Source organism: Mytilus edulis, chromosome 6, assembly GCF_963676685.1.
Source record: "Mytilus edulis chromosome 6, xbMytEdul2.2, whole genome shotgun sequence".
Classification (NCBI taxonomy): Eukaryota; Metazoa; Mollusca; class Bivalvia; order Mytilida; family Mytilidae; genus Mytilus; species Mytilus edulis.
The window spans coordinates 29,812,324-29,884,412 of NC_092349.1; the positions used below are offsets into that span (position 1 = coordinate 29,812,324).

At 32.3% G+C, this 72,089-nt stretch overlaps 1 protein-coding gene across 1 annotated transcript; it reads right to left on the bottom strand.

Moving 5' to 3' along the window:
* Window positions 1-15,256: 15,256 nt before the first annotated feature.
* LOC139526338 (putative ankyrin repeat protein RBE_0317) lies at window positions 15,257-48,566 on the bottom strand. The gene is made up of 6 exons (XM_071321472.1): window positions 48,519-48,566; window positions 48,016-48,117; window positions 34,487-34,588; window positions 16,873-16,974; window positions 16,062-16,166; window positions 15,257-15,280 (listed from the first exon to the last, which is right to left on the bottom strand). Exons 1-6 carry the CDS (start codon window positions 48,564-48,566, stop codon window positions 15,257-15,259), a joined length of 483 nt encoding a protein of 160 aa, XP_071177573.1.
* Window positions 48,567-72,089: the final 23,523 nt, after the last annotated feature.

Below are 72,089 nucleotides of genomic sequence, written 5' to 3' on the forward strand. Positions count from 1 at the left end.
ATCTATTCCTTTTGAGTTTTAAACTTTGTAAATATGAATAAGAAAAGTTGAAAGATCCATGATTTGCTTCAAGGTTTCATAATTATATTCATTGAATGTCCTTTTGTTTTTAATTTTTCTTATAATTATACATTTTCAAACCAGATTTTTTAGTTAAAGTAAGGTATTTTCCCCCAAAGAAGAAAACACTAAGAAAGCAAAACTTCCGTCTTTTTCTTTATTTTTTATTTCCATGATTAATTGTTTAGGTACTTTGGAGAAAAAAGACTTATATTTACCTTAAATCGTATTAAATCTAATGGAAATTCAAATTAACATAAGTTATAAACCAAAAAATATGGATTTTTTTTAAATGGTTAAATTAATTTTTTCTTACTTTAAAGTTTATTATATATTTCAAAAAAAAAGATCAATGTTTATTAAGGCGAACATTTATTTGAAAATGAATCAGATTTAAAAACATCTTAAACTAGGTTAAAAATTGGAAATTGATTTTAATTGAATATAGTTTAAATTCTAGTTCAATTCGATTTTTTTCAGTGCAATGCATAGATTTTATTTCAATTTGAGATTTGATATGCATAAACTATGCATTTAATTTTATATTAAATGCACCATTTCAAGCAGTGAGCTTTTTATTTAGAAAATAAATAATTTTCTTTTAATCAGACTCATCAATCATAAAAACACAGATGATTGATCTATGCTGCTTGATATTCAACAATGTTTTACAAGTATTAAAGAAAAACGTCAACTCGTACCTTATTTTCACCGTTTGGATCTATATCTGCTCTTTCTAATAACAATTCAACTATGTCAAGATTTCCACCTCTAACAGCTGAGTGTAAGAGAGTTTTATTAGACTAAAATAAAAAAAAGCTTGTTTTGTTTATAGCATGATATGGAGGCTAACAAAAACAATTATATTACATGATAAAATTACAAAAATGTATTTGTCATCATTTCGGGAAGTCAATGAAATTCAATCTTTTTTGCTTATCGCAATTTCGTTAAAACTGTTTATATAAATTACTTGTGTGTATAGTACATTTCCATGGTGATGTGTAATCGTATCCAGTTTTCATTACCAACAAAAAACCTAATCGCCTTGGTATGGTCATTATTGTACGTGGCGTCTTACTCAAAAAACAAATACACAACAATATCATTGTTAGTTGTTTCGCACTTGTAGTATAACAGTTGGTATCATAATGGGCAGATTTGAAGAAAGATGTTACAATAAAGGCAGTCGAAATAGGACAAGAAATAGTTCAAGTTGTCAAAATTATATAACTGAAACACACAAGCTGCTACATTTAGGTCATTTGTGACGGAGTTGAAAGTTGTTTCGTAAGCAATAATATCAAATTTACTTGTTTTAATATGTATCAGGATATGTGTAATTAAATATAATTTTCTTTCTTTTTATTGGATGTCTCAAACGATTTAGCAATTGTACTATTAAACTTATTTATTCATTTTTTTTGGGAGTTTGTATATTTCAATAAAATATTTTCAGTTTTTTTCTGATTTGGTTTGATGAAAGATTTTCCAAAGTAGGACTGTCCTGTAAAGGACGTCATTTCATACCTTATTTTCTTTCTTCGGATCTATATCTGCTCTTTCTAATAACAATTTAACAATGTTGATGAATCCACCTTCAGCAGCTGCGTGTAAGGGAGTGTCACCATACTGAAATAAAAGGTTTACAATGTTCATATTATCATACAGACGTGTAATACAAACTATGTCATACAAATGATTAAAGTACAAAAAACATTAGCTAACAATTCAAAAATGATGAATTTCAAAATAGTTTTTCTTAATCGCATTTTTGTTGAGACAGTAAATAAACTGTGTATTCGAATCGCATTTAATATAACATAAAGTAGTGTGTTCTGTTTGTGTACTCCATTGTCATCCCCAACAAAAACCGACAAAAGCTTTATACTCCAATAAAACAAATCCACCAACAACATCATGGTAAGTTGTCCTACACTCTTAGTATAACTGTTTGTATCATTACGGCCAGATTTCAGAAAATAGGTCTCAGTGCACGAAATAAAAGAGTGTCGAAAGATACAAGAGAGATAGTCAAACTCATGGATCGGACATAAACTGACAACGCCATGTCGTAAAAAGTAAAAGACAAACAGACAAATGATAGAACACAATACACGCATCTGTTGCTCATTTTATTACAAACCCAGTCGATAGTCTAATTCGGTAGGTCATGTTCGTCGAATGGGTAATGGGATTGTATTTACGACGTAAGGAACATATACGATATGATCTGTGAAACGATTATTCCATAATGGTCAACCAACTCGTGATGGCGTCAGTAAAATTTACGAAAGGATGATTTCAACTTTAACTTTTGGAACTTTCGGTGTAATAGCTTCCTTGTGTGCCAGAACCATCTATCAAGGAAATCATGTTAGGGTATACTAGCCTGGGAATATCGTATCAATTAGGAGATACTGTATCTGTGTATCCTTTTTGTCTAAGTCGATGAGATAAATGTGTTCAACATAGTAACCAAATTCTGAATTATTTAGTGAGAGTATCTTTCTTCGTAAGAAGTTCCTGAATGAAGCCAGCCTCATTATAATAAAAAACGAAGTAGGCAAGAAGAGGGGCTTAATTGGTTCCCATTTGAATGCCAACAGTCTGTGGAAAACACGTCCTCCAAACGTAAAAATATGTAGTCATGTAAGAAATCAAGCATCTTGATAATCTCAGTTTCAGAATTTTGTTTTGTTAATTTGATTCAGAGTCATTCTTTACAAAAAGAGGGTCGACAGTTACCAAAGGGACGGTCAAACTCATATATTGAAAGTAAACTGACAACGCCATGGCTAAAAATGAAAAGGACAAACAGACAAACAATAGTACACATGACATAAAATATAAAACTAATGAATCACCTACACGAACCCCATCAAAAACTAAGAGTGGCACCGGTCGTGTTGCTTAGGAAATAACAAATCCGGTAAATAGTCTAATAATTCGGTAGGTCACATTCATGAAAGGGAAGGGGATTGTAGTTACGACGTAAAACACATATCCGATATCATTTGTGAAACGGTTATTCAATCAATGTCAAACAACTCGTGATGGCGTTTGTAAAATTTACGAAGAGATGATTTCAACTTCACCATTTAGAACTCTTGATTCCATAGCTTCCTTGTGAGCAACAACCCTCTATTAAGAAAATCATGATAGGAAATACAAATGAAGACTTATCCATCCCTAAGACAAGATACTTGTATACTTTGTAAGAAAACAAAGAAAAGCCCACCCTTTCAATTTGTCTTTTAGTTTGGAATGGGGAATACTTGTGTAAAGTGTAAAAAAGTCAAATGTATTGAAAGATAAACAAAAGTAGTCTTAGATTGTACGTACTCCAAAAGATCTTTTGAATTTTTCAGTATCCCCATCGGATTCACGCCACCCCTAGAATAGGAAGTTTCATAATAATATCGAAACCCGGATTCGATGGCTGATAAAATAGATGTTAATAATTTTGAAAGAGGTTTCGTGTTTTGCAAAATTTCGGTCTTTAAGATTGACGTAGCATGGATATTGATAGACACTTTCAGTTTGTTTCTTAATACTGATTTGTATCAACGACCTCACAGCCTTAATCTATTCGGAAAGAATATCTACGTCTTCGTTTTTGTGTTTAGCCATTTTTCATGGCAAAATCCACGACTGAATCCATCAGAATGTTGAAGGTTTCTGTCCAATTGATGTATTTAGGCTCACTAAATTAAGGACCTTTGGATAACACATGTCGCCGGGAAGTGTTATTGACAATGTTGAGGTCAACGGTAATAACGTTGCCAGCCGGATTGAATGTGAATTGTGAACTAGCACAGGTGCAGTCAGGAGGTTTAGATTTGTTGTCAATATTGAAATTTTGCAAAACGTGTTTGTAATTCGACATTTTGGTTGCTATTGGTTTGGTATAGGTATAAGAAATGATTGACTGGTTTTTGGTGGGGTTCGTGTTGTTTATTCTTTAGTTTTCTATGTTGTGTCATGTGTACTATTGTTTGTCTGTTTGTCTTTTTTATTTATTGATCATGGCGTTGTCAGATTTAAGAGTTTGACTGTCCCTTTGCTATCCTTCGTCCCTCTTTTTTTAATTACATATGCACATAAAGATTTAGTTAATAACTCCTGTACATAAGGACTAAGTTAATATCTTTTGTACACTCAGCATGCTCATGGTGACATGTATTTGAATCCCTTTTCAATTGATAAAGATTGCTAGTTTTCCAGAAAGTCGGTTGTTCTGTCTATTTCCTACAGGTTTATCCACCAACATTATAAAACAATCTGACAAAAGAAACTAATAATAACCGAAGATGCGTAAAGTATTGATTAAACCAAATACGTAAAAATAGAAATAATATATCCACAAACCTACACCATTACCAAACATAACAAACAAATACAGACATATGTCTGAATGAATTGTTCCTTGGAGTATAGTAAATAGAAACTCTTTTGCAAAAAACAATACAAAGCCTGCACTGTTCATAGCATCATATGAAAATTAATAAAAACAATATATACAATTGATTACAATACAAAAAATCACATTGGCCAACATTTGTAGAAGTTGATGAATTTCAAACCGTTTTTTGTTTATCGCAATTTTGTTTTAATTGTAAATGTGATTTATGTTAATAGCTTGTGTTCATAAAACATTTTCATTTTCACTAAATCCCGTTTACATTGACAATGGTTGCCTGTTTTGCAGAAGTTCGGTTGTTCTGTCGTATAAACAAACATTGTCATACAAATGATTAGAGTACAAAAACAAAACATTAGCAAAAGTTCAACAAAATATAAAGAATTCCAAAACCGTTTTTTCAATCGCATTTTTGTACATATAGATTAAGTAAAAAAATTGTGTTCATATATCATGTTCATGGTGATGTTAATTCAAATTCCTTTTAAGTTGACAAATATTGCCAGTGTTCCATAAAGTCGGTTGTTCTGACTGTTTACTCCAGCCTCTCCACCAACAAAAACTGGTCGCCATGGTATAATCAATATTACTGAACGAAGCTCCATACTCCAACAAACAAATACACGAACATATCATGGTAAGTTGAATCACACTCATATTACAACAGTTGGTATAGTTACGGTAATATATCCAGATTATACACACACAAAAGTTAAAATTAGCCTTAAAATGCTTTAATTCCAAAATGAAAATAAAGCCATTTGTAAAACACAACGATGCAAATGTAGAAGGAAATGCCTACATGGAATCTATATATCCTTACACATACACACACGTTACAAAAATTCTTTAAAAACACCCTTGTAGATTTCAAAAAAGAGCAGGTTACTGCCGCTATAAGGCAGCACTCGTACTCGAAAAGTGGAAAGGGATTAATATAAGTTGCAAAACTTGTTTCCCTAATCCACTATAAATAAATATGTTTTTTTTCCACTCTTATTGATTCTTTATTGAATATTTTGCTGTTTAACAATTAAACTTGGTGTACAGCATTTCATCAAGTTTCCCTGTTAAATTACCACTGAATACCCAGGGATAATATTCAGTAAAATTAACTAATAAAATACATTGGTTTAATTATCTGAACACATTGGACTATTATTATAGTTGTTATAAATAGTCTTTGCTACTTCACAAAAAGTATTTTCAGATATATTTATAAACAAGAATGTGTCCAAAGTACACGGATGCCCCACTCGCACTATCATTTTCCAAGTTCAATGGACCGTGAAAATTTGTAAAAAATATAATAAGACTTTAAAATTAGAAAGATCATAGCATAGGGAACATGTGTACTAAGTTTCAAGTTGATTGGACTTCAGCTTCATCAAAAACTTCCTTGACCAAAAACTTTAACCTGAAACTCGCACTTTCATTTTCTATGTTCAGTGGACCGTGAAATTGGGGTCAAAAGTTTAATTTGGCTTTAAAATTAGAAAGATCATAACTTTTGGGGTTCTGTTATTATCTAATCAGAAACAAATTGCGGTCAATGACCTCGCACGACTTTTCGTATGTATAAACAAAATACAAAAAATCGTTTTATTGCATTGAAAACATTAATTTGTGTTTGGTTTGTTTCGAGAGCAGTCCGGCCTTTCTCGAGTGCGTTCGTGTTTTTTCGAGTGGTTATACAAATTTCTTATAGCTTAACATGATATTTGTTAGTGTATTTATTTCAAAACAATAAACAATAACCAAATGTTCAAAACAAGGTGGTACCCATCACTTTGACTGAAATTAATTTGTCTCGTTTAAATTTCATTAAATTTTGACAAAATATTTTCTTTGAGGCTTTCAAAAGAATATCAAAATTACAAACAACATTGAACCTGACTCTTTATCGAAAAAAAAAAGGTTGAATACATAGCAGATTGAAAAAAAACTAATTTTGATCATTGAGAAGCTTCATATTTTCCAAACAATAGAACGTGACTAAAAAGTTCAGCTGGTTTCACAGAGTTATCTCCCTGTAGTGTTATGTACCACTATCGTGGAGTGATTGTATCGGACACAAATAAAGGCTTAGAAATAGAAACGTCTACTTGCAATGATACTTGTATTGGAACCCTGCATAGCTAACGTCACAACAACGGTGACGTCGTTTACAATAGAGACCGGTAGCGGGAACACCAACAGTGCAATTCTTAACATCCTCGGGGCCCGCAAATGAATTTAGTTACAATAAAATGACAATAAATTCTAGAAAAATCACTTTGAATTACTGTCTCTGATAAATATTAAACTTTGAATATCTTTAACTGCCTTTGATAATGAGCGCGATTAAAATAAAATTATTTCTGTAATAAAGCACGAACAGTAAACAGTCCATAAAAATATACGATAGCCTCATTTGGTCCACATTTTTATCTTTTCCTTTGCATCGGTCTTCGCTCGTCTGGCGGGTAGTATTTCATCACACGTTAGGACATCTTAACTTGGTTGATTGTAAGTCAAATAAAACATGCAGAAAATATCATTAGCGTTATCACACGGGTTTTTGTAAGGATAAAGCACAAATAGATAATTAAATAAAGAAGATAGTGTGAACGTAAGTACCATTCAACACAACGCGAAGGAAAATGACACAATTTTACATTCACAGGCAACCACGAATGTCATGCTCAAAACCGCAATAAATCCTGTAAGTTCAGGACTTCAATCTTTATCTTCATCCTTTTTGATGAGGGCGCACAGAGATCGTTCATCACAGAAGACTTATCCGCTAAATTGCAGTTATCAATAACTGGCACAGAAAGTTTAAATTTATCCGGGTTCGGGGACAGCGCAGAAAGTACGAAAATTAGACACTTAAAAACTGGAACTATTTATTTGCTCACAGACGAAGGAAAATTGTCGATCAGAGTATTGATCGTACCAGATATCGCCGCACCACTAAAAACATGCATCCACAAAGCTGCTAAATTATCGTACTTATCCGGGATTAAACTCGCACGTCAAGTAATCGCGAACGACAATTTCTAAGTCTCAGTACTCGTAGGTGCCGACTACTATTGATCGATTATAGAAAGCCATATCATTAGAGGTGAGGGACCTACTGTCGTAAAATCAAAAATAGGTTATTTTCTGTCAGGACCACTTCACGGTACACCAAGTAACAATGACCAGCCAACATCTAAGATGAATGTAATGACATCAAGAAAGACAGAACAATGCGACCTGGAGAAGTTTTCGAAGTTAAAAACACTTGGAATTGAGCGAATAGATGAGAAGGAAACAGGGAATAAGGAATTAATAGAAATATATGAGAAGACATGTATCAGTTACCATGACAACATATATTTTGCTACGTTATCCTGGTCACGGCACCAATATCGTAGAGTGATTGTATCGGCCACAAATTCAGGCTTAGAAATAAGAACGTCTACTTGCAATGATACTTGCATTTGAACACTGAATAGCTAACGTCACAACAACGGTGACGTTGTGTACAATAGAGAGCGGTAGCGGGAACACCTAAAGTGCAATTCTTAACAACCACCTAAAGTACTTTTCAAGGATTGAAACAAATGCATTCGTCAGTTTGATAATTGTGTATTAACACTTATATGTTGTTATAAACAAGTATGGTTCATTTGTATATGTTGCTGTTTGTCATATCTTATAAATTACATGCAGAGTATATTTGTAAGACTCAGATCCACGTCCGGTCTCTAATCGACGATTCTCCCTCAAATCGCCGTCCGAATCTTGCGTCACAAAAAGATATCTCAAATCGACGGCCAATGTTATGCCTATCTAATCAACGTCCAATGTTTGGCTTCACTGAACGACGTCCATTTGTTTACTTCTCTAATCTACGTCCGTTTTGGACACAGAATACAAAATCCAACTGAACCGATATCAGCTGCAATCTTTTTTTTCAAACAAAGATGTGGTATCATTGCTTATGAGACAACTCTTTACAAGAGATCATTTGATATAGGCCACCGTTCGGCATTCAAAAATGAGAAACGCCCCTACCGTATAGTCAGTTATAAAAGGCCTCGTAGTCACAAGTGCAAAACAATTCATACGAGAAAATAAAGACATAGTTGATGTACAAAATAATGCACGAAAAACACAAATACAACGACAACCACTAAGTTACATTTTTCTGACTTGGAACAGGCACATACATACATAATGTGGCGAGCACCTACATTTATAATGTTGCTGGGTTAAACATGTTAGCATGATTCTAGAATGTCAACAAGTTGTGTAATTTTTAAAATTTGGAGATTTAAACTACATGAAAATTAGGAAATGTGATATGATTTCCAAAGAGTTCAAATCAAGTTAATGTGAGAAATTATAGGCAACTGTACGGCTTTCAACAATAATTTAAACCCATATCTATATATTGTCTATTGTTGCAGACTGAAGAAAGCTCTCTAGATGTTGTTTTTTTTTGTGTAGTTGGGTTGTTATCTCATCGATTAACACTTATATGCATGATGCATGTATTTTTTTTAATATATAAATATGAATGACACACAACAATGTAGATCGATTGGATTAACTTTTTACGAAGATAAACATTGATATACATGTTATACTATTTTGGGTTGAAAAAATCTTTGAGGGAGGTATGTATAAATACTTGAAAATTTAGTTGTCATAAGAACCGTACAAAACATGAACATTTATAAGTGTAAGTCCAGTAATTAATCATTTATTGATATTAGTCATCGATTTGAGATGACTACACAATCAAATTGGACGTCGATTAGAGTATCAAAATATTGGACGTCGATTTGAGAATGTGACAGCAGATTTAAACGTCGACTTGAGGAACGGACGTCGATTAGAAACTTGACGCCGATCTGAGTCTAACATATATTCGTGATGTAATTATCATAGACTATTCGGATTAAGACATCCATACATATAGTGTACTAAGCTGATGAACTAATAGTGTCATTGTTAATTATTTATGAGATTTAATTCAAATTTTAATGTAAATGGGAATAGGAATGGATCGGGTTAAGTGTGTGTGGTTTTTTTTTTAAATATTTCATTCAAGGATTTTATGTGTGTGGGGGGGATTGGGTAGGAGGAAAGGTCTCCTTTAGTATAATATGTTTTATCACATAGCATTTTTCTGATTCCTCACTGCCGTCTAGTAGGTTTCTTACTACTTTTTAAAAAAAAATCCAGGGTTCACCAAACAAATATTGTTATCAGTAAAAGCAAAAGTTTTATAAAGGATTAAATACAAATCATTTTAACAATGCAGAGTATATGTACGTTTTCAGAACAGCAATTTTGCATTAAATTAAAAAAAAGTTATTTTGATCTACGAAGTATTACACCCCAGTTCTATTTTTATATTTCATAGTTTTTATTTCTGAAACAAGACTTACAATGAATTTTGACCACAAGGTCTTGAAACCCCTGCTTCTACATAAATAAACACAGTTATTTTTTTTTCATAAAAATGGAAATTTGTGTTTAACATGAATATTCGAGTTAACTCATAGGGAGACGGATTTATAAAAGTTTTTTCAAACTTGTTTCCGAATCCCATATTTGAACTGTATGTAACATTGTAATATTTATCTTGACATTTTTCATTAATAAATACTGTTTAAACTCACTCATAATATTCACTACAAACTGTTTTATAGAATACTAAACATGCTAAAGAAAAACGTATTTCAGGCAATTCCAATTAGCAAAAAAAAATATTCAAATACTCCTTAGCTTGAAGCTTTAATTATAATCCAATATTGCAATGTTTTAAAAAACATACAAGTAGAAAACTTTTATCTAAATTATACATTCAAAACATTTAGACTTTATTCGGACTAAGTCTTAATGATAAAATAAATATCAATAAAATTGAGAATGGAAATGGGGAATGTGTCAAATAGACAACAACCCGACCATAGAGGAGACACCAGAAGAAGGTCACCAACAGGTCTTCATTGCAGCGAAAAATTCCTGCATCCGGAGGTGTCCTTTAGCTGGACCCTTAACAAATATATATACTAGTTCAGTGATAATGAACGCCATACTAAACTCCAAATTGTACACAAGAAACTAAAAGTTAAAATAATACAAGACTAACAAAGGCCAGAGGCTCCTGACTTGGGACAGGTGCAAAAAAATGCGGCGGAGTTAAACATGTTTGTGAGATCTCAACCCTGCCCCTATACCTTTAGCCAGTGCAAAAAAGTAAACGCATAACAATACGCACATTGAAATTCAGTTCAAGAGAAGTCCGAGTCTAATGTCAGAAGATGTAACCAAAGAAAACAAACAAAATGACAATAATACACAAATAACATCAGACTACTTGCAGTTAACTGACATGCCAGCTCCAAACTTTAATTAAACTGATTGAAAAAATTATGTCTTCATCATATGAATATCAGGCACAATCCTCCTCGTGAGGGGTTTAGTATCATACCATCATAACATATATGAGAAGAACATAACCCGTTTCATGCCAACAACTGGTTTTAAATAAATGTTTTTAGTTCCGATGCAAATACACTATCAGTGAATCAATATTAACGCCAAAATATGCAATCCAAAATGACCTGACAACAGTATCGTAACTATATCCCTTCTTAATAAGTCTATTTTAAGGTTTTGTTAGCTTTTGAGGTGAATACTGACATTTTCGTGCTTCATAAAGAATATTTTCATAAAGTTTAGTTCGTTGAAGACTAATGAGGGCACCACGTGGCGGATCCAGTCAGTTTAAAAAGGGATAGCCAACCCAAGATAAAAATGGGGTTCCAGTCATATGTCCCATTCAAAATCATTGATCGTTATGCTAAGCGTGTCGACCGGTCGTCGTATTTTTAATCCAAACTCATATATGCATCAGTATGATCGACTATGAATGTTTGTTAACTGTTGAGAAGAAATTGGGAACCTTTTTTTAAGCCGTTAAATGTTAAATACGTGTATGAGTACCTTAATTTAACTGATACATGTAAGTACCTTGGATGATACATATTGCATTATCGTCAGGTCTTTCTGTCAAATCCAACGAATGACTCAAAATGTCGTCCGTCTTATACCCGTCCATATTGACAACTGCATACCATGAACATGATGTATTGTTATGTAATAAGAATGAACGATACAGCCAACCTTGACATGCTGCTCCATATTAGCACATGGATTAAACGGGAATATGCAAAATGTCAACTTTGACTCTTGTAACATCGACTCAATTGTCAAAGTTTGTATGAAGATGTTATAGTAAGGTAAATAGTAGGGTTCCATTTAAGAACAATAAAAATTATTATTAATCAGGATCTGATACTTTTAATAAAAATGCTTTCCATTCTTTCTCATTTAATATTCAAAATTAACAAATAAAGGGTTTAACATCGGGTGTTAGACAGTTATACACTTTAGGGATACGTCCGTTAGGGTTTCTTAACCAGACACACCTATCCCTTAGTGAGTAACTATATAATATGTCTTGATGATGCATTGTGAATATATGCCAATATTCTTCACTTACATGACAGTTTTATACTAGAAAGAGTTTAAAATACCTTTTTTCTTATTTAAATTTTCATTAAAATACCAGAACCCTCTGTTTGAAAACCCGGATGGTTTCACTGTTGCTCTCGAAAAAAAATCCGGACAATATCAAAAACTGCGCTGTTCATAGCATCGTATGAAAGTTAATAAAAACAATTCATACAAATGATAAGAGTAAAATTCAATTCATTTGCAAACATTTCGAGACGGCAATGAATTTCATAATTTTCCGTACTTTCGTTGAAACTGTAAATGTGGTTTAAGATAATTACTTGTGTACATAATATTGTGCATAGTGATGTGTATTCAAATCTTATTTACATGACAAACTTTGCATATTTTCTAGAAGTGCAATTGTTCTGTAATTTTTCTGTCTTCCACCAACAAAAGTATGGTCCCCTTCGTATGGCTATTATTGTACGTGGCGTCAAACTCAACAAACAAATACACAACACTATAATGGTAATTCGTACTCACAGCATACAAGTTAGTTTCATTACGGGCAGATATGATGAAAGTGGTTACAATAAAGGCAATCGAAATAAGACCAGATATAGTTAAAGCAGTCAAATGTATTTAACAGAAACATACAAGCTGCTTACATCTACGTCATTTGTGACGTAGTTGAAAGTTTTTTCATGTACAATAATATCAAATTTACTTTTAGTCAATATGTATCAGGATATGTGTAATTTAAACATTATTTGTCTTTCATTTTATTGGATGTCTCAAACGATTTAGCAATTGTACAACTCGACCAATATATTCATACCGTAATATTTTTTTGGGGATCTGTATATTTTATTTGACAAAGTTTGACAATCCTGTAAAGAGCGTCATGACGTACCTTGTCAGTTTTATTTGGATCAATATCTGCTCTTTCTAATAAAAATTGAACTATGTTGATGAATCCACCTTTGACAGCTCAGTGCAAGGGAGTAAAACCATATTTAAATGAAAAGCTTTCAATGATCGTATTATCATACAGACGTATAAAAACACTTTGACATACGAATGATTATAGTACACAAAAAATAACACTGGCCACAAATTCGAGATTAAAGAACTGCAAATTATTTTTATCAATCGCATTTTTTATGAAATTGTACTTATGGATTAAATGCATAACGTTTGTAAAAAAAACATTTTTTTTTTTAATTGACAAAGATTACGAGTTATTTAGAAAGTCGATTTTCCGTCTGTTTACTCTAGCTTCCAACACCAACAAAACTAGTCGCCATGGTATAACCATTATCATAGAACGAAGCTGCATACTCCAGCAAACAAATACACGAACAATATCATGGTAAGTTGTATCACACTCATATTAAACTTACCATGATATTGTTCGTGTATTTGTTTGTTGGAGTATGCAGTAATTTTGCAGTTCTTTAATTTCGAATTGGTGGCCATTGTTTTTTTTGTACTATAATCATTCGTATGACAAAGTGTTTTTATACGTCTGTATGCTAATACGATCATTGAAAGTTTTTCATTTTAGTATGGTTATACTCCCTTGCACAGAGCTGTCAAAGGTGGATTAATCAACATAGTTTAATTTTTATTAGAAAGAGCAGATATTGATCCAAATAAAATGACAAGGTATATATGTATACAAGTCTAAATTGAAAACTACATGTACGTTCAAACCTATGATTGCATTGGATAAAAACCGAAAATTTTATACGTCTGCATGCAAAACAAATTTAGTTGTAGAAGGGTCTAAATACAGCACAAACAACATTTTCCAAAAGACCAAAAAAGTGAAAAAGTATATTTAAACAAAACGCATTTGACTAACAGGTCGAACAACTGATGTTCTTTAACCCTGCTGACTGCCATTGGCGATTGCCAAATAAAATTGATCGCAAAATGTAACAAAATGGATCTTAATATAAATTTAATACTTAACAGTAAACAATAAACTTGTGGCCAAGAAGTTATGCCACAAGCATGAGGTGTCAATACTTTTATGTACACCAGATCCGGATTTCGACAATAAATGTCTCTTCAGTGATGTTAGGGATCGAAACGGTATATATATATATATATATATATATTTACAATATAACTGGTTTTTTTTAGATCATGACAAATGAACAGTTACAACTAGCAAAGACGTCAATACACAACAAGTTCCCGATACAGTATGATTTAAGTAAATTATAAATACGAGAGACACATGACGCTACACAAAGGTCATGCTTACGAGTGAACCCTCTAGATCAAGCAGAATTAAGAAAACCAAAAAGCCATGATGCTCGTTAGACATATACATAGTCACGTCAGAACCATAAGGGACTTAATAGTAAGAATACAAATAAAAGTAAAACGGCAAAAGTAATACAATGATACACAACTTCAGCACCTGAAACCAAAACCTCAAGACCATCCTGTATGATTTGTCAGGTTGACACTAAATAAATGCCTGTAAGATCGGGGTACGTTTACATGAACCTTTGGACAATATGGCTCATTAACGTTTTGCTGAGACACCAAAAACATTTTTAAAAGTCTGAAAATCGTATTTGTTAAGAAATTCATACGCCATACGCTGGTAAATATGATATTTATGTTTAAATTGCCCAAATCAAAATCACGCAGAGAGATATCCTTCTTTATTTTTTATTTCCATGACTATTTTTTTAGGTACTTCGGAGAAAAAAGACTCATATTTACCTTAAATTGTATTAAATCTAATGGAAGTCATAATTAACATTTAAGTTATAAACCAAAAAATATGGATTTTTTTTAAATAGTTTACAATTAAGTTTTTTTTTATCTTACTTCAAAGTTTATTATATACTTAAGAAAAATCAATGTTTGTTAAGGCGAACATTTATTTGAAAATGAATCAGATTTAAAAATATCTTAAACTAGGTTAAAAATTGGAAATTCATTTCAATTGAATTCAGTTTAAATTCTAGTTAAATTCGATTTTTTTCAGTGCAAAGCATATATTTTATTTCAATTTGCAATTTGATATGCATAAACTATGCATTTAGTTTTATATTAAATGCACCATTTCAAGCAGTGAGCTTTTTATTTAGAAAATAATTAATTTTCTTTTAATCAGACTCATCAATCATAAAAACACAGATGATTGATCTATGTTGTTTGATATAAAACAAAGAAAAACATTTTTTTTTCTTCGGGTTAAAACACATTTGATTATATATCATGCAATATATCTTTTTTTTATTATTGATCTTTTTGGTATTCAAACTACAGTGCATACAAACATGTTTACAAGACATAAGTTTATGACATGACATGTATGGCATTGTTATACTATTGACATTATGCAAATAAGACATAGTAAAAATTTACAAGATAGTGGCGTGAATATTCAGTATATGATAATCATGCAATATATCATAATCGGAATCATATATTCAGTTGGTAGTGAACTTAATTACCTTTTTTTACAATAATACTACATCTACAGTCATCGAGTTTTCCCATTTCCACACTTTATCAGATAAGTATTTGTTGTATATACATACGTTAATGAATGATAAATCCTTGTCTTAATTATCTGTGCAATTGGAATGCAAAATAAACCGAAACTAAGAAAACGAATCTAAATAGATTGACTGTCTTTGATTCCTATAAAATCAAATTTATTTGGGTTGAAGTGTATTTTGGTATTTCGAATGTCATCAAAGTGAGAAGGTTAGCGCTATAAAACCAGGTTTAATCCACCATTTTCTACATTTGAAAATGTCTGTACCAAGTCAGGAATATGAAGTTCTTGTCCATTCTATTTTGATGTGTTTTGTTTTTGATTTTGCCATGTGATTATGGACTTTCCAAATTGATTTTCCTCAAAGTTCAGTATTTTTTGTGATTTTACTTTTGATGACGTAAAGCTTTTTGCATTCTGAAAATTTAGGTATTTTGAAGAGATGTATATAGAATTTATAAGCAACATTATTTTGAGATTGATTTTGATGAAAGATTCAACAATGTTTTACAAGTATGAAAGAAAAACGTCAACTCGTACCTTATTTTCACCATTTGGATCTATATCTGCTCTTTCTAATAACAATTCAACTATGTCAAGATTTCCACAACTAGCAGCTGAGTGTAAGGGAGTATTACCATTTAACTAAAAAAAAAAAAAGCTTGTACTGTTCATAGCATGATATGGAAGCTAACAAAAACAATTCATACACATGATAAAAGTACAAAAATGCAGTTGTCATCATTTAGGGAAGTCAATGAATTTCAATCTTTTTTGCTTATCGCAATTTGGTTAAAACTGTTTTTATAAATTACTTGTGTGTATAGTACATTTCCATGGTGATGTGTAATCGTATCCAGTTTTCATTGACAACGGTTGCCTTTTTTCCCAGAAGCTCAGTTGTTTTGTGTGTTTATTTTCCCATCCTCCACCAACAAAAAACCTGATCCCCTTGGTATGGTCATTATTGTACGTGGCGTCTAACTCAAAGATTTCAAGAAAGGCAATCGAAATAGGACAAGAAATAGTTCAAGTTGTCAAAATTATATAACAGAAACAGACAAGCTGCTTACATTTACGTCATTTGTGACGGAGTTGAACGTTGTTTCGTAAGCAATAATATCAAATTTACTTTTTTTAATATGTATTATGATATGTCTAATTAAATATCATTTTTCTTTCTTTTTATTGGATGTCTCAAACGATTTAGCAATTGTTCTACTAAACTAATTTATTCATATTTTTTTGGGAGTTTGTATATTTCAATAAAACATTTTCAGTTTTTTTCTTATTTGGTTTGATGAAAGATTTTCCAAAGTTTGACTGTCCTGTAAAGGACGTCATCACATACCTTATTTCCTTTCTTCGGATCTATATCTGCTCTTTCTAAAAACAATTTAACAATGTTGATGAATCCACCTTCAGCAGCTGCGTGTAAGGGAGTGTCACCAAACTTAAATAAAAGGTTTACAATGTTCATATTATCATACAGACGTGTAATACAAACTATGTCATACAAATGATTATAGTACAAAAAAAAACATTAGCTAACAATTCAAGAATGATGAATTTCAAAATAGTTTTTCTTAATCGCATTTTTTTCTGAGACTGTTAATAAACTGTGTATTCGAATCGCATTTAATATAACATAAAGTAGTTTGTTCTGTTTGTGTACTCCATTGTCATACCCAACAAAAACTGAAAAAAACTTTATACTTTAACAAAACAAATACACCAACAACATCATGGTAAGTTATCCTACACTGTTAGTATAAATGTTTGTATCATTACGGGCAGATTTCAGAAAATAGGTCTAAGTGCAGGCAATCGAAATAAAAGAGTGTCGAAAGATACCAGAGGGATAGTCAAACTCATAGATCGGACATAAACTGACAACGCCATGGCCTAAAAAGTAAAAGATATACAGACAAATGATAGAACACAATACACACATCTGGTGCTCATGTTATTACAAACCCAGTCACTGGACTAATTCGGTAGGTCATGTTCGTCAAATGGGGAAATGGATTGTATTAACGACGTAAGAAACATACGATATGATCTGTGTAACGATTATTGCATAATGGTCAACCAACTCGTGATGGCGTCAGTAAAATTTCCGAACGGATGATTTTGAACTCGTGGTTTAATAGCTTCCTTGTGTGCAAGAACCACCTATCAAGGAAATCATGAAAAGGTATACAAGCCGGGGTATATCGTATCAATTGGGAGATACTGTATCTGCTTTATCCTTTTTGTCTAATTCGATGTGATAAATGTGTTCAACATAGTAACCAAATTTTGAATTATTTAGTGAGAGTATCTTTCTTCCTAAGAAGTTCCTGAATGAAGTCAGCCCCATTATAATAAAGAAAGAAGTAGGCAAGAAGACCGACACAATTGGTTCCCATTAGAATGCCAACAGTCTGTTGAAAAACACGTCCTCCAAACGTAACAAGTAGCAATGTCAAGTAAGAAATCAAGCATCTGGATAATATAAAAAAAAGAAGATGTGGTATGATTGCCAATGAGACAACTATCTACAAGAGACCAAAATGATACCGAAATTAATAACTAAGGTCACCGTACGGCCTTCAACAATGAGCACAGCCTATACTGCATAGTCAGCTATAATAGGCCCCGATAAGACAATGTAAAATAATTCAAACGAGAAAACTAACGGCCTTATTTATATAAAATAATGAACGAAAAACAAATATGTAACACATTAACAAACGACAACTACTGAACTACAGGCTCCTGACTTGGGACAGGCACAAACTTAAATAATGTGTCGGGGTTAAACATGTTAGCGGGATCCCAACCCTCCCCTAACCTGGGACAGTGGTATAACAGTACCACATAAGAACAAACTATAAAAATCAGTTGAAAAGGCTGAACTCATCAGATGGACAAACATCCAATTGGACGTGGCCGGGTACTTGTCCATCCCGACAAAAAAGACACTAGGAACATATCTGAGAGTACTCGCCGTTACCTGACTGCTAGTTCAAAGCCACTAACAACTAATATAACATATCATGCATCTAAGAGTAAACTATCAATCCGCACACATTCAACATCCAATGGATTTAGTGTAAAGACGTCATAAACAGCCAGAGAAAAACATGACCTTGTGCAATGCCAAGTTACAGGTATTGACAGATTGTAGATCCATGAATCTGTGTATGTATAGAATGTACTAGTAATATTTAGTTTGCTTTTAATTGACTGAGAACAAAATCAATATTTATACCAATAAAAACAATATTCAATGATCGTAATACAGTGTTGAATTGGTAACCTTTAAGAATAAGTTTATTTAAAGGAGCAATACGTTTGCATGGATCATTTCTAAATTTCCCGGCACGGTTAACAACATTTTCATAAAAATGAGGTGCTATTCTGTTTGAAATAAGTTTTCTACACGTCCGACCAAACATCAAAACCAAAGCTTTATATATATGGAAAAATTTAGTAAAGGTTTTAAGTAATTTATGGTAACGATATCCCTGGTTTAATAATTTACCAGTAATACACAGATTACGTTCGTTAAAATAAAAACGTCACAACAGACACCGGCATAGCGAACGTAAAATATAAACACCGTAAGATGGTGCCAAAGGCACATTTCAGAATTTTGTTTTGTTAATTTGATTCAGAGTGATTCTTTGCAAAATAAGGGACGAAAGATACCAGAGGGACGGTCAAACTCATAAATCGAAAATAAACTGACAACGCCAAGCTAAAAATGAAAAGGACAAACAGACAAACAATAGTACACATGACACAACATATAAAACTAATGAATAACCAACAAGAACCCAATCAAAAACTAGGGGTGATCTCACGTGCTCTGGAAGGGTAAGCAGATCCTGCTCCACATGTGGCACCCGTCGTGTTGTTTATGAAATAACAAATCAGGTAAATAGTGTAATTCGGTAGGTCACATTCATGAAAGGATATGGGATTGTAGTTACGACGTAAGGAACATATCCGATATCATTTGTGAAACGGTTATTCCATAACGGTCAACCAACTCGTGATGGCGTCCGTAAAATTTACGAAGAGATGATTTCAACTTCACCATTTGTAACTCTTGATTTCCTAGCTTCCTTGTGAGCAACAACCCTCTATTAAGAAAATCATGATAGGAAATACAAATAAAGACTTATCTATCCCTAAGACAAGATACTTGCATACTTTTTTAGAAAACAAAGCGAAGCCAACTCTTTCAATTTGTCTTTTAGTTTGGAATGGGGAATATTTGTGTAAAGTGTAGAAAAATCAAATGTGTTTTATCTATTGCAAGATAAACAAAAGTAGTCTTAGATTGTACATTCTCCAAAAGATCTTTGGAATTTTTCAGTATCCCCAGCGGAATCACGCCACCTCTAGAATAGGAGGTTTCATTATAAACATTAGAAACCCGGATTTGATGGCTGATAAAATAGATGTTGATAATTTTGAAAGAGGTTTCGTGTTTTGCAAAATTTGGGTCTTTAAGATTGACGTAGCATGGGTATTGATAGACCCTTTCAGTTTCTTAATACTGTTTTGTATCAACGACCGCACAGCCTTAATCTATTCGGAAAGAATATCTACGTCTTCGTTTTTGCGTTTAGCCATTTTGCATGGCACAATCCGCGAGTGAATCAATCAGTATGTTGAAGGTTTCTTTCCAATTGGTGGATTTAGGCTCACGATATTAAGGACCTTTGGATAACTCATTTCGCAGGGAAGTGTTATTGACAATGATGAGGTCAACGGTAATAACGTTGACAGCCGGATTTTATGTGAATTGCGAACTAGCAGAGGTGCAATCAGGAGGTTTAGATTTGTTTTCAATATTGAAATTTTGCAAAACGTGTTTCTAATTCGACATTTGGGTTGCTATTGGTTTTGGTTTAGGTATAAGAAATGATTGTTACATACTGATCTTTAAAACAAGAAGGTATTTTCAACAGAACTTGTTTTTGATTACAGTTATTGCATAATTTAACGCCATCGAGACCTTCGTTGGCAAAGGCATTTAAATCAATTCGTGCATACGACTTAAGTTGATAACTTCTGTACATAAGGACTTACTAAACCCCTAGTTTTTGGTGGGGTTCGTGTTGTTTATTCTTTAGATTTCTATGTTGTGTCATGTTTACTATTGTGTGTCTGTTTGTCTTTTTTTCATTTTTAGCAATGGCGTTGTCAGTTTATTTTAGACTTATGAGTTTGACTGTCCCTTTGGTATCTTTCGTCCCTCTTCTTTATTAACTTATGCACATACAGATTAAGTTAATAACTTTTGTACATAAGAACTCAATTAATAACTTTTGTACACACAACATGCTCATGGTAATATGCATTCGAATTCCTTTTCAATGGGTAAAGATTGCTAGTTTTCCAGAAAGTCGGTTGTTCTATTTATTTCCGCAAGGTTCATCCACCAACATTGTAAAACAATCTGACAATATAAACTGTTTATAACCGCAGATGTGTAAAGTCTTGATTAAACCAAATACGTAAGAATAGGAACAATATATCCACCAACTTACACTACCAGACATAACAAACAAATACAGACATCTGTCTGAATGAATTGTTCCTTGGATTATTGTCAATAAGCACACTTTTGCAAAAACCAATACAGATATTTTAGATATCTAATGTCCATGAAATCATGCTTTATGATTGTTAGTTACAATAATGTACTAACGAGGAACTCAACAGTAAAATAAAAAAGATGAATCCGTAAAAACTGACAAAACCAATGGAAAGACCTGACAGGAACTGACATATTCTTGACTTGGTATAGGCAATTTTTAAAGAAAATATTGGCGTTAATGTGATTTATAGCTCGCTCAAACTCCCATTTACATGACAGTTATATATACTTCAATTATATTGATAATGTTGCCTGATCAATCAAAACAATTAAAATTGTTTGACGTGACAATAATTGGGATCTAGCAGCATATATAAAATACATACATTATATCAACTATTTTTTTTAGATCATGACAAACACGCAGTCACAACTAGCTAATCACACCTTAAAACAATACAGTTTGATTTAAGTAAACTATTGCTACGAGACACACAAATCAAAGCCCGCTATACAAATAGCATGCGTTCGAGTCAAACCTTTCGATTCAGCACAATCGGGAAGCCACAACATCTGAAACACCAAAGCCGTATCATCATACACATAGTCATGTCAGGAGTCATACGACCATAAGGGAAATAATAGTAAGAATACAAATATACGGAAAACTGCAAAAGTAATGATATGATACAGTGTCAAAAACTGAAATCATTAACTTAAGACCATCCTGTATTATTATAAACTGTATATTCAAGCTAGTCAATGTTGCCACGGTAGAATTAATGACCCATTGACAGGTACATGATACAGTTATTGAACTTTGAAAAAAAAACAATCCATCAAGGCCCTCTCACCTTTGATTATAGTGTAAAACTTACTTTTCACATTTTTGTTTATGAGATATGCAAAAACTACTAACTAGAAAATAATAGAGTCCAACTGTTGGGAAATATAGGATTTGCAAGTGTCTCTGTAATATATACATGTTCTAATATTGATATAACTGTAAGTGTCGCAAAAGAATATAATTAACATATGTGCATAACCGTGTCCTTCATTCGTTTATGTTAGAGATCAAAATTTGAACATGCAATATTGAGTCAATGCGTATGATCAGTTTTTTTTATTATTTAAATGCCATAGATAAATCTAGCAATTGATTCAGAATAAATATTTGAAAACGAATGTCTACTTTCTTCTACAAAAAATACAACTTAAGAAGATTTTTCATGTTGGTTTATGTTAAAATGGTTGAGATGAATTCAATGATTCAGAAAAAAAAACTTTGTCCCGTTACCTTTTCACGAATGTGACCTACCAAATTAGATCATTTACTGTCTTTGTTATAACATGAACACCACATCGGGTGCCAGATGTGGAGTAGGTTCTGCTTGCACTTTTGAGCACCCCAGGATTTTGGTGGTATTCGCGTTGCTGCTGTACCCCAAGTGTGTCTTTGTTTTGTTCATGCATCGTTGTCAATATAATGGAATTTTATGCGACTGTCGTACAAGAGAGAGATCAAGTACTATATTATTGATATGTTGCAACTAAACAACATGTAAAAATGGGTATATGAAATGTCGACAACAATGAATACCGCTTAATAACATTTTGAATAAAATTGAGAGTGGAAACATGGATTGTGTCAAAAAGACAAAAGAAACAAGCAGAAAATATTCTAAGCTACCAACGGGTCTTATACACAGCGATAAAAATACTTGACCTGGTGGTTAGCTTTGGCTGGTCCTGAACAATAATGATAACTAGTTCAGCGCGAAAATGGACGTCAAACTAAACTCCAAAGCAGATAAATGAACCAGAATTTAAAAAAGAACCACACAAGATTAACAAAGGCCAGAGGAACCTGATTTGGAATAGACAGAACAATGTGCTATGTTTTAATTAATGCGAAAAAGGTGACAGGGTTATAACCGCAATGATTTAAACTCGCATTTCTTTTTTATATAAATTTTAATTATGAAATTTGTCAAAATCGAAAAAATCAAAATTGTATTTCAGTCTAAACCGACAAAATCGCAATGGTAAATACACGCGATTATTTCTGAATTTCCAGTATCAAAGAAAAACAAATGTATTTAAAACGAATTGTGCAGAGAACAATTAAAGGTCTTACAACCACAAAATGCACATATTTTGATCGAAAATTTTTAGTTCCAGTTTAAAATGTCAATGTTGGTGTCAAAAAATACAGCTAAATGTACATTGGTTTTTTTATGAAACAAATATGGTCTCTTTATACTTTTGATACAAAATAAGGGATAATGGTAGATACTTCTGATTTTAGATTTGGTTAAATTTAAACATTACTTTACACTGATTTTAAAAATATAACGTTCTTGTAACTTAAAAATAATGAAAAAATAACAGCCTTCTGGTTACAAAAGGCTACTTCTGGTTAATTTCTTTTTAAGTCAAAGTCTGCTGACCAATGGTAAATAAACTATATAGATATAGGAATATGTGGTATGAGTGCCAATGAGACAACTCTCAATCCAAATAACAATTTATAAAAGTAAACGATTATAGGTCAAGGTACGGCCTTCAACACGGAGCCTTGGCTGACATCGAGCAGCAAGCTACAAAGGGCCCCAAAAAATTAGTCATGTAAAATCATTCAAACGGAAAACAACATGAGTCTTATCTATATAATAATGAGAAATGAGAAACACGTATCAATTACATCAACTAACGACAACTACTGTACATCAAATTACTGACTAAGGACACGTTTGACTTTATCATTTACCAATAATGATATACAACAAGCAATGAAATGTAGAACGTTGATTTTAGTTTTAACCTTGACCTCAATTTCAAGGTCTTAAAGAAAGGACCTTAATCAAAAGACCTATATTCTCTACTTTGTATGAGTTATCTGTTACAACAAATAAAGGCAACAGAAGTACACCGCTGATTAAAAAATCATTAGTCGATAGAGCAAAAAAAAAACACTGAGGGAAACGTATCAAATACATTAGAACTACGACACAACAGAGACACAACACCGAAATGATGAAAAAAAACAGAAACGAACTGAAATGTAACAATGGCCATTTCCTGACTTGGTACAGGGTATTTTGTGAAAATGGTGGGTTGAACCTGTTTTTTTTTACATGCCAAACATCCCGCTTTAATGGCAGTGTTAATTATAATATTAAAATGACAACATTACACGACAGGGCTACAATAAATAAATGGGAGAAAATATAGGACAGTGAAACAAACGAATAATAGCCATCAAAAGGTAACAGGTTAAAAATATTTTTTCACGCCAGACGCTCGCTACGTCCACACAAAACTATGCTCATATGAAAAAAATTGTGTAAGCCATAACAACTATTAAGTTAAAGAATGCAGAGGATAAAAAGTTTCAAAAAGTTGTGAGGCCAGGGTTATCCGCCTGGGACAAAAACATCATTATTATCGAGATTAATACATAGTTTTGCAAACAGTAAATTTTACAAAGTGACTATATAATAGATATACATGACTAAAATGAAGTGGTGACTTGCTAAAGAATACAAACGAAAACATGACAATCACAGCTGTGTTACCCATAGTCATAGTCTAATACGTGTTCCGAAATTGAAGAAAGAATTTGGATGAAATGCAAGATTAAATGTGTATGACTTATCTAACTTATATTAATAACAGTGAAAATCATAATACTAATTAATATTTAATTGTAGTAAGTAGTAATTAGATAATTAATTGTATTATAGTCTTAAATAAATACGAATTCACACTCAGCATAACAGTCACATTCGGGAATAAGTCACGTTCGGTAATAAGAAGATCAGACGACGTAATCACAAACTACAATCTAACACGCAGTAAAAATGTTCATAGTTAGTCTGGACAAAGATACGTCGTATGGATCAACCAATTCGTGATGATGTCTGTAAAAATTTATGGAGTGTCATTTTTAATCTGTCCTCCATCAACTTTGTTGGAGCAGTTTCTGCATTAGGAGCACACTCCTGTATATGAAGTCCGTATAATGTGAGCATGCACACGAATAACATATCAGTTGAGATATGTAAAAATCATACGAAGGGGCAGAGGGTATGTTACTGCTGAGAAATGGGAAATTGATAATTGGGAAGTTGAAATCGTCCCGTTTATCATATATTTTCGTGTGAAGTCGTCCATCTGTGTTAATAATGAGGAAAATATCAAGGTATGAAGCAGTCCTTCTTGTATCAGTAGTATCCTTAATTTCAAGTTCACTGATATATATGAGATGCAGGTACTGGCTGAACTGTGGGTTATTCAATGATAGGACATCATCAATATATCGGAAAGTGAAATTAAAAAAATTAGCAAGGTGCTTTTTCTGTTTGTCTTTTAGAAGAGTTTGAATGAATTCTGCTTCATAGGAGTACATAAACAAATCGGCTAGTAGGGGTGCACAATTAGTACCCATTGGAATACCGATTGTCTCTTGAAATATGAATCTTTCAAACTCAACAAATATATTGTCGATCAAAAAGTCCAGCATTTTGATAATATCATCTTCAGTATATTTTCTTGTAGATTCAGTGTGGTTCTTCAAACAATATGAATTATTGTAACCCAAAACAAGAAATTTGTATCTACGATTCCTATTTTTATAGAAATAGCTTTGTGTAATGAGATGGTGGAGTCGATCTTTTAACTGAGCATGTGGTATAGTAGTCTCAAGCAAAGAAAAAAGTCTTGATGTTGCTGCTAAATTGCAAAGATTGTGATCGAAGATTAAGCAGCAACATTCAGCTAAATAAAAAGGGGGAGACAACTCCAATTAAATGTCAACGTACCCTTTGTATAAATCTAACGATATGTCCAAACTTCCAATTTAGTAAACATAGTTTGTCGCTATCTTGTATGGTGTGTTATGATAAGTGATGATAAGCCAAAATTGATAAAAAAAAAAAAACAACATGACATTGACCTTTGACTTCGAACTGATTTTCATTTTGGTGAAACAAGGACCTCAAATTAAAGACCCTATTACCCATGGTTGTAACGGGTTACAAATGCATATCACTTATATCCAATGCATATAGGGAAATAACTATCATATGGAGTCTCCGGATATCTTCCGGCAAAATGCGTTGGATCGATATAACGAGCAATTTGGTAAAATAAATTTGTCGTATTCTTTTACGGTTACAAAAGAGTAGTCTGCACAAAACAATTAGTGTTCAGAGAATATAAGTCTCACAAAGTAAAGTGTTCGGTCCAACAGTGTCATTTTGAAAAGCGTAAAAACTGGTCGATATAATAGCAAATATTTAAGTGATCAATTTTGAAACAATACTGCTGAAGAAAAAATTAGGCGAAAAAACATAATTATAATTAAAAACCATTTGTTCAGAAAACAATTACACGTCTTTCCACCCAACTGTACATATTTTGGTAGGACAATATTCACTTCAAGTTTAAAATGTCACCTATGCTGCCAGATGATAGTTAAATGTACACTGATTCCAAAAATATATAGTTTCTATATACTTTTGCTACAAAAAGGGAGATGAGTAGGTACTTCCGATTCCTAAAATTTTCACTACCGGTTTACGGTCACAAAACATAGACCTTAAATTAAAAGACTTTACTATATGTGTTACTAGAACTATCAACATCAAATATTTGGAATATAGGAGGGATCAAACTACCATGAATTTGCAATGTACCCTTTGAACTAAAATTGACATTAACATATTTTGAATGAACTAAGGACCTTAAATCAAAAGACCCTAGGACTTTATCACATGTTTATTACCAGTTTCAAATGCATGTTCCTCATACAAAAACAGAAGGGGATTAACCCATAAATTGAGTCTGTGTTTTGCTTTGAACCAATGAGAACAACATCTTGAAGATATAACGAGCAATAAGAAATGATAAATTTTCTCAGTTTCTTTTACGGTTGCAAGGAAAACCGAGTTCGGGAAGATAACTCTTTTAAAAAAAAAATTTGGTCATTCAGGGAGAAAACAAAAACTACAATAACTATTCCATATCGTATGGTTAATATCTAAACGACATGTTTCTAAACAAAACAAAAATCTGCAGGAAACAACTATGGCGGAAGAAGAAATAAATAACAATGAGAACAAATCTCAACGAATAGGGACTCTCAACCAATTAGAACTAATTGTTAAGAGAACAATTGAATGTGTTTACACCCCAACACATATCTAGACAGGAAACTAAACAATTAACAAAATATGTGGTACTTAAGAGGATGAATAACGTCAGCACCTTTTTTTTTTTACCTTATGACCATCACGTTTCATTTGTGAAGTTGATACGGAATATCTATTCAGAAGGTTTGGTAGCTGCCGATTGATTTTTTTTAGAAAAAAAGCAAGCGTCGTTCTTTGTCATAACTCTAGTTTATCAACTGTCTGTTTAAACAATACTACAATTAATACAAGTCTGTGTTATAAGACTAAAACTCGAATTATAGTGAGCATAAAAGTTTAGCAACACTTTTTCTTTTTTTTTAAGCTTTGTACGTCTAATCGATGTTTTACCTTGTTCACGTGTACTTTTAAAACGATATTTGAAATTTATTTGTTTTAAAAATATTGAATGGGGCTTCGACCAGTCCTTCTAAAAAATGACCGCCAGAGAACTACTGGGATGGTTGATGCAGAAATGAGTGTTGCCGACGTCGCGGGTCGATTAAATTTGATTAGGTGAAGAGTTTGGAGGGTAATAAATAGATACAGACAAACTCGAACTGCAAAGGATTGACAAGGTTGATACCAAGATCTCAATCCGATCAAACATGTATGGGATCTGTTGAACCGACACATCCATAAACATCCTGGCCACCGTTTCACAAAGCCTTCGTAAGTCTACGTGTCATCGTAAGTCCATCGTAAATAAATCGTAGGATTTACAGCCGTTTCACAAAGCCGTCGTAAGTTAAGATGATCGTAAAAAAAGCGTAAATCCTAGCGTAACTTACTACAGCTATACCCAGTCGTAGTTTTTCTACGAAAATGAATGAATCCATCTAACATGGCTGCAGCGTTCTTTAGTTTGGTCAAGATGCCTCAAATGTTAGAAGACGAAGAAGAATCTTCAATATCATAGAACTACACTTGAAGTCTTTCTTCGTTGGATTATTTGTATATTCAAGCAACTAACTTAATGCAAATCTAAGGTATTAATCATTGTTTACTCATCTTATTTCCTACTGGCGTTCGTCTTATTTGATGAATAGGCTTTCTATCACGTCCGCGTTCTGAAATCTATTTATAATTATATCACTACAGGCACAGTGGTAATCGATAAAACGTTTAAAGAAGGATGTTTTATTCCCATTTTCAAAGTTATATATATGTACAATATAAATCTGAAATCAGTGTTTCACACACTACAAACCATTAAAAGTCTGAAATGGCCTATATCTGTACTCGACTGTACTGATTTTTACTCGACCAGTCTGAATTCGTCTGAGATTTATTTGATAATACTCGACTGTAGTCTGAACCATACTTAACAGTCTGAATGTGTACTTGACCAGTACTTAACCATTTTATACTTGTCTGAACCGTACTCGACCTAGTCTGAACCATACTGAACCTAGTCTGAACCATACTGGACCTAGTCTGAACCATACTGGACCTAGTCTGAACCATACTGGACCTAGTCTGAACCATACTCGAAAAAGTCTGAACCATACTCGACCAAGTCTTAACCAACCTACTAGACCTATTCTTTGTATCTATCAACTGAATTTTATCAATTTAGGATTTTTTTAAAATAAAAATGAAATTTGAACAACAAATTGAAATTAAAAATGTATTCAATACAGTATTGAAATTAAAATTTCACAATAATTAATCATAATATAACGTCAACACAATATTAATCAATACTTACGTTAAAATATATATCAACTTTTAAAATATAAATAAATCAAGCTGATCACATAATGTAAAAAAATGAATTGTGACTAACAAATGACTAATATTTTCAATATTTATTCAAAATTTTATGAATACTTCGGAAGTATTTTATGGTAACTGGACTATTTTAAAACCTAGTAAAGATTTAGTTGAGTTGAATTAATACTGCAGTGAATGTTTATTTTATTAATATATATATAAAATAGTATATAAAACAACTTAATAAATTTAAAAAAATAAGAGCTTAATTGTTTTGTTTTATTAAACCAAGAATTTAATGTAATCATGATAATAGAATTTTCACAGCAATCCTTGATAACCTTTTTAAAAAAAGAAATGTATTCCAAAGTAACAGTAAAAAATTATTTCACTTAATTTAAGTAACTTTTTTTGTCAAAGTAACATGGCATGCAGAAAGCACTTTAATATATTCTAATTACCTCAATACATGTGTGTTTTACAGGTAAAAAGAAAGCCCTATTTTCTTAAATTCGTGTATTACTTATCTAGTACATACATGAATATTCGAAAGGCCTTGTTATTTAACTTAAACAGGATGTTGCAATTTTGAATCAATGTTATTTAGAATTTAATACCTCTGACCAGGTGTGATCTTATTTATGAGTTTGCCACAAGCAGAGGTTATTCTTTATATTTTACCACTAATCAGAAAAACAATGTTATTTATTTATTTAATATTATCCCTTTTTGATATAAGTTTTATATAATATATTTTTTTTCATCCTAAATATAATCATAGATATATTTCTAATATAAGGTTAAATTTTTTTATAAATGTTGTTGGCTGTTGTTATATATGTCATTAAATAGAGATTTATTTTAACAGTTAAAAAAGTAGAGTTTTTTGGTCTAGTATGGTTCAGACTGGTCGAGTACTGTTCAGACCTTTGGTTAAGTATGGTTCAGACTGGAAAAATAGGTCGAGTACAAGTCGAGAATGGGTTAAGACTGTTTCAGACTGGTCGAGTAATAGTTCAGACTATTTTCAACGGCAAAGATAAGGGTCAAGTACGATGCAGTACAGTCAAGTATGGTTCAGACTGGGGTCGAGTAATGTCAAGTAAAAGTCAGACCAATTCAGACTGGTCGAGTAAAAAATCAGTACAGTCGAGTACAGATATAGGCCATTTCAGACTTTAATGGTTTGTAGTGACAGTCAAACCAGATAATAATCATTTTTTTTTGTCATTTCGGTCAAAAAAGAAATGTATTTTAATAAGAATATCGAAATAAATATCTGACTGTAATTAGTTTCGTAGTTAATGTAACTTATTGCAACTACTTAGATATGTATGCCTTTCGAGTGACTATTTTTGGATCGAATTTAATGTAGATCATGTATACCAAAACTAATAGGGGTAAGCTGCAGATCAATAAGACTTTGTGTAGATGCGACATGTCTTAAAAAAAATACAGTAGAAAAAAACTTGGAAGGGGAGGGAAAGTTAAAGATTGAAAGGTGGAGCATTTTTTTCTGTTTACTTTATTTTTTTTTATTTAGGGACATCGCCACATGCACCTGTTTCTATCAATGGGAAGGTCGACTATCAATATGTAATATATATGGATAGTCGACCTTCCCATTGATAGATCGAAACAAGTGTCTGTGCACATCTCTCCTCGGTCCTTCTTTTTAACATATTATTTAGGGAAAGAAAGACAATTATTTTATACACAATAGCCGTTTTAGCTATACAAAACTGTTGGAAATGTAGGTTATACGTTAATAAAACAGCAATCAAATGACAAAAACATTTATTGGCCAATCAAATCGGTATATATTATTTAATATTCACGGTTGGGAACCCCTTTAACACCAACTCATGCGTCGTAAAAATTACATGCTTTGCATATTCGTTAGCTTTTATATACTTAGTCGGCAACCCTTTTTGTTGGTTGGTTGTAGCATAATATTCTCATGCACCGACTTTTAAAAGAGACCACCAAAACTCTACTTGTGGATACTCTTATAGTATTAAGCATCCTATCCCATTAATAGGCGCTTGAATACCAGATATTTATTTGAAATAACCCAAGATATATGAGGTTGTGAATGAGGTTTACAGAATAGAGAATAATGCCCCCCCCCCCAAAAAAAAGGAGAAAAAAGAGAGATAATATAAAGTAAAGTTGACAAAACAACTAAACTCTGCGTTTTCTGCATACCAAATTAAATATTGATATACGTATATCATTTGGAATGAAATGTTGAACTGGTCCTTATCAGAACTGGTTAAATGATTTTAGCAATGCAAATTATGTTCATTATTAAGCATCGGTATTTTCGTCCACTATTGCCGACTTGGTTAACCTTACATCCTTCTCCTACATTGTGTCTATAATAATTACAACAATGAAATTTCGTGAAAGATTTCCAACAAAAATAACCATTGACAACAAAAAGCTCTGTACAGCTGGAAAAAAACATACAACTAGTCATACAATCAAAGAGCTATAATTCTCGATTTTTGGAACGGAGCATGCACAAAAAATAGAAACAGTTGAAGAGCTATCAGACCAAATAGAACCTAATAACTAGCCAAATCATGCAGACGAAGATCAACTTTGTCTAATTGAGTTGAAACCTTATAAAAAAAAATGTTTGGTATGATTGCCAATGAGACAATTACCCACAAAAGACCAAAATGACTCAAACATTAAAAACTATAGGTCACCGTACGACTTTCAACAATGAGCAAAGCCCATACCGCATAGTCAGCTATAAAAGGCCCCGATAAGACTATAAAACAAATCAAACGAGAAAACTAACGGCCTTATTTATGTAATAAAAAAAAAATGAACGAAAAACAAATATGTAACGCATAAACAAACGACAACCGCTGAATTACAGGCTCCTGACTAGGGACATGCACATACATAAATAATGTGGCGGAGTTAAACATGTTAGCGGGATCCCAACCCTCCCCATAACCTGGCCCGGACAGTGGTATAACAGTACAACATAAGAACGAACTATAAAAATCAGTTGAAAAAAAGCTGAACTCATCAGATGGACAAAAATACGTGTGGACAAGGCCGGGTACTTATACATCCTGACACAAGAAGACACAATGAACAGATCTGAGAGTACTTAGATTCTTTATAACTTGAAAATTTATATGGATTATTTTAAGGGAGTTGCAGAATACAAACGTCTCTTTCGCCGGAATGATTCCTACGTCCTAATGTTCACATTGCGAGATACATTATTCATTCCAATTTAAAAAAAAAAAAAAAAAATATATTTTATATATAGATCTGAAAGACGAATGCTCGAAGACGGATGACATTGTTTTTGCTTTTGTGGGGGTTGGGGAAAACCTATTTTTCTCTCACTACAAATAAAAGTTAAAAAAATTAAAATCCTCCAAAAAGATTTTAATGATAAGCATTTTTTTTTCTATATTGGGCTATCAATAATAAATCTAATCTGTTCTGATGATAAAATTTTTACTTTGTCAGATTCCAGATAACTCTTAATGTCGGATAACTAATAATGCTGTATATGTTATAAAACTTTATGCTCAGCGCTAGCTTCTCATTACTTTTTCCTCATATATTACAAACTAGATAAGATCAGATATAACTAATTTCATCTAATCTACTGCTTAAATTGTTACAAATAAGCTAAGTTAAAATATTTATATTTTTCTGTGATTCGTTTCAATCAAACATTTAACAAAATTGATAAATGGTTCCATTTGTGTAGTGCAAATTCTAAAGGGACACAAAAGTATAAGCATATTTTTAATGCTGAAAAGATAAGAATGGCTAAAAGAATTACAGAACAAAGAAATGCGCCCCCCCCTTTTCGTTGCCCTTAATCTAGACCCTCACTGTGTCGGATAGTTTCGTTGAATATATTTGACTGTTTTTGTCTCCAAAAAGAATATTGGTACAAAGTGTTGTTAACATATGTATTTTAAATTACTGACAAGGTGAACACAAAGAAAAATATTGCTTGACTCACGGCAAAGTTTGCTATGTATTCTAACCAAATTAAAATCGTAAAAAAAATCATTTGTGTTTAACCCATTGAATAATTAAAAAGAACCTCACTAAAAATATGGCCAAATAAACAATTAAACTTCAGACATTTTTACATCATATGGTATATATTTTACTTGGTAATATTTTTTTGAAAAATACCGATTTTTGTTCGGACATTTTTTGAGTGGGAACTCACTTTTGTCCTATGACTGTAAGCGTCATTTATCTTGAATTAATATTGAAAACGGACTAAAATTCCTAAGTTGTATTAATGTTGATATAAAAAATATCGCCATAATTCGCCATCCATAATCATTATTTTTAAAAATGTTTATTTGGCATGCCATACTCGATAAAAGTGCGGACGTGAAAGAAAGCACTCATCTCGGTTTACGATACACTTACGATGATACACACGACGTAACTTGCAATCAACTTAGTAGTTCTTTACGATGCCTTTGTGAAACACACGTAACGGGAACGTAGAACCACACTTAAACCGATCGTACACTGATACGATCATCGTAAGTTAAGAAGGCTTTGTGAAACGGTGGCCAGGTGATTTTTACACAAAATTGACAAGAATTTGAAAATGCACTGATTAGGAAATGAAATGCAATTCCAAAATGGCAAAATCAAAAGATACTAAATGGAATGCGAAATCAATAACAATCCGTCATCGATCAATAGGAGCATGGACGAGATATTGATTTTGAATAATACTATACCAATTTTCACACTGGGACCCTACAGCGATCCATACAAAGACATTCCTAGTGAATATGAGTGGTTATCATTCATGTTGTTTCTGACATTTCATAATTCATTTTTGTTATTTATATCATATGTTATTCAATTTTTGTAATAAAATAAAATTCTTTTTGGGCTCAGTCTATACCATAAAATCTAAACTAATCAGGTTTAAAAAGAATTGAATTATACATCATAGTAGGATGTTTACTAATTTTTATTATAAAATGATTGATGTAAACATGACTTTTAGAAAATATCTTCCTGATAAGAATTAGATTTAATGATATTAATTAGCAGAAAGTTAACAAAAACAATCCATACAAATGAGTACAGTACAAAAAAATTACATTTGAAACCATACCAATGAATTTCAAACAGTTTTTTGTGAATCGTAATTTTGTTGAAACTGAAAATGTGGTTTATTTATAGTACTAGTCTACATAAAACATGTTCTTGGTGATCTGTATTCGAATCTCAATTACTTAAAATATCATTTTTCTTTCTTTTTATTGGATGTCTCAAACGATTTAGCAAGTGTACTACTTGACTAATGTATTCATATTTTTTGGGAGTTTGTATATTTCAATAAAACATTTTCAGTGTTATTCTTATTTGGTTTGATAAAAGATTTTACAAAGTTGGACTGTCCTGTAAAGGACGTCATCACATACCTTATTTCCTTTATTCGGATCTATATCTGCTCTTTCTAATAAGAATGTAACAATGTTGATGAATCCACCTATAGTAGCTGCGTGTAAGGGAGTATTACCATACTGAAATAAAAGGTTTACAATGTTCATATTATCATAAAGACGTGTAATACAAACTATGTCATACAAATGATTAAAGTACAAAAAAAAACATTAGCTAACAATTCAAGAATGATGAATTTCAAAATAGTTTTTCTTAATCGCATTTTTTTCTGAGACTGTTAATGAACTGTGTATTCGAATCGCATTTAATATAACATAAAGTAGTTTGTTCTGTTTGTGTACTCCATTGTCATCCCCAACAAAAACCGACAAAAGCTTTATACTCCAACAAAACAAATACACCAACAACATCATGGTAAGTTATCCTACACTGTTAGTATAAATGTTTGTATCATTACGGGCAGATTTCAGAAAATAGGTCTCAGTGCACGAACTAAAAGAGTGTCGAAAGATACCAGAGAGATAGTCAAACTCATGGCTCGGACATCAACTGACAACGCCATGGCGTAAAAAGTAAAAAACAAACGGGAAATGGGATTGTTTTTACGACGTAAGGGACATATACGATATGATCTGTGCAACGATTATTCCATAATGGTCAACCAACTCGTGATGGCGTCAGCAAAATTTACGAAGGGATGATTTCAACTTTTACTTTTGGAACTTTTGGTTTATTAGCTTCCTTCTGTGCCAGAACCATCTATCAAGGAAATCATGTTAGGGTATACATGCCTGGGAATATCGTATCAATTGGGAGATACTGTATCTGTGTATCCTTTATGTCTAATTCGATGAGATAAATGTGTTTAACATAGTAACCAAATTCTGAATTATTTAGTGAGAGTATCTTCTTCCTAGGAAGTTCCTGAATGAAGCCAACCTCATTATAATAAAAAAACGAAGTAGGCAAGACGAGGGGCTCAATTGGTTCCCATTGGAATGCCAACAGTCTGTGGAAAACACGTCCTCCAAACGTAACAAATATGTTGTCAAGTAAGAAATCAAGCATCTTGATAATCTTAGTTTCAGAATTTTGTTTTGTTAATTTGATTTAGAGTGATTCTTTACAAAATGAGGGACGACAGATACCAGAGGGACGGTCAAACTCATATATCGAAAATAAACTGACAACACCATGGCTAAAAATAAAAAGGACAAACAGACAAACAATTGTACACATGACATAATATATAAAACTAATGAATCACCAATACGAACCCCATTAAAAACTGAGAGTGGCACCCGTCGTGTTGCTTAGGAAATAACAAATCCGTTAAATAGTCTCATAATTCGGTAGATCACATTCATGAAAAGGTAAAGGATTGTAGTTACGACGTAAGGCATATATCTGATATCGTTTGTGAAACGGTTATTCCATAAATATCAACCAACTCGTGATGGCGTCCGTAAAATTTACGAAGAGATGATTTCAACTTCACCATTTAGATCTCTTGATTTAATAGCTTCCTTGTGAGCGACAACCCTCTATTAAGAAAATCATGATAGGCAATACAAATGAGGACTTATCCATCCCTAAGACAAGATACTTGTATACTTTTTTAGAAAACAAAGCCAACTTTTTCAATTTGTCTTTTAGTTTGGAATGGGGAATACTTGTGTAAAGTGTAGAAAAGTCAAATGTGTTTTATGTATTGCAAGATAAACAAAAGTAGTCTAAGATTGTACGTACTCCAAAAGATCTTTTGAATTTTAAGTATCCCCATCGGATTCACGCCACCTCTAAGATAGGACGTTTCGTGATAATTTCGAAACCCGGATTTGATTGCTGATAAAATAGATGTGAGTAATTTTTAAAGAGGTTTCGTGTTTTGCAAAATTTGAGTCTTTAAGATTGACATAGCATGGGTATTGATAGACACTTTCAGTTTCTTAATACTGATTTGCATCAACGACCTTACAGCCTTAATCTATTCGGAAAGAATATCTACGTCTTCGTTTTTGTGTTTAGCCATTTTTCATGGGAAAATCTACGACTAAATCCATCAGAATGTTGAAGGTATCTTTCCAATTGATGTATTTAGGCTCACGAAATTAAGGACCTTTGGATAACACATTTTGCAGGGAAGTGTTATTGACAATGTTGGGGTCAACGGTAATAACGTTGCCAGCTGGATTTTATGTGAATTGTGAACTAGCACAGGTGCAGTCAGGAGGTTTAGATTTGTTGTCAATATTGAAATTTTACAAAACGTGTTTGTAATTCGACATTTTGGTTGCAATTGGTTTGGTATAGGTATAAGACATGATTGGTACAGAGTGGTTTTTGGTGGGGTTCGTGTTGTTTATTCTTTAGTTTTCTATGTTGTGTCATGTGTACTATTGTTTGTCTGTTTGTCTTTTTTATTTATTAGCCATGGCGTTATCAGTTTATTTTAAATTGATGAGTTTGACTGTCCCTTTGCTATCCGTCGTCCCTCTTTTTTTAATAACTTATGCACATAAAGATTTAGTTAATAACTTCTGTACATAAGGACTAAGTTAATATCTTTTGTACACTCAGCATGCTCATGGTGACATGTATTCGAATCCCTTTTCAATTGATAAAGATTGCTAGTTTTCCAGAAAGTCTGTTGTTCTGTCTATTTCCTACAGGTTCATCCACCAACATTGTAAAACACTATGACAAAAGAAACTATTAATAACCGAAGATGTGTAAAGTATTGATCAAACCAAATACGTAAAAATAGAAATAATATATCCACAAACCTATACCGTTACCAGACATAACAAACAAATACAGACATATGTCTGAATGAATTGTTCCTTGGGGTATAGTAAATAGGCACTCTTTTGCAAAAAAAAAAAAAACAATACATATAATTGAGATCTTTAGTATCCATGAAATCATGCTTCATAATTGTTAGATACAATAATGTTCTAACGAGGAACTCAACGGTGAAATCAAGATGAAGTCTGTAAAAACTGACATAACCAATGGAAAGACCTGACAGGAACTGACATATTCTTGACTTGGTATATGCAATTTTTAAAGAAAATATTGGCGTTAATGTGGTTTATAGCTCGCACAACCTCCCACTTATATGATAATTATATATAGTTCCATTGTATTGATAATATTGCTTGATCAATCAAAACAATAAAAATTGTTTGACGTGACAATAATTGGTGGTCTAGCAGCATATATAGTATACATAGATTATATCAACTATTTTTATAAATCATGACAAACACACATTCACAACTAGCAATGATATCAACAAAAACAAGCGTCTGGAGATGATACTTAAAAGAACTTTCATAATCACACCTTAAAAAATACAGTTTGCTTTAAGTAAACTATTGCTATGAGACTCACAAATCAAAGTCCACTATACAATTGGCATGCATCCGAGTCAAACCTTTAGATTCAGAGCAATCGGGCAGCCACAAAATCTAAAACACGAAAGCCGTATCATCATATATATAGTCGTGTCAGGAGTCTAACGACCATAAGGGAAATAATAGTAAGAATACAAATATACGGAAAACTGCAAAAGTAATTATATGATACAGTGTCAAAAACTGAAATCATTAACTTAAGACCATCCTGTATTATTATAAACTGTATATTCAAGCTAGTCAATGTTGCCACAGCAGAATTAAAAACCAATTGACAAGTACATGATACAGTTAATGAACTATTGAATTAACAAATCCATCAAGGCCCTCTTTCACCTTTGATTATAGTGTAAAACTTACATTTCATATTTTTATTTATAAGATAAACATATGCATAAACTACTAACTAAAATATTAGAGTCCAACTATTGAGAAATATAGGATTTGCAAGTGTCTCTGTAATATATACATGTTCTTTTATTGATATAACTGTAAGTGTCGCGAAAGAATATAATTAACATATGTGCATAACCGTGTCCTTCATTCGTTTATGTTAGAGATCAAAATTTGAACATGCAATATTGAGTCAATGCGTATGATCAGTTTTTTTATTATTTAAATGCCATAGATAAATCTAGCAATTGATTCAGAATAAATATTTGAAAACGAATGTCTACTTTCTTCTACAAAAAATACAACTTAAGAAGATTTTTCATGTTGGTTTATGTTAAAATGGTTGAGATGAATTCAATGATTCAGAAAAAAAACTTTGTCCCGTTACCTTTTCACGAATGTGACCTACCAAATTAGCTTATTTACTGTCTTTGTTATAACATGAACACCACGTCGGGTGCCAGATGTGGAGTAGGTTCTGCTTGCACTTTTGAGCACCCCAGGATTTTGGTGGTATTCGCGTTGCTGCTGTACCCCAAGTGTGTCTTTGTTTTGTTCATGCATCGTTGTCAATATAATGGAATTTTATGCGACTGTCGTACAAGAGAGAGATCAAGTACTATATTATTGATATGTTGCAACTAAACAACATGTAAAAATGGGTATATGAAATGTCGACAACAATGAATATCGCTTAATAACATTTTGAATAAAATTGAGAGTGGAAACATGGATTGTGTCAAAAAGACAAAAGAAAAAAGCAGAAAATATTCCAAGCTACCAACGGGTCTTATACACAGCGATAGAAATACTTGACCTGGTGGTTAGCTTTGGCTGGTCCTGAACAATAATGATAACTAGTTCAGCGCGAAAGTGGACGTCAAACTAAACTCCAAAGCAGATAAATGAACCAGAATTTAAAAAAGAACCACACAAGATTAACAAAGGCCAGAGGAACCTGATTTGGAATAGGCAGAACAATGTGCTATGTTTTAATTAATGCGAAAAAGGTGACAGGGTTATAACCGCAATGATTTAAACTCGCATTTCTTTTTTATATAAATTTTAATTATGAAATTTGTTAAAATCGAAAAAATCAAAATTGTATTTCAGTCTAAACCGACAAAATCGCAATGGTAAATACACGCGATTATTTCTGAATTTCCAGTATCAAAGAAAAACAAATGTATTTAAAACGAATTGTGCAGAGAACAATTAAAGGTCTAACAACCACAAAATGCACATATTTTGATCGAAAATGTTTAGTTCCAGTTTAAAATGTCAATTTTGGTGTCAAAAAATACAGCTAAATGTACATTGGTTTTTTTATGAAACAAATATGGTCTCTTTATACTTTTGATACAACATAAGGGATAATGGTAGATACTTTTGATTTTAGATTTGGTTAAATTTAAACATTACTTTACACTGATTTTAAAAATAGAACGTTCTTGTAACTTAAAAATAATGAAAAAATAACAGCCTTCTGGTTACAAAAGGTTACTTCTGGTTAATTTCTTTTTAAGTCAAAGTCTGCTGACCAATGGTAAATAAACTATATAGATATAGGAATATGTGGTATGAGTGCCAATGAGACAACTCTCAATCCAAATAACAATTTATAAAAGTAAACGATTATAGGTCAAGGTACGGCCTTCAACACGGAGCCTTGGCTGACATCGAGCAGCAAGCTACAAAAGGCCCCAAAAAATTAGTCATGTAAAATCATTCAAACGGAAAAAAACATGAGTCTTATCTATATAATAATGAGAAATGAGAAACACGTATCAATTACATCAACTAACGACAACTACTGTACATCAAATTACTGACTTAGGACACGTTTGACTTTATCATTTACCAATAATGATATACAACAAGCAATGAAATGTAGATCGTTGATTTTAGTTTTAACCTTGACCTCAATTTCAAGGTCTTAAAGAAAGGACCTTAATCAAAAGACCTATATTCTCTACTTTGTATGATTTGTCTGTTACAACAAATAAAGGCAACAGAAGTACACCGCTGTTTAAGAAATCATTAGTCGATAGAGCAAAAAAAAAAAAAACACTGAGGGAAACGTATCAAATACATTAGAACTACGACACAACAGAGACACAACACCGAAATGAAGAAAAAAACCAGAAACGAACTGAAATGTAACAATGGCCATTTCCTGACTTGGTACAGGGTATTTTGTGAAAATGGTGGGTTGAACCTGTTTTTTTTTGACATGCCAAACATCCCGCTTTAATGGCAGTGTTAATTATAATATTAAAATGACAACATTACACGACAGGGCTACAATAAATAAATGGGAGAAAATATAGGACAGTGAAACAAACGAATAATAGCCATCAAAAGGTAACAGGTTAAAAATATGTTTTCACGCCAGACGCTCGCTACGTCCACACAAAACTATGCTCATATGAAAAAAAGTTTGTAAGCCATAACAACTATTAAGTTAAAGAATGCAGAGGATAACAAGTTTCAAAAAGTTGTGAGGCCAGGGTTATCCGCCTGGGACAAAAACATCATTATTATCGAGAATAATACATAGTTTTGCAAACAGTAAATTTTACAAAGTGACTATATAATAGATATACATGACTAAAATGAAGTGGTGACTTGCTAAAGAATAAAAACGAAAACATGACAATCACAGCTGTGTTACCCATAGTCATAGTCTAATACGTGTTCCGAAATTGAAGAAAGAATTTGGATGAAATGCAAGATTAAATGTGTATGACTTATCTAACTTATATTAATAACAGTGAAAATCATAATACTAATTAATATTTAATTGTAGTAAGTAGTAATTAGATAATTAATTGTATTATAGTCTTAAATAAATACGAATTCACACTCAGCATAACAGTCACATTCGGGAATAAGTCACGTTCGGTAAGAAAAAGATCAGACGACGTAATCACAAACTACAATCTAACACGCAGTAAAAATGTTCATAGTTAGTCTGGACAAAGATACGTCGTATGGATCAACCAATTCGTGATGATGTCTGTAAAAATTTATGGAGTGTCATTTTTAATATGTCCTCCATCAACTTTGTTGGAGCAGTTTCTGCATTAGGAGCACACTCCTGTATATGAAGTCCGTATAGTGTGAACATGCACACGAATAACATATCAGTTGAGATATGTAAAAATCATACGAAGGGGCAGAGGGTATGTTACTGCTGAGAAATGGGTAATTGATAATTGGGAAGTTGAAATCGTCCCATTTATCATATATTTTCGTGTGAAGTCGTCCATCTGTGTTAATAATGAGGAAAATATCAAGGTATGAAGCAGTCCTTCTTGTATCAGTAGTATCCTTAATTTCAAGTTCACTGATATATATGAGATGCAGGTACTGGCTGAACTGTGGGTTATTCAATGATAGGACATCATCAATATATCGGAAAGTGAAATTAAAAAAATTAGCAAGGTGCTTTTTCTGTTTGTCTTTTAGAAGAGTTTGAATGAATTCTGCTTCATAGGAGTACAAAAACAAATCGGCTAGTAGGGGTGCACAATTAGTACCCATTGGAATACCGATTGTCTCTTGAAATATGAATCTTTCAAACTCAACAAATATATTGTCGATCAAAAAGTCCAGCATTTTGATAATATCATCTTCAGTATATTTTCTTGTAGATTCAGTGTGGTTCTTCAAACAATATGAATTATTGTAACCCAAAACAAGAAATTTGTATCTACGATTCCTATTTTTATAGAAATAGCTTTGTGTAATGAGATGGTGGAGTCGATCTTTTAACTGAGTATGTGGTATAGTAGTCTCAAGCAAAGAAAAAAGTCTTGATGTTGCTGCAAAATTGCAAAGATTGTGATCGAAGATTAAGCAGCAACATTCAGCTAAATAAAAAGGGGGAGACAACTCCAATTAAATGTCAACGTACCCTTTGTATAAATCTAACGATATGTCCAAACTTCCAATTTAGTAAACATAGTTTGTCGCTATCTTGTATGGTGTCTTATGATAAGTGATGATGAGCCAAAATTGATAAAAAACATGACATTGACCTTTGACTTCGAACTGATTTTCATTTTGGTGAAACAAGGACCTCAAATTAAAGACCCTATTACCCATGGTTGTAACGGGTTACAAATGCATATCACTTATATCCAATGCATATAGGAAAATAACTCTCATATGGAGTCTCCGGATATCTTCCGGCAAAATGCGTTGGATCGATATAACGAGCAATTTGGTAAAATAAATTTGTCGTATTCTTTTACGGTTACAAAAGAGTAGTCTGCACAAAACAATTAGTGTTCAGAGAATATAAGTCTCACAAAGTAAAGTGTTCGGTCCAACAGTGTCATTTTGAAAAGCGTAAAAACTGGTCGATATAATAGCAAATATTTAAGTGATCAATTTTGAAACAATACTGCTGAAGAAAATATTAGGCGAAAAAACATAATTATAATTAAAAACCATTTGTTCAGAAAACAATTACACGTCTTTCCACCCAACTGTACATATTTTGGTAGGACAATATTCACTTCAAGTTTAAAATGTCACCTATGCTGCCAGATGATAGTTAAATGTACACTGATTCCAAAAATATATAGTTTCTATATACTTTTGCTACAAAAAGGGAGATGAGTAGGTACTTCCGATTCCTAAAATTTTCACTACCGGTTTACAGTCACAAAGCATAGACCTTAAATTAAAAGACTTTACTACATGTGTTACTAGAAATATCAACATCAAATATTTGGAATATAGGAGGGATCAAACTACCATGAATTTGCAATTTACCCTTTCAACTAAAATTGACATTAACATATTTTGAATGAACTAAGGACCTTAAATCAAAAGACCCTAGGACTTTATCACATGTTTATTACCAGTTTCAAATGCATGTTCCTCATACAAAAACAGAAGGGGATTAACCCATAAATTGAGTCTGTGTTTTGCTTTGAACCAATGAGAACAACATCTTGAAGATATAACGAGCAATAAGAAATGATAAATTTTCTCAGTTTCTTTTACGGTTGCAAGGAAAACCGAGTTCGGGAAGATAACTCTTATAAAAAAAATTTTTTGGTCATTCAGGGAGAAAACAAAAACTACAATAACTATTCCATATCGTATGGTTAATATCTAAACGACATGTTTCTAAACAAAACAAAACTCTGCAGGAAACAAATATGGCGGAAGAAGAAATAAATAACAATGAGAACAAATCTCAACGAATAGGGACTCTCAACCAATTAAAACCAATTGTTAAGAGAACAATTGAATGTGTTTACACCCCAACACATATCTAGACAGGGAACTAAACAATTAACAAAATATATGGTACTTTAGATGATGAATAACGTCAGCACCTTTTTTTTTAACCTTATGACCATCACGTTTCATTTGTGAAGTTGATACGGAATATCTATTCAGAAGGTTTGGTAGCTGCCGATTGATTTTTTTTAGAAAAAAACCAAGCGTCGTTCTTTGTCATAACTCTAGTTTATCAACTTTCTGTTTAAACAATACTACAATTAATACAAGTCTGTGTTATAAGACTAAAACTCGAATTATAGTGAGCATAAAAGTTTAGCAACACTTTTTCTTTTTTTTTAAGCTTTGTACGTCTTATCGATGTTTTACCTTGTTCACATGTACTTTTAAAACGATATTTGAAATTTATTTGTTTTAAAAATATTGAATGGGGCTTCGACCAGTCCTTCTCAAAAATGACCGCCAGAGAACTACTGGGATGGTTGATGCCAAAATGAGTGTTGCCGACGTCGCGGGTCGATTAAATTTGATTAGGTGAAGAGTTTGGAGGGTAATAAATAGATACAGACAAACTCGAACTGCAAAGGATTGACAAGGTTGATACCAAGATCTCAATCCGATCAAACATGTATGGGATCTGTTGAACCGACACATCCATAAACATCCTGGCCACCGTTTCACAAAGCCTTCGTAAGTCTACATGTCATCGTAAGTCCATCGTAAATAAATTGTAGGATTGACAGCCGTTTCACAAAGCCGTCGTAAGTTAAGATGATCGTAAAAAAGCGTAAATCCTAGCGTAACTTACTACAGCTATACCCAGTCGTAACTCCATCGTAGTTTTTCTACGAAAATGAATGAATCCATCTAACATGGCTGCAGCGTTCTTTAGTTTGGTCAAGATGCCTCAAATGTTAGAAGACGAAGAAGAATCTTCAATATCATAGAACTACACTTGAAGTCTTTCTTCGTTGGATTATTTGTATATTCAAGCAACTAACTTAATGCAAATCTAAGGTATTAATCATTGTTTACCCATCTTATTTCCTACTGGCGTTCGTCTTAACAATTTGATAAATAGGCTTTCTATCACGTCCGCGTTCTGAAATCTATTTATAATTATATCACTACAGGCACAGTGGTAATCGATAAAACGTTTAAAGAAGGATGTTTTATTCCCATTTTCAAAGTTATATATATGTACAATATAAATCTGAAATCAGTGTTTCACAGTCAAACCAGATAATAATCATTTTTTTGTGTCATTTCGGCCAAAAAAGAAATTTATTTTAATAAGAATATCGAAATAGATATCTGACTGTAATTAGTTTCGTAGTTAATGGAACTTATTGCAACTATTTAGATATGTATGCCTTTCGAGTGACTATTTTTGGATCGAATTTAATGTATATCATGTATACCAAAACTAATAGGGGTAAGCTGCAGATCAATAAGACTTTGTGTAGATGCGACATGTCTTAAAACAAAATACAGTAGAAAATAACTTGGAAGGGGAGGGAAAGTTAAAGATTGAAAGGTGGAGCATTTTTTTCTGTTTACTTCATTTTTTTTTATTTAGGGACATCGCCACATGCACCTGTTTCTATCAATGGGAAGGTCGACTATCAATATGTAATATATATGGATAGTCGACCTTCCCATTGATAGATCGAAACAAGTGTCTGTGCACATCTCTCCTCGGTCCTTCTTTTTAACATATTATTTAGGGAAAGAAAGACAATTATTTTATACACAATAGCCGTTTTAGCTATACAAAACTGTTGGAAATGTAGGTTATACGTTAATAAAACAGCAATCAAATGACAAAAACATTTATTGGCCAATCAACTCGGTATATATTATTTAATATTCACGGTTGGGAACCCCTTTAACACCAACTCATGCGTCGTAAAAATTACATGCTTTGCATATTCGTTAGCTTTTATATACTTAGTCGGCAACCCTTTTTGTTGGTTGGTTGTAGCATGATATTCTCATGCACCGACTTTTAAAAGAGACCACCAAAACTCTACTTGTGGATACTCTTATAGTATTAAGCATCCTATCCCATTAATAGGCGCTTGAATACCAAGATATATGAGGTTGTGAATGAGGTTTACAGAATAGAGAATAATGCCCCCCCCCCCCTCCCAAAAAAAAAGGAGAAAAAAGAGAGAGAATATAAAGTAAAGTTGACAAAATAACTAAATAAAGGCAGCAGTAGTATACCGCTGTTCAAAACTCATAAATCCAGGGACAAAAAACAAAATCGGGGTAACAAACTAAAACCGAGGGAAACGCATTAAATATAAGAGGAGAACAACGACATAACATCGAAACGTAACACACACAGAAACGGACCAAGCATCAGACAAAACACCACGGGAATAACAAATATAACAAGAAAACCAAATATATGAATTTGGGATAGACAAGTACCGCGTCTGATCTCAATATCTTAAAAATAAGAGAAAACACAAACGACTCAACGTTAAAATGCAACACACACATAAACGAACAATAATATAACAATGGCCATCTTCCTGACTTGGTACAGGACACTTTTAAAGGGGAATAAAAGTGGTGGGTTGGACCTGGTTTTGTGGCATGCCAAACCTCGCACTTCAATGGCAAAGTTAAATATAACATTGAAATGACAACATAATATTACAGGACTACAATACAAATAAATAGGAGAACATATTAGACAAAGAAAAACTCTGCGTTTTCTGCATACCAAATTAAATATTGATATACGTATATCATTTGGAATGAAATGTTGAACTGGTCCTTATCAGAACTGGTTAAATGATTTTAGCAATGCAAATTATGTTCATTATTAAGCATCGGTATTTTCGTCCACTACTGCAGACTTGGTTAACCTTACATCCTTCTCCTACATTGTGTCTATAATAATTACAACAATGAAATTTCGTGAAAGATTTCCAACAAAAATAACCATTGACAACAAAAAGCTCTGTACAGCTGGAAAAAAACATACAACTAGTCATACAATCAAAGAGCTATAATTCTCGATTTTTGGAACGGAGCATGCACAAAAAATAGAAACAGTTGAAGAGCTATCAGACCAAATAGAACCTAATAAATAGCCAAATCATGCAGACGAAGATCAACTTTGTCTAATGGAGTTGAAACCTTATAAAAAAATGTTTGGTATGATTGCCAATGAGACAACTACCCACAAAAGACAAAAATGACTCAAACATTAACAACTATAGGTCACCGTACGACTTTCAACAATGAGCAAAGCCCATACCGCATAGTCAGATATAAAAGGCCCCGATAAGACTATAAAACAATTCAAACGAGAAAACTAACGGCCTTATTTATGTAAAAAAAAAATGAACGAAAAACAAACATGTAACACATAAACAAACGACAACCGCTGAATTACAGGCTCCTGACTAGGGACATGCACATACATAAATAATGTGGCGGAGTTAAACATGTTAGCGGGATCCCAACCCTCCCCAAAACCTGGCCCGGACAGTGGTATAACAGTACAACATAAGAACGAACTATAAAAATCAGTTGAAAAAAAGCTGAACTCATCAGATGGACAAAAATACGTGTGGACAAGGCCGGGTACTTATACATCACAAATTGACAAGAATTTGAAAATGCACTGATTAGGAAATGAAATGCAATTCCAAAATGGCAAAATCAAAAGATACTAAATGGAATGCGAAATCAATAACAATCCGTCATCGATCAATAGGAGCATGGACGAGATATTGATTTTGAATAATACTATACCAATTTTCACACTGGGACCCTACAGCGATCCATACAAAGACATTCATAGTGAATATGAGTGGTTAACATTCATGTTGTTTCTGACATTTCATAATTCATTTTTGTTATTTGTTAAATCATATGTTATTCAATTTTTGTAATAAAATAAAATTCTTTTTGGGCTCAGTCTATACCATAAAATCTAAACTAATCAGGTTTAAAAAGAATTGAATTATACATCATAGGATGTTTACTAATTTTTATTATAAAATGATTGATGTAAACATGACTTTTAGAAAATATCTTCCTGATAAGAATTAGATTTAATGATATTAATTAGCAGAAGTTAACAAAAACAATCCATACAAATGAGTACAGTACAAAAAAATTACATTTGAAACCATACCAATGAATTTCAAACAGTTTTTTGTGAATCGTAATTTTGTTGAAACTGAAAATGTGGTTTATTTATAGTACTAGTCTACATAAAACATGTTCTTGGTGATCTGTATTCGAATCTCAATTACTTAAAATATCATTTTTCTTTCTTTTTATTGGATGTCTCAAACGATTTAGCAAGTGTACTACTTGACTAATGTATTCATATTTTTTGGGAGTTTGTATATTTCAATAAAACATTTTCAGTGTTATTCTTATTTGGTTTGATAAAAGATTTTACAAAGTTGGACTGTCCTGTAAAGGACGTCATCACATACCTTATTTCCTTTATTCGGATCTATATCTGCTCTTTCTAATAAGAATCTAACAATGTTGATGAATCCACCTTCAGTAGCTGCGTGTAAGGGAGTATTACCATACTGAAATAAAAGGTTTACAATGTTCATATTATCATAAAGACGTGTAATACAAACTATGTCATACAAATGATTAAAGTACAAAAAAAAAACATTAGCTAACAATTCAAGAATGATGAATTTCAAAAAAGTTTTTCTTAATCGCATTTTTTTCTGAGACTGTTAATGAACTGTGTATTTGAATCCCATATAATATAACATAAAGTAGTTTGTTCTGTTTGTGTACTCCATTGTCATCCCCAACAAAAACCGACAAAAACTTTATACTCCAACAAAACAAATACACCAACAACATCATGGTAAGTTGTCCTACACTCTTTGTATAACTGTTTGTATCATTACGGGCAGATTTCAAAAAAAGGTCTCAGTCCAGGCAATCGAAATAAAAGAGTGTCGAAAGTTACCAGAGGGATAGTCAAACTCATGGCTCGGACATCAACTGACAACGCCATGACGTAAAAAGTAAAAGACAAACGGGAAATGGGATTGTTTTGACGACGTAAGGGACATATACGATATGATCTGTGAAACAATTATTCCATAATGGTCAACCAACTCGTGATGGCGTCAGTGACATTTACGAAGGGATGATTTCAACTTTTACTTTTGGAACTTTTGGTTTAATAGCTTCCTTGTGTGCCAGAACCATCTATCAAGGAAATCATGCTAGGGTATACTTGCCTGGGAATATCGTATCAATTGGGAGATACTGTATCTGTGTATCTTTTTTGTCTAATTCGATGAGATAAATGTGTTCAACATAGTAACCAAATTCTGAATTATTTAGTGAGAGTATCTTCTTCCTAAGAAGTTCCTGAACGAAGCCAGCCTCATTATAATAAAAATCGAAGTAGGCAAGACGAGGGGCTCAATTGGTTCCCATTGGAATGCCAACAGTCTGTGGAAAACACGTCCTCCAAACGTAACAAATATGTTGTCAAGTAAGAAATCAAGCATCTTGATAATCTTAGTTTCAGAATTTTGTTTTGTTAATTTGATTTAGAGTGATTCTTTACAAAAAGAGGAACGACAGATACCAGAGGGACTGTCAAACTCATATATCGAAAATAAACTGACAACGCCATGGCTAAAAATAAAAAGGACAAAAAGACAGACAATTGTACACATGACATAATATATAAAACTAATGAATTACCAATACGAACCCCATTAAAAACTGAGAGTGGCACCCGTCGTGTTGCTTAGGAAATAACAAATCCGGTAAATAGTCTCATAATTCGGTAGGTCACATTCATGAAAAGATAAAGGATTGTAGTTACGACGTAAGGCACATATCCGATATCATTTGTGAAACGGTTATTCCAAAACGGTCAACCAACTCGTGATGGCGTCCGTAAAATTTACGAAGAGAGGATTTCAACTTCACCATTTGGAACTCTTGATTTAATAGCTTCCTTGTGAGCAACAACCCTTTATTAAGAAAATCATGATAGGAAATACAAATGAAGACTTGTCCATCCCTAAGACAAGATACTTGTATACTTTTTTAGAAAACAAAGCGAAGCCAACTCTTTCAATTTGTCTTTTAGTTTGGAATGGGGAATACTTGTGTAAAGTGTAGAAAAGTCTATTGCAAGATAAAAAAAAGTAGTCTTTGATTGTACGTACTCCAAAAGATCTTTGGAATTTTTTAGTATCCCCATCGGATTCACGCCACCTCTAGAATAGGAAGTTTCATAATAATTTCGAAATCCGGATTTGATGGCTGATAAAATAGATGATATTAATTTTGAAAGAGGTTTCGTGTTTTGCAAAATTTGGGACTTTAAGATTAACGTAGCATGGGTATTGAAAGACCCTTTCAGTTTCTTAATACCAATTTGTATCAACGACCTGAGAGCCTTCAACTTTTCGGAAAGAATATCTACGTCTTCGTGTTTGTGTTTAGTTTTTTTTCATGGCAAAATCCGCGACTGAATCAATCAGTATATTGAAGGTTTCTTTCCAATTGATGGATTTAGGCTCACGATATTAAGGGCCTTTGCATAACACATTTCCCAGGGAAGTGTTATTGACAATGTTGAGACCAACAGTAATAACGTTGTCAGCCGAATTTTATGTAAGGTGCAATCAGGAGGTTTAGATTTATTGTCAATATTGAAATTTTGTAAAACGTGTTTGTAATATGACATTTGGGTTGCTATTGGTTTGGTATAGGTATAAGAAATAATTGGTACAGACTGATCTTTAAAATAAGGAGGTATATTCAACAGAACTTATTTTTGATTACAGTTATTGCATAAGTTAACGCCATCGAGACCTTCGTTGGGAATGGAAAGTTAATGAATTGTATTTTAAATAAATCTATGCATAAGGATTAACAAATCATGAAATTGAGAACTTCTGTACATAAGGACTAAGTTAATAACTTTTGTACACACAACATGCTCATGGTAATATGTATTCGAATCCCTTTCCAATTGATAAAGATTGCTAGTTTATCAGAAAGTCGGTTGTTCTGTCTATTTCCTCCAGGTTCATCCACCAACATTGTAAAACAAACTGACAAAAGAAACTGTTAATAACCGCAGATGTGTAAAGTATTGATTAAACCAAATACGTAAGAATAGGAACAATATATCCGACAACCTATACCATTACCAGACATTAACAAACAAATACAGACCTTTGTCTGAATGAATGGTTCCTTGAAGTTTTGGAAATAGAGAGTATATATTTTACATACCATTACAAATAACTGAGATTTTCATTGTTCATGGGGTATTGTAAATAGACAGTATTTTGCAAATACAAATACAGATAACTAAGATCTTAAGTGTCCATGAAAGCATGCTGTATGATTGTTAGATACAAATAATGTACTTAGGGAGATATCGAACTCAGCGGTAAAATAAAAAATGTGAAGTCTGTAAAAACTGACAACACCAATGAAAAAAAAACTTGACAGGAATTGACATATTCTTTACTTTATTTATGCAATTTTTAAAGAAAATGTTGGCGTTAATGTGGTTTATAGCTCGCATAACCTCCCACTTATATGACAATTATATACAGTTCCATTATATTGATAATGTTGCTTGATCAATCAACACAATCAAAATTGTTTGACAATAATTTGGATCTAACAGCATATATTGTACACAGTCATCATATATGTAATCCGCTCTATTGTCGGGTTGTTGTCTCTTTGACACATTCCTCATTTCCAATCTCAATTTTTTGAGACGATGGCTCATTAGTGTTTTGCTAAGACACCAATGACGTTTCACAAAGTCCGAAAATCGTATTTATTAAGAAATGTATACGCCATACGCTGGTTAATGTGATATATTTGTTGCAATTGTCAAAAGCCAAATCACCCAGCAAGATAGCTTTGTCTTATGTAGTTTATATCGAGCGTTCATGATTTTTGTATGTCTTAGTTTTAACCCTTCAAGTTCTTAAATAAATTCAGAGGCATTGGCATTCTTTACATATGAGTAATGGCATATTTAGCAAACTGGTATTGAACTTTGAAAATGAATGACTTATGATATTTAGATACCAGTAACTGTAGTTTTATCTTTACAGTCTTCAATGGGTCTGACATGTTATATATTTGTAAATTGCAAACCACAAATGTTATTCTGCTAGTATTAAACTGAGAAGCACTCTATTCTTTATAAGTCTTAAACATTGAAAATATGGATAAAAAAAAACTAAAGATCCATGATTTGATTCAAAGCTTCATAATTATAATCATTGAATTTACCTTTTGTTCTTTTTTGTTTGTTTTAATTATACATCATCAAACCAGATATTTGAGTAAAGTTTTTTTTCCCCAGAGAAAAAAATACTCAGAGAGCAAAACTTCGGCCTTTTTCTTTTTTTTATTCCCATGATTGTTTTCTTATGTACTTCTGATAAAATTGAGAATGGAAATGGGGAATGTGTCAAAGAGACAACAACCCGACCAAATAAAAAACAACAGCAGAGGGTCACCAACAGGTCTTCAATGTAGCGAGAAATTCCCGCACCCGGAGGCGTCCTTCAGCTGGCCCCTAAACAAATATATACTAGTCCAGTGATAATGAACGCCATACTAATTTCCAAATTGTACACAAGAAACTAAAATTACAATAATACAAGACTAACAAAGGCCAGAGGCTCCTGACTTGGGACAGGCGCAAAAATGCGGCGGGGTTAAACATGTTTGTGAGATCTCAACCCTCCCCCTATACATCTAACCAATGTAGAAAAGTAAACGCATAACAATACGCAAATTAAAATTCAGTTCAAGAGAAGTCTGAGTCTGATGTCAGAAGATGTAAAAACCTAGATTTATATTTACCTTAAATCATATTACATTTAATGAAAATTATAATTTACATAAGTCATAAACATGATAAACAAGATATTATAATTTTTTTTTAAATGATTTACAATTAATTTTTGAATTTATTTAAGTTTATTACGTTTATCATACTTAAAATTGAATTCAAAATAAATTATATAATTATTTACACAAATTCATTGTTATTAAGAAGAAATGTCTCTAATATTGAACCATATCTAAAATATCTTAAACTAAGTTAAAATTTGGAAATTTATTTGTATTAATGAATTATGTTTAAATGATAGTTAAATTAGAATTTTTCAGTGCAATGCATATATTTTTTTTTTCAATTTGAAATTTAATATGCATAAACTATGCATTTAATTCCATATTAAAAGCATCATTTCGAGCAGTGAAAATTATCTAACAATAATTTAGCAAATTTGCATGATTTTTATCACACTCACCAATCATTTACACACAGAGGATTAATCTATGTTGTTTTATATGATACAAAGAATAACGTGTTTATTTTCTTTCTTCGAGTTTAAAAAACTGTTGATTATATATCATAGAATATATTATAATCGGAATCTTATCTTCATTTGTATGCAAATTTTATAAGCTGTGTAACAATTTTTTTTTGCAATAATGCTACATCTACAGTCATCCATTTTCAGACTTTATAAAAATAAGTGTAGGCTGTGTATACATGTGTTCATGATTAATAAATCTTTGTCTTAATTTATCTGTGCAATTGGAATAAAAAAATAACCTTAACGAAGAAACCGAATCCTAATTGATTTATTATCTTCGATATCTATACAATCTCAATAATTTGAGTATCAGTATGTATTGGCATTTCAAATATTTTGAATACGTAACGCTTTATGCACTCTGAAGATTAAAGTTTTTTACCAAGATGAGTATAGATTTTATAGACAACATTATGTTGACATTGGTTTTGATGAAAGATTCAACAAAGTTTGACAACTATGCACAACACGTCAACTCGTACCTGATTTACTTTTTTTGGATCTGTATCAGTCCTTTCCAATAACAATTGCACTATGTCGAGATTTCCATTTCCAGCAGCTACGTGTAATGGAGTGTTACCATAACTCTAAGATAAAAAGGTTGCTATGTTCATAGTATCATTAGTATCATATGCATGCTAACAAAACCAATTCATACAAATGACAAAAAAAAAATTACAGTAACAAAAATGAATTTGCCAACATTTCTTTTTGCTAATCGCAATTTTGTTGAAACTGTTGATAAAGATTAAGGTAATAACGTGGTCATGTTATCTGTTTTCGAGTTCCGTTTACCAATATTGACTAAAGTTGCCTGTTTTCCAGAAGTTCTGTTGTTCTGTCTTTTTATTTCAGCTTCATCCCGTCTACATTTGAAAATAGGCATTATCTGAAAATGCTTTTTACCAACAGCGTCAAGATGGGCACTTATTGGCGAATATCTGTATTTTGGGTGTTTTATTTTTTCTTTGTGAACTCGCCTCCGTTCACAGAGGCTATTCCCGGTCTGTCCAATATAATTAGGACATGTGGAGCAGATTAACAAATCTTATTCACTGCGTCACATGTCCTGTTTGTTATTTGAATTGTCTATTTGTCATTTCAATGTCTGTTATATCTCACAATGCAGAATATGTTTTATTTATTGTTGAACATGTTGAAGGCTGTTTGGAGACCTATAGTTATTTCTGTGTTATTTGGTCGCTTGTTGAGTGTCTCATTTACAATCATATCACATCCTCTTATTCGAAATTTCAATTTATCCATTCAAAATTCATTCCATACACCAAATATAGTTGACCCGTTGATTATATAATATAGCATATAAAAATGGTTTACCTAGTGCATGCACATGTATTTTTGATATTAGAAAAAAAACCACAATCTTTGAAAACTTGACTTTGACATTAATATTCATAATCAGGTAACTTAAACCTTGATCACTTATCTATGAATTTAAATTGAGGTAGATATTTTTGTTGCAATCTGTATCAATTTAAATGAAATCTACTTTTAGAAAACAATGTTTATCTGATTTTGTGATCAGTAATCTGGATCTTTATGATACTGTAAATTCAGAAATTATTGTGATGTTTTAATTAATGCAAATAATGCGAAAAGGTGAATATCTCAATAATAAGAACTTGCATTCTGATAACTAAATATTGAAGATTTGTTTGCTGAATTCTTGGTAATCACAATAATTGAACTAAAGATTTAGTCCTTTCATGAAAAAATGCAATAATTTCCGAAATTTACTATTATAGGTAAATAGGTTATCAGTTACATGTAGCATGGTTAGTGAGACACAAGTTTTTCCAGACAATATATATTTTTTTTAATTGTTTTGTTTGGTGTCTCATTGAACAAAACAAGTTATTTCTTATTATATCCAGAAAATATCACTCTTGAAATAGAATCAGAATAGCATATAGATGGACAGCAAATGCCAAATGCTGTAAAATAATTCAAGTGGCCATTTAGTTCAGAGGTAAAAGATGAAACAAAGTATGTGCATTTACTGCAACTGACACTTGGAATTATGATTTCCAATATTTCCAAATCTCATTAGCTACCTTATGTATTAAAGACAACTGCATATTATGAACCGTGTTTGCAGAAAAATTCACTACAGGCAGCTCAGCAAATTAATTAATTAAAACAGCTGTTTTAAAATTCATTGTTTGACACATTTTTGATTTTTTTCTTCATATCATATGAAATTAAATATATAAGACATTTATTAACATTGTTAATTTCAATATACTAGTAATTGTTGACATGTATACATATACATGGTTTATTTTTATAAAATGTTTTTTGGATTGAGATTTGTCGCATTGGCACTTACACCACATCTTCCTCTATCTATGTACAATCCTTAGCTGGTCAGTCCCATATTCTAATTATTTTCCTTATATATCAATATGCTTCTTCTTGGTTTTTTTTACAAGACTCAATAATCTGAATTCACCATTGGGACAGGTAGATAAGTAGGTCCTTTTGTGATTTTGTATTATTTTGATGGATTTGCCAGCAGCAGGAAAGCATACAGTTCCAAACTATAATTGATATTTGGCTTCTTGAGTGCATGGATTCTGACAACACATTGCATATAGACAACAAGTGTAGATTCGTTCCAAAATGGATTCTACCAGTGCATGTACTTTGTATATTCTATACATGGTGATGTAGTTGCAAGTATTGTTGATCTTGGCTTCTAATGTTGTTCTCAAGTTTCAGCAGTTTACACATAGTTCCCAATTTCAAGACACGATGATAATGGCTTCTGGTGTAAATTCTGCCAGACTTATTACTTTGCCAATAATTTCCAAATAAAGTTGAACATTCCAGGATATTTCACATCTGGTGCGCATCTGGTGCAAGAAAATTAGTACCGTTAATTTTATTACTACCACTGGGTCGATGCCTCTGCTGGTGGACTATTAGTCCCCGAGGGTATCACCAGCCCAGTAGCAAGTACTTCGGTACTGGCATGAAAATACGGATTTTTTTGTGTTATTAAAATTTGCTGCTACTAAATGATAGAAATTATTATAAATTAAGGAATGTATCTCCCTCATGCAAAGCTCTGATTCCTTTCACGGATTCGGCTATACTTTTTTGACCTTTTGGATTATAGCTCTTCATCTTTCATATAAGCTTTGGATTTCAAATATTTAGGCCACGAGCATCACTGAAGAGACATGCGAAATGCGCATCTGGTGCAAGAAAATTAGTACCGTTAATTTTATCACAATAAATCACCCCTTCCTTTTACATGTAATTGGAGCCTGCAATTAAATATCAGAATAATTATGTCAGAAAATCAACCAAAATTTAATTTTAAATACACGGGGAATGTATGCCACAGCTTGCATACATGTATATACATGTAAAGTTATAAAGGGACAAAACTGAAGAACGGTAATAGTGACAATATCCAAATTTTTACATGATTTGAATTTGAATTTAATTAATTATATATATAAGCAGGGGCAAGTTATATCTCTGCCCCCAAATTCTGAAATGCAGCGGAGCTATATTTGTATTTATCAGCAAAATTATGCTGAGGTGTCTTGTACCCTGTTTGTAATATCGGATACAAAAAATTTATATTTAAAAATAACAAGCACAAAACAATAATGATTGTGCGTGTTATTTGGTAATTAGTTATCAAAGAAACCAGGATTATAATCAAGTACGCCATACGTCATCTTATCAACAGTTTGAATAAATTAAAACATTTGAATTTGATTGTTTTAGAAAAAAACAAATTTCAATCTCCTTCTAAAGAACAAAATATTGAAATTGCTAACTTTAAGCATTTTTCAATTTGCCTTAACATATTGAAAAATGAAAAATGTTTGGCGTAAATGTACACGAACGTATAGGTAGGGATTTTGTTTCATTAAACAATTTTTACATAAAGTTTACGAGAGAAAAAATCTGACTTAAACGGGACTTAAAAGTGACAAAAAAAATTAGATTTAAGGTACAAAAATTTAGGCTTAAAATATAGGGTACATGTAGGCATGGAACAGGAAACACACATTTTTGTTTGTTTAGCTATTTGAAATTTTATGATCAAGAAGAATCCATCCATAAAAATGTATGCCTCTGACCATGCTGACTGTAACCGAGTGTAGGGGTTATAATTTACAAATTATATAGGCCATTTATATATAATTATATTCTCAAGAAAACAAACAAACAATATTAATTCAACCCCTTTAGAAGGTGTAGAGTGGCAACCCTAATTAGGGAAAATGGAAATGAGGGACAAGAAAGCAGGAAAAAGGTGTTTTAAGATATGCTAGTATCAGAGTAAATGACAAGAATTCGAAAAGAGGGGGAAGGTGGATTAAAATTCTGGGAAACATATTTTGTCACTTTTTTGTCCATTGTTGTCTAGGAGCAAGGGGAATGGGATGGACATCATAGAAGTAGAAGTAAGGGGAACATTTCAGATGAAAAGTGGGGAAAATAGGAGTTGGGGAGAGAATTGGAGCCCTGTTCGGGTTGCCCACATTAGTCATTTCTTATTACATGTACATGTTATTAGACCTTTACGATACATACTTTACTTCATTTAATCCTAACGTGGCTGTGAAATTCGATTTTACGAATGACAATAAATCAAGACTTAAATTTGATACTAACGGTAGTTCAAAGGGACATTTGGATCCTTCATCAATCCCTTCTCTTTTGCCTGTTTGACACAGATATTTTTCAAAACAGTCTATACATGTTAACAACTTGCCAGGTTAGGTTCAAATTAACACATAAATAAAATATCCATAAAGATTATACGTAGAACAAAAATTTAGCCCATGCAAGGTTTCAGCCGCAGTGATTTTATACATTTGTACAGTGGCGAGTATTTTGAGACAACCCCCTCACCTATTATTTTTCGTGACACTGAAAACATTTGGCTGCCAAATATATCAAAATCTATGTTGTCTTCTGTAATAACGCTACCTTCATCGTTGTCTATTCGCCACTATGTCTGTTATTAATGTATATGGTCGTATTCATCAGTGCAGTAGGCTGCTCAGCAATGGCGACACTGATATTTCTTTTGTCCGATTAGAGGGAAACAATTCGCGCTAACAAAATTTACCGTATTTCACGAAAATAATCAACATTTCGCTTTTTTTAAACAAAAAGTAATACGTTAATCCCATTTGTATTCAGCTATCGTCCATTTATATAATAGCAAACATTATCTTATTAAAGCCATCAATAAGGAATTTACAAAAAGTTAATTAATGGAGTCCATTGACATCAGACCACATAGGGTAGAGGGGTTAAACAAAGCTCGTAACTTTTTTTTAAATCCTAGTGACCCCCATTTTATTTTACCTTAATATTAAAAAAAAAACCATAGCTTTGACATATCCGTTTTTTTTTTTAATCCACAGTGAAAATTTTCCGAAAAATCGATTTAACCAATAATTTTAGCCCTAAACTAAAATAAGAAAATGCTAAATTTTGACATAAATCTGAAAATAAAAGGATGACAAAGTCTAAAATAACAAAGGAAAACGTTTACATTTCAAATTTTAATGTTATTTGCACATAATAATCATCCTGACTTGGTTCTTAAAGTCTTTGAATTTGATTAAGCTGCTATTGTTTAAAGGATGGAAATGTTTGGAAATAGGATCAAAATCTCACATTTCGCTACAATTTGGGGGCTATAGCCTGGTGACATCCTTTTTATGCCCCACCTACGATAGTAGATGGGCATTATGTTTTCTGGTCTTTGCGTCCGTCCGTCCGTCCGTCCGTCCGTCTGTCCGTTCGTTCGTCCGTCCGTCCGTCTGTCCCGCTTCAGGTTAAAGTTTTTGGTCAAGGTAGTTTTTGATGAAGTTTAAGTCCAATCGACTTCAAACTTAGTACACATGTCCCCTATGATATGATCCTTCTAATTTTAATGCCAAATTAGAGTTTTTACCCCAATTTCACGGTCCACTGAACATGGAAAATGATAGTGCGAGTGGGGCATTCGTGTAATGAGGACACATTCTTGTTTCTTTTCATTTTTGGATTCAGCATAAAAAATCTACAAATATGTGAAAATAAAAATTTTCAACCGGGGGTCCTTATTTGGGTGAGCCACCTTAAAGCAAGATTCAACATAATTTTTGAGGATACTCATGTGTTATTTAGGAAATAATTCATGGCAGCCGTATATTTGTTTTTATTTAACCATGGCTTGGGCATTTATATTCGATTATTTTACCCTGAGCATTTATAATTGCCCAACCCATGGTTAATTGAACACTAATTTACGGCTGCCATGAATTATTTCGATTCTAATAGGATAAATTCTGTAATTTTCTTAACCGTGAAAGCCATATACATACGATACTTTTCAGGCTGTTCCGTTTTACCCAATTTCGATAATGTTACTTATATTATATCAATTAATAATTATTTTATTTTAATCGCATGTTTCACTTAGATATTTTCTTCCAATGTAATGCTATTCCTTCTAAGGCGTACACGAAGCTTTTAAAGCACCCGGTATTTACATTTGATTTTTTGTTTACGGAAACATACTTGTGACGTCACCTTGTTTCGTTGCCATGCTAAGACAATAACATTATTTCGTGGAATTTTCGTTTGATGAAATGTTACCATGAACATATAAATTAAAATGGACTGATACCAAAAACAACAAACATTATAGCGATATACTTCTGTTCATTAATGGGTCAGATTTTGGGAAGAATGAGGATTACTACTATTTTGTCAATTGCTTGTTATTTTGTTATTGTTCAATACAATATATCTAGTTCATTAAGCTGTCTATGATGATATGCTCACCCAGTCGCTATAGTTTATATCTGCGCCTTTGGAGAGATAATCTTTGACCTTTTGTAAATTCCCGGCTTGAGCTTTGGCCACGAGATTCTGTAAGAAAAATATATATTCCATTGAACAAGCATTCTCTATTCGGAATATTTTTTGTACAATAGTATCAAATATATTTTGTGTCCATTTTTGTTACTGCAAATGCAATATTTGGAGATATTTTTACTGGTCTTCCTTATAATAGTAAAGACTACTTACACGAAGAGCATTTATTTATATCTTGACATATATCGCATTTAATACATTTTATACTATTCATTCTTAAAGTTTTGTACACACTAAAGATGTTCAGAGTAACATGGTATTCTCTTCCAAACTAAATTACTAAAACTAACTTTTACGTAATGGCATAAGTCGTAATATTTGCGATAAAAAAAAAAGTCTGACGAAAGATTTTTTACATGTTGTTTGAACACTCCATTTTTTAGAATGTCAAATATGGGATGCTATAGAATATTAATTAAAGCGATTTGTCCGATTTACGTTGAAACCTACATTTTTATTTTCAATTGATCGTTAAGGCAGTATCAGAATTATTAATCTTCAAAGTTGGGGAAGCTAGTTATTTTGAAAATATATACAAGATATTTTATTTCTATTTCTAACAACTGAACGTTTGAGATTAAAACTTTATGGAATCAAAGAATACATAAATTACTTAACTTACAACCAATAATAAAATTTAAAATGGAAATAGGGATAAGGGAATGTGTTAGGGAGACATCATTCAAAACAAAGAGCGAAATAACAACCACCAATGGGTATTCAATACAGCGAGAAAACCCTGCTCCCGGAGGCGTGCTTCAGCTGGTCTCTATATAAAAATGTGTACTAGGTCATTGATAATGGACATCATACTTTTCTCCGAACTATATGAAGGAAACTCAAATAAAAAATCATACAACCCTAACAAAAGCCAGATGCTCCTAACTTGGGACAAGCGCAAAAAATGCGACGTGGTTAAACATGTTTTTAGTTTAAACATATTTATTTATGGACTTGGAAACAAAGTGTGCAACTTATAAGGACATCCCTTTCCACTTTGCGGGTGTGAGTGCTGCCTTGTAGCGTCATTAGTCTGCTCTTTTTCGAAATCTACAAGGGTGTCTTTAACCTGCAAGAGATATGACTTTCTCTTTACTCGAGTCTGCCGTTTATCGTCCCTTTCCGTCAGATATATTGACAACGACTAAATTAAAATAAATTGATAGGTAAGTCCCTGATGATACCATGTATCATCCCCTTCAGACGGACTATCATCGTTTCCTCAAGGCCATCTCGCAAATGGTTTTTGATATCTCAACTTTCTCCCTATATTTTTGACAATTGTAGAAAAAAAAACATTGATTGGCAAAGTAAAGCTCAGTTCAAAAGAAGTCCGAGTCCGATGTCAGAATGCTTAGATAGCGTTTGTTTAATTTGATAAACAGCTAATAACAGTTGCAGTTAGATATAAAGTCTGACAATGCTAAACTAACGTATTGAGAACAATAATGCGTACTGTAACATCTGCAATGTCATTGACAGGAATGGAAAAAAACTCGTTAATCTGCATTTGGGAAGTAAAATGTCTATTTGTTATTCAAACCTCAAATATTCTTAGTAAAACATAATTAAGATAAATATGTGTTTAAAAGAAGTGATCACTCGGGAACTGTATACTCTCAGGAAGACACTTTGGCGACATATATGTATCTACCTATATTTCGTTGTTACGAGTGTCGTAACTCGCTGCGTTGAAAACCCTTTGGTGACCCTGAACTATGTTCTGCTCTATTGTCCAGTGGTTGTATCTTTGACACAACTTGTTTTCAATCTCAATTCTTTCAAATATAGTCAAAATTAGTACGAACATTTTCATTGGAATTTATAATTCAACACGTATTGCAACAGATAACGTGATATGACTTGAAGGGGTACATAACACCGAAGTCTTCATTCATTTATTCGAATGTTACATGCTATCAAAAATATGCAACAATTAAACTGATAAATAAAATAAAACATTGGACAGAGAAGTAAAGTGAAATCAACGAGAGACCAACTAGTTAGCTAAGTTACATCAAGTTGTCTTAATGAACAACATGTATCTAATTAACATGTGGCTCCCAATGTGTTTTCTTAGAGCTATAGCCTAGTGATAAGTCACATAGGTTTTAATCGTAACCTTTAAAACTTCTCAGAACATTTAAAATTTATATAATTGGGTTGATAAACAGTTTGAAACAACACTTGTTGAAGTGTTCGTGACGCGGTTGTTTAGACTCAAATCAAAACATTTTTAGAACTACCCCAATGCAACAATTAAGATTGTACTTTTGGCAAATGTTCATAACATACTCTAAAATAGCTTTGTAAAATAATTTTGGATGGGTCTGAAACGCTTTTCTGAATTTACCTTGATCTGGAACTTTATAAATGATATATTGATTCATGGATAAAAAGGAATAACGCTTTATAACAAATACGAATAATAAGATTTCTATCATTTTAGTAAAACTTGCCTCATTTAGCTGCACACTTGCCATCTTCTATCTGTAAAATAAAGATACACATTAATAATGTGTGTTAAATATTTTCCCAAAACCTTTGTGATGGAGCAGCACAATTACAGTTTAATCAAAGTATAAAAAAAATGATGTTTTTTTTTCATTTAAAATTAGAGTAAACCAAAATGTATTACTATATATGAATAGGGTGACAATGCAAACAGTCCAATCCCAAAGATAATGAGTTAGTAGACACAATCAGTACCGTTGTACTACGTAAGAAAGATCTGGCCTGTCACTGACGACGTGTTACTTTAGTTTGCATTTTTAATCTTGGTTACACTTTCTATAATTTTTATGATAATAGCATTACCTATAGACATTTCATTTGACACCAACCAAATAAATCATTGATTTATCAGCAAATTATGATAATACAACTAAAATGAAACTGGACCCTTTTAGTTTTATGCGACGGACCTCCAAGAAGTCATGAATTTCATCTTCCACAATGTCTTTGTAGCCTAATTTACTAAATATGTTGATTAAAGGTATTTCGTTGTGTCATCTCTTTACTATTTCAAATTCATGAACACTGATTCTAAATGTTGGTTAACTCATTTATGTTTTGACAATTTTTTTTAATAGAAAATATATTTCAAGAATAAGATCATATTGTTTTACTCTATAACATGTTTTAGTTCTTAATTTATATTATTGAACAATGCCAAGTTTGTCATTATTTTAATTGATATAACATAATTCATCATATTTAGTTCTGGGTCTTTTTCTGTTAATTGACTTTTTGTACAATTTATGAATTAACAAATATTCTGGTGTTGAATTAAAATTTTCAAATAATGTTTAGTGTTACTCAATCAGTTGTAGCTATATTTGTTTAACTATTCAGATGCCTCTCTAATGAGGAAGTTATTGCACTGATAGTCTGACCCAAAATAAAGACTTATCAAAAATAACCTCAAGAGTATATCGCCCATCACTGCTCTGTTAGTTGATTTTCTAGGTGCCTGTAGAGAACATTTGAAAAATTAACAAGTTATTTTTTCATAACTTAATCTATACTGATTTGGAAAAAAAAATATAGTTCCTTTTGATTGTAACTTGTTTTGGGGGAATTGTCCCTAAATTTCTAAGCCAGAAAATAAAATTGGCTTCATTATGAAGACGTACTTTAACATTAACAAATAAGTCATAAAAGATACAAGACACATGTTAGTACTAACTCGACCGTGGCGCTTGCATCAAAACAGTTAAAAGTTTAAGTCAAAGAAGTTGAGCAGCGGTGAAATCCTCTTGTTTCAAATTAGATGAGTGCCAAGTTATGACTTGAAGTAAAACAATAAAGGTATTTCGAATAATTCTTCACATATTTGAACATACATTTTACTACACTTTTGATACGTCACTATACGTCAAATACCAACATACGTGGTTTTCGTGGAAAAAGCAAATGACGATTATTAAAACTGGATAAAAAAAAAACGCATTATCAATGTCAAGATTACATTTGTTTTATATCTGCACCAGACGCGTGTTTCGTCTAACTCATAACACAAATAAAAAAATGATAAAAAGACCAAATAAAGTACGAAGTTGAAGATCATTTAAACTAAAAATCGCTTAATGTTTTGCCAAGGTAAGGTAGTCTTTTCCTGATGTAGACAGGGGCACTGACGACCATATATGTATAAAGACGGTACCCGATCCAGTGATTCCTTAGATAATCTGACTACTGAGCTGGTGATACCCTCGGGGAATAAAAACTCAAATAGCAGTGGAATCGATTCAGAGGTTGTAAATAAACTGATAATAAATATCAGGATTGCAATTTTATATTTACGCCAGAAATGTTATAGAATACAAAAGACTCATCATCAATAAAATGTTAAAGGCATAAATGCTTAACACTAAGAACTGGTATATATAAATCTCACCCGATCAATAGTCAAAAGAGTTTTTAAGATATTTGAAGTATCTACAATTTAACGCATAAAAGAGAGGCAAAAGAAACCAGAGGGTCATTCGAATTCATAAGACGAAAAGAAACTGATAAGGTTATGACTAAAATTAACAAAAGAGAAATCTTGAGAATGAGCATCACGAACCCAATCAAAAACTGGAGTTGATCTCAAATGCATATTACTAATAGGATTAGTGAATGATTGGAAACTGATCAATGCATGAACGCTAAAAACACAGGTTCAACTCACTATTTTCTACATTAGGAAGTCGTGAATATGATAGTTGTTGTCCAGTCGTTTGATGTGTTTTATTATTTGATTTTGCCATTTGAATAGGGACTTTCCGTTTTGAATGTTCCTCGGAGCTTCGGTATTTTTGTAATTTTACTTTTTATCAATGACCAATTAATAATTTCATGTAATGTCGGAATGAAAGGTAAAACAGAGATGTTGTGTCTTCGAGAATGTGCTCATTTAAAATCATGTGTACCGGTGTTTAAGGACATTCGATACAGTTTCAAGCGCGTTACCTCTTGGTTCAATGTTAAAGCGTTCGAATTATTCTCAAACGTCACTTTCGATGGGACGTCATGCGTGTAATTTTAAATATCAAGTTTAAATCCTAGGCAATAAGCTTATGCCTAGACAGTAAGTCTGTTGCGTAAATAATTTTAGTCGTTATCCTTATATCCTAAAAAATGTGTCCTGTAATTAATCGTAATGCCGAAAATTTCCCGAGGTGAAATGATTAGTTCTATGGAAGCAGGACCAATATTTGCATAGTTATTATCACATTCTTTAAATCACACGGTCACCATGTACCATACAGATCCTTCAGAAAAAGGGGGTTTTGAAAATGTTCGTCATTATTCTCATTTTCTTTGCCTGTCAAAAAAGGTAATATTAGGATACTGCTGTTCAATAGTTGTCAATCGATTTAACTGATATAAATTGTAGGGAAACACATCAACTAAAAGAATAAAACAACGAAACAACAGAAACACTGAAATGCTACAAAAATAAACGACAAAAGACGTAGAAACGGACTATTTGATAACAACCGTCATATTCCTGACGAGTTACAGGACATTTTAAGAAAACAATGGTGGGTTGAACCTGGTTCTTTGGCTAGCCAAAAACCTCCGCTTATGTGACAAAGTTAAACATACCGCTAAAATGACAACAATGCGTGACAAGAATACATTACAAATAAAACACTAGGGACAGCAAAATACATATATTAATCAAATTAAAGTACATTACAACACGTTAACCACAAAATAACAACGATCACCTCAAATTAATTTACGACTGCACAATAGCATAATACACTATTCGTCACACGAATGTTTCAACTCCACAAAAAGTTTGAAAATTAATAAAAACCTTCCAATGCCTCCAGAGGTACAATTGACAAAGTTGCCGTTTTTCTGGAGATTATTTTGATTAAAACTCTATTTTGTGCCATAAGATCATTTAACTGTCTTGAATATATGCTCCTTGTTTCTCTAATTACAATTCTGATCGCAAAGATTCAAAAAATGTTTCTCTTTATGTCCATCAAATAATAATAATCCAGATTAAGAAGTGAAAAAAGTCAGAGGGCCTGGGGACCAAATGTTCGTAAAAACCGTTCTCACGGTCGTAGGACAAATTGCAATCAAAGAAAATTTCGGACCAATCATACCAATATTTCGGACCTAATTTCTATTTCAAAAAACAACGGCAGACATTATCTGTTAACAAAACTCTGTTCATTACCGGTTTATAAGTTAAATAAAATTTTGGAGGATTGCAACACAATTTCATATAGCAGTCCTAAGTATGAAATTGTTCAAATTATTATGGCATATTGTTATTCTAAACTATTTCCCAAAATTGATCGCCCTGAAGATCATAAAAAACATTTTATTAAAATAAAGTATGTCAATAAAGGTTTTGATTTTGTAAATATTGCCGGTATATTTAACGACCATTCTGTTAAAGAACAAATTTCTGGATATTTTGACAATACTGAGCTACCTCTTATTTGTTATATTTACAAGAAATCTACCCGGAAATTTGTGTTTAATTATAGTCAACTGTGTAAAGATGTTAATATCAGTGAAAATACACCTACTTCATGTAATTGTAGTACCTCCGAATATATCTATGGACCCATTTCCCATGTTATAACAAGAGATCTTAACATCGTTCAACACCGCGAGTTTAAATAATTCCTCGGTAAAGACCTAAATATCGTCCCCCGTCAATTAATAATTGGAATAAGTGTCGTAATATCATCCACGACTCACTCCATACTTACTGTATGAAATGGATAAAACGGGAAAAAGCTGACAAAAAATCTTTGGACTCTTTTTTTAATTCAGTAATGAAGATAGTTGATATACGTATTCGACATTTTAAAGAACATTTTACTATTAACAATAACCACAAAAAACCTATTTCTCGTATCAAACATAAACTAAAAGAACTAGCCAAGAAATTTGTTTTTGTCCCGGCCGATAAAGCTGCTATTAATATTATTATTGTTTGACGTAAATTTTACATTGAGGTTCTGAAAAAAGAAATCACCAATTCACCAACATTCCAACTGACTCCATTTTCAGAAAACGACATCTGTAACAAACATAAACTTTTAGCTACCGCTTTACAAGCAGAGCCAAATACAAGCTTCCGAAGCTACACAAAACACCTTACAAATATAGATTTATTTCGTCTTCAAGCCATTGTTCCACTACTTAATTGTCTATTCTTCTTACCAGCACACTTGGTACAATTAAAAACCTGATAATAAATTGTTCAAATAAAGCCTTCGAAAACAGTGGAATTAATTACTTTTGGAGTGTCAAGAACTCGTTGGAAGTACTTGATAAATTGCATGCTTATATTGGTGATTTTAAATATGTTCAAAGTTTTGATTTTTCTACCCTGTATACCACATTGCCTCACATTCTCATTTAGAAAAAATTCACACACCTAATTAAATGGGCATTTAGAAAGTCAGAATGTGAATATATATGTTCAAACTCTTTTGGGTCATTTTTAAGTAGCAATAAACAAAAAAAACTATGTCAATTGGACATGCTTTGATACTATATATGCCCTTGAATTTTTACTAGATAACATTTTTGTTCGCTTTGGGGATTCCGTATATCGTCAGATTATCGGAATTCCAATGAGGACTAACAGTGCACCATTTATTGCGGACCTGTTTTTGTATTGCTATGAGTTATAATTTATGACAAAAATAAGCAAAGACCCATCGAAACAACATCTGATAAACAAATTTAATAATACTTTTAGATATTTGGATGATATTTTGGCTCTCAATAATGGCGACTTCAGTATGTATATTAAAGAAATTTATCCTGTTGAACTTACTTCAAATAAAGCTAATACTAACAATGACCACTGCCCTTTCCTCGATCTTGATATCTATATCACTAACAGAAAGCTGAATACTAAAATTTATGATAAAAGAGATGATTTTTCATTTCCTATCGTTAATTATCCATTTTTAGATGGTGACGTTCCATTGTCTTAGATTTTAACAATGTTTTAGATTATAACGAGAGAAATTTATGTATTACTGAAAAATTATTACACCAGGGTTTTTGAAATCACAAACTAGTCAAAACATTTACTAAATTTTATCATCGGTATAAGGACATCATTCGTAAATATAGCTCAACATGCAGACTTCTTATACGTTCAGGTATTTCACATCCAATTTGTTATGGAAATATTCTTTATAAAGCACAAAGGTGTCAGTATTCACCTCAAAAACTAACAAAACTTTTGAATAGACTTATTAAGAAAGGATTTAGTTACGATACTGTTGTCAGGTCATTAAAAATTGCATATTTTGGCGTTAATATTGATTCACTTATAGGGTATTTGCATCGGAACTAAACACATTTATTAAAAAACCAGTTGTTGGCATGACACGGGTTATGTTCTTCTCATATATGTTATGATGGTATGATACTAAACCACTAACGGGAAGGATTGTGCATGATGTTCATATGATGAAATCATAATCTTTCAGTCAGTTTAATTGAAGTCTGGAGCTGGCATGTCAGTTAACTGCTAGTAGTCTGTTGTTATTTATGTATTATTGTCATTTTGTTTATTTTCTTTGGTTACATCTTCTGACATCAGACTCGGACTTCTTTGAACTGAATTTTAATGTGCGTATTGTTATGCGTTTACTTTTCTACATTGGCTCGAGGTATAGGGGAGGGTTGAGATCTCACAAACATGTTTAACCCCGCCTCATTTTTGCGCCTGTCCCAAGTCAGGAGCCTCTGGCCTTTGTTATTCTTGTATTATTTTTATTTTAGTTTCTTGTGTACAATTTGGAAATTAGTATGGCGTTCATTATCACTGGACTAGTATATATTTGTTTAGGGGCCAGTTGATGGACGCCTCCGGGTGCGGGAATTTCTCGTTACATTGAAGACCTGTTGGTGACCTTTTGCTGTTGTTTTTTTCTATGGTCGGGTTGTTGTCTCTTTGGCACATTCCCCATTTCCATTCTCAATTTTATTAACATATTTGTTTTTGAATTTCCAATAATATCATCGGACATATGACAATGTATGATGTAAGACAAAATGCATATATACATGTGTCTACTTTTGACCAAAACCATTTCGCCCTGTAAAGAGTGACATTTCTTCAAATGATTCTCTTACAAACTCTTCAATTCACCCTCCTTTCATCAGTTACACTTGTTTGAAACATTTCTTTTAAAACTAAAAAAGAAATGCGAATTAATTATGGGAAAATTCAAATTTGAAGATCAGTTATATTAATGTATATTAATATTTGAAATTTAATTTAAACAGTATCCTTTACATCAAGAATATTTAATCGAATGTACATGTGCTTGGAAGATAAAACAAATATCTCAAAACTCACTTTACGCCTGATATGATGTTTGACAAAGTTGAATTATCATCATTAGATTGCAGGAAATACGCATAATGATTACAAATTAAAGGCAGTCACTTAATGCTTAGGTGTTGGCTTATTGCCTAAGATTTTAGCGTAATGCATAATTTCACTTTTTGCCGCCGCTAACATATACATCTTGGACAATTAATTACATCTACGCTACCGAAAATTGTTTACATTTATGTTTTCGATACTTTAAGGGTACTTATCATTGCATAACAATGAAACGGCATCAATGAATGGGTATGGCACGCGGGAACCACATAAATGAGATAATCACAATTGATCGGGGATAATGATAGATTATCGGTCGACCATTATAGATGTACGGCGTAAAGTATACTTTACGGTTGTAAATGCATTTACGAAATTATCGTCGACAATCTATCATTATCGATCATAAATGCATTAACAGTCGACAATCTATAATAAAGGAACGCAGGAACCATATTATTGGATAATTACAGTTTAACGGGCGATTCGTAAATGCATTTACGCCCTGATTTCGATAGCAATTCATATGTACCCAATCACAATAGGTTATCGACAATGCTAATTAATTTTGTCCAATCATATCCATCGATTCAAATGACAACGCGTTTAAGTCAAATTGATCGTCTAGCTAGATCTCAACAACCGGCAAGTAATAGTATTTTAGAATACTGTTTATCTGTAAAAATTGAGACGAAATTATATTACATGCAAGTTTACAGTTATTAATTATTATACTTATAATAATTTTACCGTGACAAAGTTAATAAGTTATAACTGGTACTAATTTCATATACATGGCAAGTCGTTGTAGAATAATTTACTTTCTAATTTCTATATTAATGCATCATTTATCATTTTTAATATAACAAAATATTTTTTTTTATATCAAATATTTGATATTAAAAAATCGTGCATTTTTTTTTTATCATTAACAGAGACACACATATATATAATATATATGTACCGTGACATATATTGTTTTTCCGGATTGAATACCATAGTATTGCCCAGTGCTTCTGTTTAAATAAAGTAATTTGTTTAGTTGTAAAAACAATTACCAAGTGATAATCCATTTAGAACTTCACCTCCAGCTTAATTTCAGGTGATTAATTGGAGGGCAATAAATTACGCAATCGCACACCTGTAAATCCAGTCACAACTCGGGCTACAGAACTAATTATTGGAAAATCGGACACATATAATTTTACTGTGTAATTAAGAAGCAAACCTTAGCAAATAAATGCGGTACAGAAAAGTTTCTTGCAATATCAACTGATCATTACCAGATTTTAATTTTTAAATTAAAAGAAATGCCGAGAAAGTAGCTTTTTATTTGTTTGGTGTATATAATAACCATAAATCCACTTATTCATGGTATGGCATCAATATTTATGACCTGACACTACGTACTTTATATTGCTTAATTCTATAGAATTTAATATGCAATGTTTCGGGTTCTTTCAGGAATATTCCAAGGTAAACCCTCATCAGAGGCCGACAAATACTGTCTAGTGAATATCTAATTGTACATAATTAAATAAAGTTTATCAAGAGAAACAAAAAAGAATCATATAGACGGTGAAACATTTGTAAAAGAAAGTAAGCCTCACAGGCAGACAGCTTAATCTGAAAGAATCAAAATATTTTAATTTGGCAGAACTATAACCAATGAATATCTATAGACAGAATATATTCAGAAACAAATTTTGTACATGTTGCTATTGTTTCTAATAATTCTCGCAATTTGTAAAGGAATTAAATTCAAATAGTTTTTGTTCACCGTCTTCTTTGAATATATTAAATCCATTATTTCTCGTTCTTTTGTGCAATTTGATATTATTTTTGTAAGTTATTGCTTTATTTTATTGTTTATTATTATGGTCATTGTCAAATATAGCAATATAAAATATTTCCAGGAAGGCAACTCCGCCCATTAAAACGCCAACGATCTGTTGTATTATAATAGCATTACTTCCATAGGTAGCTCATTGACAATCATATTATTTGTAGGTTGCATGGTAACTTCTAAGGTTTGATACGATTGGCGAAGAATTATATATTGTTGATTGCTTAAAACCCAGTGGCAAGTATCTCATGTATGTGTATGATGATGGTATAGTGATGATATAAGGTTGTTTGCTTTTTTAGTAGTATAACTTCTATAGTTCACTGACAATCATATTAGTTTCCATGTAACTTCAATGGTTTGAAATAGTGATGAAATATTGACTGTTGGTTGCTTAACGTTCAGTGGAACATATTTCATGTATGTTTAGGACGATGAAATAGCTATATATATATATATAGTGATGACCTAAGGTTATTTGCTAGTATAATAGTATAACATCTATATTTCATCGACAATCATGTTAATTTGTATTTATTTTCCATGTTTCCAACTAAGGTTTGACTTGAAATAACGACGAATTATTGATTGTGATTGTTTTAATGCCAGTGACAAATATTTCATGTATGTGTAGGACGATGATATAGTGATGGCCGAAGGTTGTTTGCTAGTATTATAGTATAACTTCCATAGTTCATTGACGGTCATATTGATTTATAACTAGTTTTCATGTTCTGTATAAGGTTTGAAATGATATAGCGATGAAATCTTGATTGTGGTCGCTTAACATCTAGTGGCACATATTTCATGTTTTTTTAGGGCTATAATATAGAGACAAGGCTGTTTGGTAGTATAATAGTATAAGTTTTATGGTTCATTGACAATCATACTAGTTTGTACGTAGTTTCCATGTTACCTTCAATGGTTTGACATATTAATGAATTATCGATTATTGGTTGATTAACGTTCAGAGGCAAATATTTCATA

Coding starts and splice junctions, on each gene's coding strand:
- LOC139526338 (XM_071321472.1), bottom strand. CDS start 48,566: ATGGCGTTGTCAGTTGATGTCCGAGCCATGAGTTTGACTATCCCTCTG. Junction 48,118..48,518: donor TGAGTTTGACTATCCCTCTG/GTAACTTTCGAC, acceptor CTTTTATTTCAG/TATGGTAATACTCCCTTACA. Junction 16,975..34,486: donor ATCCGAATAAAGGAAATAAG/GTATGTGATGAC, acceptor CTTTTATTTAAG/TTTGGTGACACTCCCTTACA.